Below are 72,089 nucleotides of genomic sequence, written 5' to 3' on the forward strand. Positions count from 1 at the left end.
CCTTATCTTACCCTTATCTCAGAGGCCTTGTGATCTAGAAATTGACATATTGAGTAATTCGTTTATTGAAGTCAGATGATGGAAATCTCAAATTGAGAGTAGTATGCATTGTCTTCTTTTCCTTTTCCTACGCTTATTGCTCAAGAAGTAAGGAAGGTAACTGCCTCTCGTTTTATCTATTTCTATTTACAGTTTTACTAAAATATTTGTACTGGACTAATAGGTTTTATTGGGTTTGTCTTATGCTATAGGACGGTCCTATAGGGTAGAGGTGGCAAATGGGTCAATCGGGTCAGGTATGGGTCAAGTCAGTTTGGGTCAGGTCATTTCGGGTCTGTCATACATTTCGGGTGGGCTGGGTCATTTTGGGTCATTTTGATGCATGCAACATTAATTTGACTTAGTACTTGTTGTTTCGGGTCATTTTGAGTCACTTTAAGCATTTTGAATCGGGTCAATTATGGGTCGGGTCATCTCGAATCGGGTCAACATTGGGTCAATCATATACGGGTTAAGCAAGTTTGGCTCACTTTCGATCTCGGGTCAGGCTTATCGGGTCGGGTCATTTGAGTCGGGTAAATTTTGCCTAGGGGAGTAGTTGAAAGAAAAAGCGACGAAACTAAGAAATGGGCCACCAAACAAAAACGAAAAGTTCCGTGGGTGTAAAAAAGCCCAAAACAAAGTGAGAAAAACACAAAACCCTACCCACTCCATTTTGATTCAGTTGGAGCTTAAAACCCTTTGACATACGCATTTCTCAAACACTCTCCTGCAGCCGCCATTGACACAATTACACAACACAAGTAAGTTTCTCCCTCTTTCCCTAATTCTTCAGCCGTTGACATACGCGTTTGATTAAGTGTTGCGGTTGTCTATTTAGTAATAATGTGCTTTCTTATCATTTGTTTTTCTGGCTTATTTCTTATTACGCTTTTTGTTCTTGAGATTTGATATGTTGTTTGCATGTTTGCTGTTAATAATGGATTACATAGTGTTTATATTATTTAGACTGCTTCAGAATTATCGATACACGGAGACGGTGGGGATTTGGGAAAATTGATACGGAATACTCCGTACGTGTTTATGGAGATTGGTGGAAGATTAGTGAGTATTTTGTACGGGAATTTTTGTAATCCTAAATGGATCAGGATGTGCGCATCATAGGATATAGCTATTGCTACCGCGAGACAGCTAAAACTGTTGCAGCTCAGATTGCGATTAGAATACAGATGCTCATTTTGTAGCTAGATTGTGTTTCTCCGGAGGATAACTGAGAATTTTCGGCAGTGGGTCTCCTTCTTAACGAAGATGTATCCGAGTTAATCATAATACAATTTCCTCTCAGAAAAACCCAAGTCAACTAGTAAATTCACTACCTGTAGGCTGGGGATTCTCTCTCTTTGTCGGATGCTCTTGCTTACTGTTAGAGAAACTAGAGGAAATTTTCAATTTTACTGTTTACATTCTCGTCTATTGTTTTACTGAACTTTAAACCTTTTGTGAACTATTCCTCGTTCTACGCCTATGGCTATTTTTTTTCTCAAAAATGTTATTCTGGATGTTTTTTTGTTTTGTTTTGGTGATATTACACTTTAGTTCCTCAGAGTGAAAGTAGCTCAAACACAATCTCTAAGTAGGATTAGTGCAATCTATTTACTAAGAAAAGCCTCTTTAGACTAAGTGCACGAAAATGAAAATGCTCAAAAAATAGAGGCCTCTCAATCTTTCTTGTATTTACAGTTACTTTTAATGTTTCTATGACGAATTGAGACCTCTAATTGGAATCCTAGACTAGATACTTCTCCTTTTTCCCTCTACTGTCTTGTAAATCTGGGCGTTGAGTATAATTTATTATGTGATGATTAATATACCATTTTAAATTATGGTGGTCGAGTGTTCATGCAAGTTAGGATGAAACTCTCATAAGGTTTCCTCTGGAGACAAGCTATATGTGTAAGTAACACCAGTTAAGGCACTGCGGTAATGTTGTTGTTCATGATGATCAATATACCAGGAGTACCCTGTACTTGGTCTTTTTGGTGATCCATACGTGTGCAACATGAAGAATAGATGTCTGATTTACTAGTGAATATATAGTGCTGTGGTGTTGTTAAGTACTAATTTTTTTTATTTTTTTTTTTGTCCAGAAATGGTTGAGGAAGCTACCAAAGCAGTTATTGTTCCAGAGTCTGTTCTAAAGAAGCAGAAGAGGGAAGAGGAATGGGCCTTAGCAAAGAAGCAGGAAGTGGAAGCCCAGAAGAAGAAGAACCGTGAGAACAGGAAGCTGTTGTTCAAGAAAGCCCAGCAATATGCTAAGGAGTACCAAGAGGAGGTTTGTGCTTTTTTAAGGCTTTGTACTTAGATGATGGCGCTGTTATTATTTAGTTCCTAACTTCGACATTTGTGTTTTCAGGAAAAGTTGGCAATCAGTTTGAGGAGGGAAGCCAAGCTGAAGGGAGGCTTTTATGTCGAGCCTGAGGCTAAGCTATTGTTCATCATTCGTATCAGAGGGTTCGTATAGAGCTTGTTTTCACAATTTTGTCTCTCTTTCAGCGTATTTGAGAGTAATTACTGATGGTTATAGGTTTCATGTGCAGTATCAACGCCATGCACCCCAAGACAAGGAAGATAATGCAGCTTCTTCGTTTGAGACAGGTGTTATTTTGAATCTTTGATCGCTCATTGTTAAGCTTTGGCTTTTCTCTTTCTCTTCTTCATCATTGTTTTTGTTATAATTCTCTGTCAATGCAGATCTTCAATGGTGTATTCCTCAAGGTTAACAAAGCCACCTTGAACATGTTGCATAGGGTTGAGCCCTATGTAACCTACGGGTAAATTTCTTTACTTTTTTTTGGACCCAGTTATGGAATCTTAGTTCTTATTTGTTTTACTCATCAAAACATTGTCCTTTAAAATAGGTACCCTAACTTGAAGAGTGTCAAGGAGCTGATCTACAAAAGGGGTTTTGGAAAGGTTGACAAACAGAGGATTCCTTTGACTGACAATTCCATAATTGATCAGGTAGTTAACCCTTTGCCTGCAGCTATATTCTTGTAACCTAAATCACGTTAAATTTCCGCCACGTAACGCAAAATTTCTTTGATATGCATCTGCATTTGTCAGTGTCTTTGCACACATCTCAACATATCTATCTGGTTCACACGGACTGCTTGTTTGTGGCACAACAGATGAAATTTTTGTTTGCTTGATCTTAATTTTCATTTGCAATAGAGCTAAAGAATTACATTTTGACTTTGGAATATATGATGTCTTCTGTGATAAAGGAAAGGACCCAATAGACTAAGTACTACATGATCTATGCCAATTTTACATGGTCTGGCGTTTGTTTCAGCTTTAGGAACGGGTTTACGTTCGCCGGAAACAGTCCATTCTGAACCCGGTTTCAGTCATTTAAGCTGATAAAAATAATTAAATTTGTCAAATGACCATTGGTTGTTTTAGGCAGCATATCTAGTATATCTAGCCATGTCCAAAGGAAGGATACAATAACAATTGTGTTTTCACATGGTGAATAATTTACTGACTAGTTGCGTTTTCACATGGTAAAGGTACTGGGAAAGCATGGCATAATCTGCGTAGAGGATCTTATCCATGAAATAATAACGGTAGGACCTCACTTCAAGCAAGCCAATAACTTCCTATGGCCATTCCAGTTGTCCGCACCAAATGGTGGTCTTCAGAAGAAGAGGAACCACTTTGTTGAAGGTGGTGATGCTGGCAACAGGGAAAACTTCATCAATGAGCTCATCAGGAGAATGAACTAGATGTTGGTCTTCTAGGTCTTTCCCTTTATCTTAGAATCTTCTTAATTAATTAAACAGTTTTAAAACAAGTTTTGGATCGAGTTCAGTGTTGTTGGACATCAAGTTCGGCTTTTGTTGAAATCTATGGCGCGCGACATGCTAGCATTGACTTGCAGTTAATTTTACTCATATGCTGTACTTCATATCTGTAGCATGATTTCCGTTATTGCCATGATATAATAAACCAACGGACATCCAAGTATAACACAACCTACACTATACGTTAAATTAACTCGATAATTTGCACCATATAGTAATATGCAGTAATAGTTGCACTAGTTTTGCTCTAGTTAGATGCGCCATAACATGCAGTATAGAGCTGCACACTAAAGCTGCGCAGAGTTGCTATGTAGCGAGTAATATTCTTTCACTCGTTAAGTATTTGTATCTTGGACGACTAAAGAAATTTAGAAATCCCGTATTCAGTATGCCACAGTAGATGCAACGGTGGTACTATGGAAGTGTCTACGAATCACCTGTCACACAATGAGCTGATCCCGTTGCCTAATTGCTGATGTACAAAAATTACACAAAGCTGAGCATCCGAGTAAAGAACGTGCACCGAGTTACCTTAGCAGAGGTGATAGTTGATTTGGCTTTCAACGTGAGTCGTTGGGTCCGATTTGGATTTCAACATTTTCTAGGGTTTGCTAGTGGATACTCCTTGTTTTGTTCTTTGCGTTACTGTTCTGGTTGATCAATCATCAATCATCAATGAAGGTAAAGCTAGCAAATCCGACCCGACAGAACTCGAAAGTTTAGCAACCTTAAATCAACTTGACCCATTTGCCATTTGAAATCCGATACAATCCGATGATCAGTTACCTGAACCCGACTCGATCCGACATGGACATTATTCGATATTGACTTGATAAGATTGACCTGACAATTATTAAGCTTAATATTGATCAAATGAAAATGATTTATTGTTTAGTTTTATACGTTCGACTTAATAACAAAGTCAATAAACCAAGTAATGGTTGAAAACTAAATTTATTGGTGAAAAACTGAAACAATCCATAAAGTAATTAGTTTCAATAATGACCGGACCCGATAGAGAATTGACCGAACTGAATTCAACTTGGTAAGCTACGCCCGTGTAACCCTGAACTCTATATTGCCCGACATGGCTTGACGTGCCAAACCCTACTCGACTGCCACCTCTAAATGGTATAGGAATGATTGATTGATATCTGAGAAAGGGGAAAGATGGCTTAGATATAGGTGACGAGTAAGTGGAATTGTTGGGTTTGTGCCTTGATTCTGTTATTCGCCGCTTCGAACGATTATGCGGGGGTTCTCCGTATCTGTTGTTGGGCTAGGTCTGTTTTGGGCCTTTATTAGGTCATTCTGTATTAGGTCTTAGAGAGTATTATATAAACTCTCTAAGCCTCTACCTAGGAGTCATGCTTATCATACCATCTGAATCTGTAATCTTAAAACTCCTCACATATCAATAAAACTCTCTACCTACTGCCCTGTGGACGTAGCTCACACACCGTTAGTGAACCACATAAATCTGTGCGTTTGTCTCTTTATTGTTCTTTATTTGTTCTTTCTTACTTCCGTTACAACAAACTGGTATTAGAGCCTTCGGGTTCCTCACCAGCGAGAAAGATGTCGGCTATGAACATAAAGATCGATCGCTTTACTGGGAGAAACAGTTTTAGTTTATGGCAGATCAAGATGCGGGCTCTGTTAAAGCAGCAAGGGTTGTGTGCGCCGCTTTCAGAAAAGAAGACTAAAGGCGCAACTGCTGTTACTGCCGCTGAGATGGCCAGTCGGGAAGAGAAGGCACATTCAACGATTATGTTGTGTCTTGCTGATGATATCATCATTGAAATCGCGGAAGAAACTATCGCCGCCGGTCTGTGGAAAAAGCTTGAGAGTCTTTATATGACCAAGTCTTTGACCAATAAGTTGCTTCTGAAGCAACGTCTGTTCAGTCTGAGAATGCAGGAAGGTACGCCTCTTCGAGATCATTTAGATCAGTTAAAGACAATTTTACTAGAACTGCGTAATATTGATGTTAAGGTAGAAGATGAGGATATCACGTTAATTCTGTTAGTTTCTTTACCATTGTCGTATGAGAATTTCGTAAAGTCTTTTATTGCGGGTAAAGATACTGTGTCTCTAGAAGATGTTAAGTCGTCTCTTCATACTAGAGAACTGCGCCATAAGGCGGCTGGTATAGGTACAGACAATCAGGCTGCAGGGTTAGTAGCCAGCGGGGGTTATGGTCAGGGAAATTCGGGGAAGAAACAACATAATAAGCCTTCTTATTCGGGTTCTTCTAATTATGCTGGTACTTCTGGTACCTATGTTTCTAAGGGTCCTAAATCTACTGATGTTTGAAACTACTGTAAAGGGAAGGGGCATTGGAAATTCGATTGCCCCAAGAAAGATAAACAGAACAAGTCTGGTAATGCTAATGCTGGTGTAGCAAATGCAGATTCCAAGGAAAATGATTATGCTTTAGTTACTGATAGGGTCACGCATCATACTGATGTGTGGATTCTAGATTATGGAGCATCTTACCATATATGTCCGCACAGAGAGTGATTTACAGCTTATGAACAGGTAGATGGAGGCAATATTTCTATGGCCAACAGTGCTGTTTGCAGGATAGTTAGAATCGACTCAGTCAGGGTAAGGACACATGATGGTAAATTCTGCACATTGAATGAAGTTAGACATGTTCCACTGATGACAAAGAATCTGATCTCCTTAAGTACGTTAGACAGTAAGGGTTTCAGTTTTCAAGGTGTAGGTGGAGTTCTGAACGTCTGTAAAGTTCGAATGTGGTTCTGAGGGGTATCAAGCATGGTACTCTATATTATCTTCAGGGATCTACTCTGTCAGGTTCTGTTACTGTTGCATCCTCAGATGTTGATAAAGAATATTTCACTAAGTTGTGGCATATGAGGTTTGGTCATATGAGTAAAATGGGGATGCAGACTCTGTCAAAAGAAGATCTTCTGTGTGGTCACAAGGTCAAGAATATAGATTTCTGTGAACATTGTGTATTTGGGAAGCTACATCGCAACAACTTTCCTAAAGCAGTGCATAGGACCAAGGGCACACTTGATTACATCCATTCTGATTGTTGGGGTCCTTCTAAGGTGGAGTCTTTGGGAGGTCACAAGTATTTTAGGTCAATTAATGATGATTATTCAAGGAAGACTTTGATTTATTTGATGAAGCACAAAAACGAAGCCTTCACTCACTTTAAGCAGTGGAAGACATTAATGGAGAATCAAACTGGGAAGAAGGTCAAGAGGATGCGAACTGATAACGGCCTAGAGTTTTGTTGTTCTAAGTTCGACGAGTTCTGCAAGAATGAAGGGAGTGCTAGACATCGCACAGTCCGAGGTACACCTCAATAAAATGGTGTAGCAAAGCGAATGAACTAGACACTTCTGGAGAGGGTAAGGTGCATGCTCTCTAATGCTGGACTAACAAGAAGATTATGGGCAGAAGCAGTTAGTACAGCATGCTATCTGATAAATCGGGGACCTCACACGAGTCTGAATCTCAAAACTCCATTTGAGATGTGGTCTAGTAAGTCTGCTGACTATTCTATTTTAAGAGTTTTTGGTAGTACTGCTTGTTATCATGTTAGTGAGGGTAAGCTTGAGCCACGAGCTAAAAGGGGAGTATTCATGGGCTATAGGGATGGTGTCAAGGGATCCTACATCTGGGTTCCATCTAAAGGTAGGGTTATTTTGAGTAAAAATGTTGTCTTTGATGAAAATTCTATGGTTAATCCTACTGTGAAGTCTATTACTTTGTGAGATAGTAGTAGTAGTGTTCATAAACTGGTGGAGCAGCAAGACACTCTTGATGAGAGTGTACCACAAGAAGAAGATCAACTACTACAGTCCAAATCCGAATCTGTACCATCAGGTTCTTCATTACCAGTTCCGAATCAGCAGAATTTGGCCCATGAGCGGTCAATCAGGCCTAATTTTGGTAAGCCTCCGAATAGATTTGGTTTTGAAGATATGGTGGGTTATGCACTTCAGGTTGCTGAGGAGGTGAATCCTGACTTACATCAGCCATCCACTTTCAAAGAAGCAGCTACATGTTCTGAATCTGCCCAATGGCTTACTGCCATGGGAGATGAGATGGAGTCACTTCAAAAGAATCAGACCTAGGAATTATCCAAGAAGCCTCAAGACAGAAAGCTTGGTACATGTAAATGGGTCTTCAAGAAGAAAGAAGGAGAAACTGTTGCTGAGGGTATAAGGTATAAAGCTCGATTGGTAGCTCGTGGGTTCAGTCAGAAAGAGGGGGTAGACTACAATGAGATCTTTTCACCAGTGGTCAGACATACTTCCATCAGAGTGTTACTAGCAATAGTTGCACATCAGGATTTAGAACTCGAACAGCTAGATGTGAAGACGAAGACAGCTTTCCTACATGGAGAGTTGGAAGAAGAGATATACATGGCTCAGCCAGACGGTTTCCAGCTTCTGGGTAAAGAAGACTACGTTTGTAAGTTGAAGAAGTCCTTATATGGGCAAAAAAAATCACCGAGGTAGTGGTATAAAAGGTTCGACAGCTAAATGTTGGAAATTGGCTACAATAGGAGTCCATATGATTGTTGTGTTTATTTCAACAAGGTGAAGAATGGATCTCTCATTTATATGATCCTATATGTAGACGATATGTTGATAGCTGCATAGAGTAAGTCCGATGTTCAGAAATTCAAGGGTCTTCTCAGGGCTGAGTTTGAGATGAAAGATTTGGGTGCAGCAAGAAAAATTCTGGGAATGGAGATCTATAGGGATAGGAGCAAGAAGAAGCTTTTCTTATCGCAGAAAGGCTATATTCAGAAGGTATTGTCAAGATTTGGCATGTCTACTGCTAAATTCATAGATACACCTACTAAATGCACATCTGTCTGTTGCTTTCGCACCCAAATCAGCTGAAGAAAGGGAGTATATGTCCCGAGTTCTGTACTCTAGTGCAGTGGGTAGCTTGATGTATGCTATGGTTTGCACTAGACCTGATCAAGCGCAATCGGTCAGTGTGGTAAGCCGGTTTATGGGTGATCCAGGTAAAGAGCACTGACAAGATGTGAAGAGAATTTTCCGGTACCTTAAGGGTACATCGTATGTTGGTCTCATTTATGGAGGTGATTTCAGGGTACTCAGATTCTGATTATGCATGAGATGTTGACAGCAGACAATCAATAACTGGTTATGTTTTCACTCTTCGTGGTTTAGTCGTCAGTTGGAAGGCTACATTGCAGTCTACAGTTACTTTGTCTACTACTGAACCTGAGTATATGGCCTTGACTGCAGTAGCTAAAGAGGGTATCTAGTTAAAAGGGTTGGTCAGTGATTTGGGTCTACATTAGGTGCAAGCTATTGTATTTTGTGACAGTCTTAGTGCAATATGCTTGGCTAAAGATCAAGTCTATCATGAGAGGACTAAGCATATAGATGTGAGATACCACTTTCTGAGAAATGAGAAGAGGATAAAGGTGAACAAAGTGGGTACTGCTGATAACCCAACTGACATGTTTACCAAGCCAGTTCCGCATAGCAAGTTCCAACACTGTTTGGACTTGCTAAATATCCAAAGTCTGTAATTGCCCTTTTGTAGGCAATATCTGAGGGGGAGGGGAGAAGAGCTTTCTGGTACATCTGACATTTATGGGGATGCATCTGGTACATCTGTCTATTTGTGAGAGAATTCAAGTCAAGGTGGAGATTTGTTGGGTTTGTGCCTTGATTCTGTCAGTCGCCGATTCGAACGACTATGCGGGGGTCTCCGTATCTATTATTGGGCTAGGTCTGTCTTGAGCCTTTATTAGGTCATTCTGTATTAGGTCTTAGAGAGTATTATATAAACTCTCTAAGCCTCTACCTATCAGTCATGCTTATCATACCGTCTGAATCTGTAATCTGAAAACTCCTCACATACCAATAAAACTCTCTCCCTTCTGCCCTGTGGACGTAGCTAACACACCGTTAATGAACCACGTAAATCTGTACGTTTGCCTCTTTATTGTTCTTTATCTGTTCTTTCTTACTTCCGTTATAACATAAATAATAGTGGAGTTTTAAGGATTTAGATCAGCCTCTAAAAGTATATCTCCACACGAGAAAAACTTAGAAGTAGTCCTAGTGTGAGATTTTGGGGTTCAGTTGTTTCATTCTACATTTCTACTTGGTATTTAATACAGAGTAGATTTTTGTAGAAGTGATAATGACGGGCGAAATCTTATTTAAGATAGTTATTGCTACAAGAGTAACATGGTGTGGTAAGTTAAAGAAACACCACCCAATAAAGGGAATTAGGTTTTAAATCAAAACTCTCAAAGTTGAATCAAAATGAAACTTAAATAGAGCATTCATTCTGTCCATCTGGTGTTTTGTGCTTCCAAACCTAGGCTATACTCAACCATTGTCAATGGTTCTTATATGATTGGGAAGTTTATGATTTTAGCTAACTATGAGTTTTGGAATAGGGCCGAAAGCTATTATAGTTTGAGAGAAATACAACTTTCAAATGAGCCAAGCGAATCTAAAATATTTCAACAGTTTCAGAATTTCAGATCTAAGTTCAAATGCTCATAACTTAAGTTTTACGTGGTCAAAATTTGTGTTCTTTATCTGGTTCAATTATTGAAGAAGTCCTCTTTCATATGGTTTTGTAATCAACAAGTTTCATAGAGTAGGTTTGTCACAAGCAAGCTTGAAAAACTAGCACACAAAATGTTGTTCTATTTTCTGAAAATGACCTGTTAGTAAAAATTGAATAACTCATGACTTACACAATATTTTTGGGTGATTCTTTTTAGATATGAATACTAACCTCATTAGTTTTCATTTGACTTGTGGCATTTTTTTCTCAACATGAGCTAGGTGATATGATGCATCAAAGTTGCTCCTGTTGCATAAAAAAATTGCCGAACATCTAGAACTGACCCGAACTCAATCAAAGGTTCATAATTCATGTCCTAGGCCAGATTTTGGCATGAATCCAATTGGATTAGAAAGTTAACTCATTTAGATTTCGTATGCTACTGTAATAAATAATGGTCTATTTCAAATGCTACTGTAATAAATAATGGTCTATTTCAAATCCAATTGGGTATTCTAACTCATCCAGAGTTACAATTATCCTACTTGCAAGTCATGTTTGATTTTTCTTATTCTAAAAGTGGCATGACAAAAGACGGATATTGATCCTATAAGAGTTTATGTCATGGAATGAGGAAAGACAAGTTTGGTTTCAATTGTTTCAATCTATCTATCTATCTATCTATCTTAATAAAGGAAGCTTTTTTCGAGCGATTACAGAGAGTCCAAATTTAACGAACGACTTTTGAGAGTCTCAACATTAACAAAACACTTAAAAAAATATTATCATGATAAATTGTTGTTCAATAAAAAAGTCTACCACAGCTAAAAGATTAGCCGCTATCAATCTCACCAATATTTAAGCTATATAAATAGTCCAGCAACTGCAACAATGTCCTCATCGGTTTTGTTTTTGTATGGTAGCAATATACTAAAACCAGCCATTTGCATATTTGCATGATTATATTTCATCTACTTCAATTTTAATTTATTGCGTGGTTGTGTTACTAGCTTTTAATAGAGAACTAATTGATTTTTTTTTTCTTTCGGGATTCAGGAATCAAGTTTGACAAAAGAGCAACTATAAGATTTGTATAGTAAGGTACGTTAATAAATTCTGAATGAATGAATGAATGTTATAGTTTTGTACGACCCTATATTACATTGTATTAGTTTTGTATTTATGCGTTATTAATATGTTTGGACTTCTGCTCTTGACGATGGTGCCACTAATAATAAAGCTTGCCAATTTCTCATAGGTATATCGTACACCGAGTATAATCGAAAGAGTTATGATGAAAGACTCAAGGTAAATATTTTATTCTCTTTATTTAAAATAATGATGATTAATGTCATTTGAATATGATATAATAAGTTAGCCTTGATAATCCATGTTTTTGGCATCAAGGGTGCTTTCATGCAATAATATTTGTGTGATACGTTTTATACAAAAAAAACTGCATACTCAAATTTAGATTTTCAAGCGTAATTAATGACTAACAATATAAAGAAGAAGTTAAGGGTTGATTTAAGTCAATAAAAAAATTATATAAAAAAGGTAGTACTTTGTGTATATATTACCCAACTCTATTTTATTTATCTTAGAATTTGTTCTTCGGTAACTTTTAACTTACCGTTTACAATATCGTTACTTTATAACTCTTTTACACATTACTTTATCTCTTTACGGTTGAGTTGATTGATGACCCTATTTTCTACTTAGATATGATAATTCAGTGTAGAGCAATGTTCGATCACTACATGGAAATCCTCAGCATACTGGAGGAAATCAAGATATTTAAGGTGATAAGATACTACCAAAATGACAAGATATATAGTTCCATATATAGTTCTAAATTTGGGAATTTTTCGAAGCAGCTAATGAGCCAAAGGTATTATTGAAGTGGGATTATTAATGAGTTTTGGTACGGGTCGAATTTTGGTAAGTTCAAGAGAGCTCAAGCAATACTGCAAGGATAAGGATTTATCATATAAACAAACACTTTATACAAGAAAGAACTACTCCGTACCTAAGTTGTTATAGGAAAAAGGGATCATACTTAACGATGTAATTATGCATGTTTAAAATATAATAAGGATTTATTTTTAGGATCATATATTTATCGGATTTTTATTTTTTTCAAGGTTTAAGATTTGGATTAATGGTGGTTGCAAATTTGGCACAATTCTAACCGATGAGTTTTATATACTCATAAAGAATTAACTTATACATTGACGAGTCGATCAAGTTTGTTGAATTTGATATATATTACTCTTCAAATACTCCCTCCATTTAACTCCACTTTGCATGTTTCTCTTTTGCACACTATTCACAAGCGGACATTCAACTTCAATTTTCTCTCGATATATAAGTTAAAATATATTCATGTGGAATCTTATTTGATTCGTCTTTAAAAGTACATTAAAAATATGTAACTTTAATAATTTTTGCAAATACGCGGCTAAAGATATTTACCACGTAAAAGTCACGCTGACAAATGTGATAAAGCAAATATGTAAAGTGGAGTTGAATGGAGGGAGTATTCCCACATCACAATATTATCTTTTTGGTTAAGACGATAAAACGGTGCAACTCTCCTCTAATATTTATTTATTACCATATTAATCACACCATATGGCCAAAGGTAGTCTTATATAGCTACGGAAACGAAGTATTTTTGGTTAAAGGGTATCACTTAAACAGTGGTGGATGATCTTGATTGATTTGGTAATATGGACGTTTTTTCTACTATGGTAGGGAGGTCTGCGGATCGATCCCTCACAACTGCGATTGGGAGGGGTTTAAATATCGTAATCCTTGGACACGCCCCGAAATCCGGATTAGTCGGCCCGATGTGGTTCGGATTACCGGATGGTTTAGACCAAAAAAAAGGAATTACTTCAATTCATGAGTAGTTTAGTTTAACTCTAAGTTTTGTTCATAAAAGTTAAGCTCAATTCAAACACATTTGTTCTACAAATTAAACTTTGTAACTTCAGTTCAGTTCCTATATTTCAGTTAAGAAAATTTAAGCTCCTATAAGTTCAGTAAAGTTAAGCTTATAAGTTAAGTTCAGTTCAACAAATTAAAGTCCAAAAGAACAAGGATGTGGAGTAGACCTGGCAAACAGATCGGGTCGTGTCGAGTTCGTGTTCGTGTCACGTGTAAACGGGTCACGAACCCTTCAACCCAAACCCGGCCCAATTAAATTTCGTGTCGTGTTCGTGTCAACCCACTTACATAAATGGGTCATCAAGCCTCAACCCTAACCCGTTAATTTCGTGTTGGGTTCGTGTCGTGTTTTCGTGTTTTGTCTATATTTGGAAAGTGTAAGTATATTTATGCGATGAAAAATCAAGAAAAATTATGATTAATTAGTAAATAGGTCATTCGTGTCGGGTTCGTGTTTAGAGAGCTCAACCCAAACCCGACCCAATTAAATCTCGTGTCGTGTTCGTGTCGACCCACTTACATAATTGGGTCATTAAAGTTCAACCCAAACCCATTAACTTCGTGTCGGGTTCGTGTCGTGTTTTTGTGTCGTGTCATTGTTTGCCGCCTCTAATGTGGAGTATTATTACATCATAGTATATTACAAATTGGCCCGGGCATTGCCCGGGTATTAAATCTAGTCTATATTAATAAAGAAAGCTTTTTTTCGAGCGATTATAGAGTCTTCAACCTATGCGAAAGACTTTCCAGCTATAATATTAAAAAAATAATTAATTAAGAGTTAGTATCCATCTACTACTCCCTCTAATAATAATAATAATAATAATAATAATAAGAAGAAGAAGATTAGAAATAGAGTTTAACTACTTTCATATAACTTTGTAGAATTGTAGTGGTGCATATATACAAATACTATACATACGGAGCACTATATATAAACACAAAATTGCATGCACCAAACAAACTTTTTTGATCTGATTCAGTTTTTAGCGCAAGCTTAGATGATTCTTTTTATTTGTATATATAGATTTAACTTTTACATAAGCATGTTCCGTGTTACGTAGCTAAAAATTACATTGTGTGTGTTTATTGTGCTCTGGCATGTTGTATCTTTAACAACTTTTTAGAGTTATTATTTGTACTAATTGTGTTTGTGTTGAAATTTCAGGCACGAAAAAAATTAAGAAGATTGTTGAACTCATGAATGAAAAATAATGAAATAATCTATTCCGAGGTATGGTCTATTTTGATACATAAATTCATATTTACACGGCATTATTTTTCTTAAATTTAAGACGGGTCAAGTATCTACCATGTATTTATATAATAAAAGACACATGCGGTCTAAAGAAAAATTTACTGATTTTGATATTGATGTACACAATTATCCTTGAGGTATTTTTCCAGTTGCAAAGCTTGAAATATGTACTTTTTTAGTGCTTTTAGGAGTACCTTGCAAATATCACACTTTTTTTTTGAGTTAATTTGACACAGCTTTAGCCAATCTAAGATATTGGAAATTTATCACTACAGAGAGTTCATTTTTTAGAGACTTCCATTATTATAAACTATTTACCCCACGATTTAATAATCAAATATAATATACGTTGTTACTTTTATTGATATAAGTATATTTATTTTATACATATTGATTCAAGAAAAAAGAATGTGCATTACAATTGACTATACTACAAGAATCCGGTGACTTATTAATAAAAACTCCAGAAGAAGATGGGTAGAAAACGATTTTAATTTAGACCAATAAAACAAGTGATTTACAAGTGCTAGCTTCTTATAGTTTTTCACGAATGATTCAACCCAGGAATACAAGAGTCACACGAACATCGTCCATAAAGAAGTTTTTTCAAACCTACATTCTATCTGCTAGATAATACGGAGTATAAGCTATAACAATTGCTTTTTGTGACCATTGTGTAGATTATTACTAATCAACAAAATATCAATTCAAGTTTCAAGTTTACAAAAGCTAAACACCACGTCATTCGTTTTCTAGAAAATACACGGTTCGTTTCAGTTATTTGTTTGCCTTTTATATTTATTGCAAGAGATATTTTAATTAAGGATTATTTCCACTTTGGTATTCTGAGAATTGACATAATTCCTTTTTGGTGCCCTGAGATTTGGACAACTGCCCACTTTGGTGACCTATACATAATATTTTATATTAAAAATAATATTTTGAACCTAATAAATCAAGCTTTTTGCAATATTATGTTGATTATTCTATTTTATATGTAATATAATATCCAATTTTGCACTTTATAAATAATTAAAATAAAAGTTGATTATTACATGTTTAGGTTACTAAAATGAAATTTTATTTAAAACTTAGGTCGCCAAAGTGGGAGGTAGTCCAAACCTTAGGGCACTAAAGTGAAATTATACAAACCACAAGATACTAAAGTGGAATTAGACCAAACCTCAAAACATCCAAATGGAAATTTTCGTTTAATTAAAGTAGAGAAGTGATTAGGACTTGGAAGCAAATAATAACAATTCCAAGAAGAAGTTATTCATACCTCAATTGCATTAGCTACCGAAGGATGAGAGATTAGCAGAATCTGCATCTAAAGTTTTACACGAGACAGATAAAATCAAATTACAAATAAATTAAATAAAACCCCTAACTTCAAAGTAATCTGTTTAATTAGGGGTAACCTACAATCGCTATTTGGAGTATTGCCTACAAGTTCTAAAGTCAGTTCAAAAAAATTAAGTACAAAAAACAGGGACTTAGAGTATAATTACATTATCATAAGATATTACAAATCGGCCCGGGCATTGCCCGGGCATTAAATCTAGTCTATATTAATAAAGGAAGCTTTTTCAAGCGATTATAGAGAGTCCAAGTTTTGTGAATCGCTTCGAGCAATATTAGTCTCCAAATTTTACACACTACTAAAAAAGATAAAAAAATAAATAAGTGTTTGTGTTCCAATAATAGTGAATTCCATTGCACATGCATGTCTATCAAATACAATATTATTAAAAAAAAGATAAAAGAATAAAGTGTTTGTGTTCTAATATATAATAGTGAATTCCGTTCCACATGTATGTCTATCAAATACAATATTATTATACATTATATATTATTAATATTAATAATATAATACTCCCTCCACTTTTTTATATATGACGTTTTGTATTTACGAGGTAAGCCTTTGACTTTAATATTTATAAAAATATATTTGTTCAAAAAATATAAAATGGTACCATTAAATTCCTTATGAAAAACTCTTTCATATGAGTATACATATCATAATATTTAGTCTTATATTTTAAGAGATATTGAAGAGAGAAGGGAGTGTCTCGAAATGTGAGAAAGTCATATATAAAAAAATAGAGGGAGTACTATTATACTAACAAAAAAAAGTTTTTTATGACTTCAAATATGTATTTAGCCTTGTATATAAAAGAGATTATATCCAATTTGCAAAGAAGTCGAATGCCTCTTACTCTCAATCTTTCATCTTCTAGCTCTTTTTATGTAGCAATCAATAGAGTTGAAGATTTTATTTTTTCTAGCTTTTTTTTATTTGTTTAATGTTGACGGCTTCGAATTTCTTTCCTTTCATCTTAAATTAAGACTAATCTTTCTAAAGCTTCCGTAGAAAGGCAGAAAGCCAATCACTACCACAAAAAAAAAAAAAAAATTAACGAAGCAAGTAATAGTGTATCAATATCAATCAATATTAATACCAATACCACCAATACATAAAAGTGAAAGTTAATAGCCTATAATTGATGATATGAGAAACTTTGGAGTACGTAAATTACCAATTGATATATTTTTTCTTTCAGTGCTCATTTATCACATTTATATTTACACATTGTTAATTGTATTTGGTCTGGTGTAGGTATTCACTTATATTCTTTTTTTAAGGGAGTATCCACTTATATTGTTATAGTTTACGTAAAAGAGATACCTTAATTATCTATGACGTTCGAAAGTGTTTCTCTAATTTCTCTATAATATTATTTATATATATACAAGTAATATAATTGAGCTCAACTTCTATTAAAAAAAATTGAGACAAATTGAAATACTATGTGCTACTCACTCCGTCCCGGTCATTTGTTGTCCTTTGGTTTTGTCACAAAAACCAAGGAAAGGGGAAGAGGGTCAATTACTAAAAATGACAAGTGGAATAAATTGAGTTCTAATGATAAAATTACTCATCAAATTCATTCTTAAAATAGAAATGACAACAAATGACTGAGACACTCCAAAATAAAAAAAGGACAACAAATAACGGACAGAGGGAGTAATTAATTAGACGTTATTGTATAATAGTGAAAAAAGGAACTACATACATCACAAGTATAAGTTTTGGTTTAAAAACAATTCTAAGGAAAGTACGGATTAGAGTACTTTTATATGGAATCTTAGTGATTGTTAAACTTATTAATTGAGGGGTAGCAGGGACGCTCGCGGTCAAAAATTTCGAAACTTTTAGTTAGAAATTTTCAATTTTTTTCGAGTTTTTCTTAAACTATTATTCGTTCGCTTCTACCGAGACTTTTCGCCTCTACTGATGAGTACGTACATAAGCCTGTATGTATTGGTAAGGATAATACGTCGGTATATACGTTTATATTTCAGCTAGATACTAATAAGGAAATTTGACTTATACATTTTATAATTTTTAAAGTAGTTTATAAAAATATAGACTAAATCATTTTTACAATATAATAATTGAGCAATGCACATGAATTACCATACTATTATATTATTGTAAGCTATTTTTTGGAGTAATAATTAACCTTTTTACAATAACGAGTACAACTATGATAAATAGAGGTACAAGATTCATGAACAAACAAGATCACAATTATGAAAATAGTGTAAAAAAAGTATTTGAAGGCTCGAGATCGGGTCTTCATCTTGAAAGCATGATAATGACCACCGTGTTAATCAAAATTTGGAAATGATTTAGTACAGTTTAGAGCCAAAACATTAATTCTTTTAATTAAAAGTGAAAATTGTAAATTACCACCCGGTATTTACCGTATTTTACAAACTACCACCTTGTATTTGGTTTATTACAAACTACCACCTATATTACATGGAATATATCCGAACTCCCACCATACTTCATTTCCGATCATCATTTTATTCAAGTCCCGACTTGTTAAGCTTATTATACTATAAAAAGACCAAAATACTCTTATTTTAATTTATTCAACAAAAACTAACCCCTAAAACTAAACCTGTAAACATTATTCATCACAACAGTACAACACCCCCAATAATTCATAGTCATCAACTCATCATTATCAAATTGCCAATCATAAGAAAAAAATTATCATCATGAAATTGTGAGATTGTTATGCATATGCCTCCACCCGACCACCACCAACAAACTCAAACCATCACTTGTCACCGCCACCTCACCATATGTCCCACCATCTACTCACCACCCCCACCGGACTGTTGGGAAATGTGTCCTCAACAATAGTGCGATCACATGATTTAAATATCATTATTAAATCTCATTTTAAAGAATACAATTGGGAAGTAATTTTGTTACTGTCAACTGGTCAACATATATCGGTAATGATTGGCTGACTAGAGTTTGACATTACTGTCGTGCGACGGTGGTGATCAGTTGATCCCCTTAGGTCATACCTATAGGGAAATACTCTTAATTGATTATTTAATTAATCGTATACCGATACGAGTTAATTAAATTGCTTAAAATTGACGGATGATTTTGTGAGTATAATTTACGTAACTTATTGTAAATATGATTAAATGAGATACGGTCTGAGTAATCGAATTGTATCATTGCTCAGATGAAATTATTGTTTAAGGAAACAATTGAATTGAATGAATTATTATAAATACAATTTATTGTGATTTATAAATTGGTAAAATATTTTGGTACAAGTAATTATGAATTACTAAGTCGATTTTTGTATATGACGTATTTTTATTAATACGTTGATTTTTAATATGATGAAAATACATTGCATTGTAACATGTCATGTAACATGTAACATGTGACAAAGTTGACAAATGACAAAATATAAAATGGACTCTCCATTTTATAAGTGCCGAAATATTAAGAGGGAGTTAGTGGAAATTGTGTTAATTGTTTAAATATAAACACAATGATGAAAGCTAGCTAGTAGGCATGCCAACCTAAGCTTTTGAGAAGAGCAAAATCTAAAGGCATTGGGCATGCTACCCAAGGCCATTTTTTCGGCCACCCTAAGGAAAGAAAAGGAGCTTTTCTTTTTCTAATTCATTCATTTTTCATAGAATACAATAATTTTCTAGTGTAAGAAAATTAAAAATGCTCTCTACATCTTATGAGATTTCTAGAGAAATAAAATCACAAAATCCTCTTCTCTCTCAACCGAAATTTATGAGAGATCAAAAAAAACATTTTGTGTCATTTTTAAGTAAGACTAATAATAATTCTAGATCACATTATTTTTAGTCTTTAAGATGTATTCCTTGGGTATATGCTTTTGGGAGGGATTCTACACTTGAATCCTTGTTCTTCCATTTGGAAAGCTCAAGAACAAGTGAGTAGGTGAACTCACTTGTGCCCATAAATCCGAATATCACATGGTGAGATATAGATTTTTCCATCTCTTTATTTAATGTTTGCATGCATAAGACCTTTATTAATTTTATGACAAATTAATTTATAAACATATATGAATATGTTAGTGTGTATGAATCTACATTTCCTTCAATCGGTATCATGAGCCACGGTTGTTTGCATGCAAATTGGTTAAAAGTTTTTCCGAGTTATATGAATAACAAATAAAACTTGTAAAATTTGTGTTATTATGATATATCACGAAATAATTACATGCATGTTAATATTTCTGGTCCTAAAGTGTTTTAGGATATTTTGGTTAATTTTTCGGATTTTTATTGTTCATATTTAACAATAATGGCATTTAAATGTGATTTTATGAGTAAAAATGTCATTTTTGGTCGAAAATTAGCTATACTTCGAATTTTCACTTGGTTTTTGGATATGTTGTTACATATATTACTTTGAGATAACCTGTAAATTTTCATAATTTTTGGACTTGTTATGCTCGAAAAATGAATTTTTCATCATTAAATTCGGATTTAAGAGAAAAATAGGTTAATATGAGTTAAATTTCGAATCTGGTCATAGAAAATTAATATGTTGTCACATGCAATGTTACAAGATGTGTGTAAAATAATTGGCTATAAAGAAGTCTTTTAGCATGATTTATGAATTTTTGAAGAAAAATGGCATAAATAGTGACATTATTAGTTGAAAATTAATAAAACATAATCTATGACTTAGGAAAAACATCTAATGTTGCATTTTATTATATTTTTCAGATCTAAAAAAATTGAAAAGTTAATGAAAATAATTTTTCCATGTTTTTATGATTATTTTATTAAATATCGATAAACCGCAACATTGTTTTTCCGGAAAAATTTCGAAATTTTTAACCTAAGATTTTGAACATTATGAGTGTCATGGATTTTTCCAGAATGTTCATGAATTTAAATTTCAAATTTTGAATTTATTTGAAATTTTTGGATTTATTTGAAGTTTAATAGCTTATTTTTGTAATTTTTGGTCCTTTTATGAACAATTTTATAAATAAAGGTTAATTATGGTCAAATTATTAGTGAAGACTATATTTTGAGTCCTAAGAGGTTAGGGTAATTAACTTATGCATAAATATGAGTTTGTGCATTTTTGTGATTATAAAATGTTGAAATCACGCAAATCCGTAAAAACCGAGTAATATACGATATTGGCTAATTAAAAGGCGATTTAGCATAAAATTGAGCATGTTCATACATATTATAATGCTGCATTTTTCTTTATGATTGTCATAATTTTAATTTATGTAATTTTGAATTATGTAATTTTACTTAGTATGGCCTTAGATTTTTATCGATATTCCCATATATTGGCTAATTAAAAGGCGATTTAGCATAAAATTGAGCATGTTCATATATATTATAATGCTGCATTTTTCTTTATGATTGTCATAATTTTAATTTATGTAATTTTGAATTATGTAATTTTACTTAGTATGGCCTTAGATTTTTATTGGTATTTCCCGAAATGTGTGGGAATATCGATTCGGTTGTAATTTTTATTGTGATCTCGTATCACCGTTTTGTAATTTAATAGATTTATTTTATTTTAGTTACAAATGTATAATAGGAAATTATGTAATTTATTATGTAATTTTATTCATTCCGGAGTTCCAAAAGACGGATTTCTTCAAGAATGGCGATACATAAAGACGGTGTTACCTCGAGATGCGTGCCACAACCGAAGTTCAAGGGACCAATGGAGTTGGTTTCCGAATATGTAATAGTTAAAGAGTTTTTCTATTTTAGGAAAGGCCATACTAGGATTTATTTATCTTTTTGCTTGCATTTTATTTTATGTCACATGCATTGCTAAATCGCCATAACTAAACATGCATCCTTATTTTATCGAGTTTATCGACCGTGTCAATTAAAATTATCGTAGTTCACCGCTTTAGTTCACTTAAAACGTGATAGATAATAAATTGACATGACCTCTCGCTAAAATAAACAATTGAGACTTAGCCTTACCAAATAGTAGAAACCATGAAAACCTATTTCGTGAGGGAGTGCACTCGGCCACACCGGGGTACAAACCTTGTTACGTAGGGGAAGTGGGTGATAAATGTCTATCCACCGAATTCAAGTTAATGTGGGTTTGGATCATGGACACATTTATTCGAAATTTGGATTGAACTCAACAAAAGTTTTTCGATAAGGGTTTCATCGGCCACACCGTCCCCTTGTTGAATGTGTTTTGGGCTAAAGATAAATGTTAATGTAATATTATCGACCAAGAGTTCTAAAAGTAGAATCGATTAAAGCGTTAATCCACCGAGTTATATTGATAAGGGTTTCATCGGCCACACCGTGCCCAAGTTAATATGAATTTGGGTCTTGGAATCATTTATCATAGTTGGGTAGAGGTCACTATGTAAATGCTTTACTTGTTATTTACAAGTATTAATAAAACGATAAATGTTAAGTTTTCCACTATTCCGTTTTTATATTGTTCTATTTCTTTACCACAATTCATATACGATATCATTTCGTTTTTGATTCAAATCTCCATTAAAATATCGTAACTAAAGACAAATATGAATTTGCTTCTAAAACCTCAAATGAACCATTGATAAGGATCTCTTGTAAAGAGTATAGATTAAAGTTATTCATTATCAAACAGGTTTTTGATTCATGATTAACACTTCTACTCACAATGGATTATGTTTCATATACTTAATTGAATTAAGTACCTTGATGCGATAAATTGTTTTGGTGATTAGATTTTCAGAATTCGTAATTGACCAAAATAACGCAACCACTTCAATGAAAGTTTTAAGACTAAAACGAACAAATGAAGAGTAATCTTCATGAATTCAATTTTGCTTCTCAAAGCAAAGACTCATTGAAATGAGTGGGAGCATTCTCTTAAACCGTTAAGATGAGAACGAGGTTCAAGAAGTAAAGATAATAATGGTATTGATACAAGGTAATGTTAAAAGTAAAGTTGTTGAGAATGACGATACTAAAACCTATCAATCCCAACCGATAAAGTTTCCATTGTCTTAAATGTTAGACACGAGAAAGGAAACTACCCCAAATTATTGAAGAATCAACAAATTAGTTGTGGGACATCTAATAGGATCTTCTTCTTTAAATGTTTATTTGATTAAACATAATTTTTGCTAGTACCACTTCGTCAATATTAGAAACCAATGGAGGTTTTCATCATTGTACTTGATACATAGGATGATTAGAATATGACGACTAGCAACAATCATATTGAGAGATAGAGTCATTGTGTAATCAATCTAGTTTTGGGTTTGGAGTTGTACTTAATTGTGACTATTAAGTACATAAAATAAGAATACAATTTGTTAAAGATACAAAAGAGGTTTCACTTTTGTGACCCTATACACCATGATTTGATGTATGGCTAGCCCATCATCAAGGTGATTATATTCTAAACCAAACTAGAATGATATATCATGAAGATGATGCAAGACTCAAATTGGTAACCCAAGATTAAACCTTAATTTCTGGAATGATGAACGCAAAGAGTTATCGAGTACTCTTGAAACCATTAGATTGTTAATGGAATATGCGTATCTTGTATTCAAAGCAAGATGTCTCGTGCCTTTTGGTTGAAAAGGAGATCGAGGTTATAAATCATCAATCCAAAATAGGTTGATCATCATCTTTTACCAACGATTTAAGTTGACACTAGTGTGTTCACTTAATAAGGTAAATAGAGAAATCTTTGAAGAAGTTCAAGAGTTCAAGGAATCACGATTTAGTCGTGATGGGACTATCAAAGTGAAGACTTTGATATAAGCCAAAGGAAATGTGATATAGTATCACAAGTTAATCTCTCTTAGCACGCATTATGAAATAATGTGTGGATGGATAAGAAATCAAACGCTATTCGATATTGTTTGAACTTCAATCAAGTTACTTTGAGTTACTTGATCCTTTTGGGGATTTTATCATTTTGTCTAAAATTATTTTTCCACTAAATCGAATCATATGAGATATGAAATGGTAAGGGTACCATGTTTGTAAGTTTTCACAAGAAACAAATACTCAATTTTTCCCTTTCAATTATCACGAGTACGACGGGTTTGTGGCTCGTGAAGCTGTCTTTCTAAAATACAAGTTTATTTTTGAAGACAGAGTGGGAGAAATTATTCAAGCCACAAAGAATGTTATGTAACAAGAAACTGGTCTTTCTTGGCTACATGAGACGTTTTGTGTAAGACGTTGTTTCTTCAAAACCTAGGAGGTTAAATTCGTCACTTGTTAAAAATGATGAATTCATGCTACTTTTAAGAAAGTAAAGAGCTTATAACTTACAAAAGAAATTGTTTGATTCAAGTTGATTACTTCTAGAAAGTAATGAACATATGACTTACATAAGAGTGTTTAAGTCACAACTCAATATAAGGCTTAGAGCCATGGAAATCCGAAATAAAAGGGCTTGATTAGTTGCAAAGGGTTTTGCACTAATAAAGAGAGATTTCAAGGTTTGATTGGTTACAAAGGGTTTTGCACCAATTGAAATGCTTAAGCCTATTTGGATCTTCTTAGGGATTGTGTTTCATTATTATGAAATACATAGCGAGTGAATCTAAAACTCACTTCTTCAATTAGAAGGAATGTATTCAATACATATCTTGAGTTTTGAAGATTCTTGCAATCCTAAGATAATGTGAAACTTAAGAGAGGGTCTTAAGTAGGACATCAATGAGTTGGAATCAACATTTTGGATCATGTGATAAAACATTTCTCGATAAGTCGAGAAGTTGTGTTTATACATGGAGTTTAGTGGGAGTTACGGAAATTTTAATTAGTCCGATATGTGGATGACATATTGATCATTGCGAATGATTTAAGACTTTTGGAGTATTATAATACATCTTGAATATCCGGATTTATGAAGATAAATCCACATGATATTAGCGTCAGTAAGAAGTCTTATGTTGATAAGATTCATGACTAGTTCAATTAAATTGAACATATTTGATTGATTTCATTTGCTTCCGCTGCCGAATCAATTAAATGAATAATGATGTATAACACTTCATATGCTTTGAGTATGATGAATTGTTTTCAAAATCGAATTTAAGTAATCCTTGCCAAGTAAGCCATATAGATTACCCTTAAGTGCTTGCAGAAGTATTAAGGAAGTAAAGCAAAGTGTTTATGATGCAATATTGTGTAAGGGTATTACACAAGTGACAATTGACAATTGAGATTGCGCATGGTTTCCGACAAAACCATAATCAAAACACACTAGGATGGTTAAGATACCATTGTGGCAATGTTAATTAAGAAGTAGATTTTCTAGAATCGTTCTAGGCAATAAAGAACATTGAGAGATATTTATAACGGAAATTGAGTACACTTGCGATCATGAGATGTGCAAGATGGAAGAGTCCCGCACACTGCGAAATCAGTGGGAGCTGTTCTAAGGATAGAAGGCCTATGTCTTGATTGGATCTCGATACGTACTCAGAAAGTTTTGTGATGCAAATGTATACATTACAAAGGAAAACAAGTATGTAGTAAGGTTGAGTAAGGTACAAGAAATTGATAAAACCTACTAACCAAAGCCTTCTCAAAGGCTAAACATGATGAGTCATGTCATTTCAATTGAATTGAAATGAACAACTACGTACAAGATCAAATTAGATTATAGAACATGAAATAGTAATCAGGCATTGACTATTCATATGTGATAATCGCATTTGTCGTTCGAGTTTTATTTTTAAAACTCTTTTATTATACTTTGTTACATCCAAACGGGTTGTAGAGACAATTGAACCCCGTTAAAGTGAACACGGATTAGCATAGTATTCGCCCATGGTCACTTGTATGAGGTGACGTCTCGAAGTGACTAGAGTGTGATGCGATTGATGGCAAGTTCAAGTGCCATACAGTCATATGAGATGACTAGTCGATCACATAGGCAGATGTTAGGAACACTTTGTCGGGCCTTATGACCGCTTATAGAGTTCTGTCAAATTTATATAGCCTGGTCGTGGCGAGAGCTGCTATAGTATTCAAATGAGTCGATTCTTTTGACTAAAGACTATTCACCTAAGATGGCACAGTTTCAGATTAACTTTGATTTGTGTTACTACGACCTTCGTAAATGGGGTCAAATGGGCATATTTTGGGTTATGATGCTCGTGGCTAGTCGAAGGGAATGAGTGCGATAGGAATTGTCCATCCCCTTGTCAGGGTTAAAACAATATCTCGGGGCCACTCGAGGAGTAATGAATTGGAAATGCGTGGCCACGCTCGGAAGGTATCCAGAGTGGATAAATCCGGTCAATCGTTATTCTCCGGATCGAGAAAACCACTCTTGATATGATCACTTGCAAGTACGACACGAAAGACACCTTGCATTGAGTGGGAGATAGTAATAGGACAAGAGAATTGGTGACGCACACTTGTCGAGGACAAGTGGGAGATTGTTGGGAAATGTGTCCTCAACAATAGTGCGATCACATGATTTAAATATCATTATTAAATCTCATTTTAAAGAATACAATTGGGAAGTAATTTTGTTACTGTCAACTGGTCAACATATATCGGTAATGATTGGCTGACTAGAGTTTGACATTCTTGTCGTGCGACGGTGGTGTTGATCCCCTTAGGTCATACCTATAGGGAAATACTCTTAATTGATTATTTAATTAATCGTATACCGATCTGAGTTAATTAAATTGCTTAAAATTGACGGATGATTTTGTGAGTATAATTTACGTAACTTATTGTAAATATGATTAAATGAGATACGGTCTGAGTAATCGAATTGTATCATTGCTCAGATGAAATTATTGTTTAAGGAAACAATTGAATTGAATGAATTATTATAAATACAATTTATTGTGATTTATAAATTGGTAAAATATTTTGGTACAAGTAATTATGAATTACTAAGTCGATTTTTGTATATGACGTATTTTTATTAATACGTTGATTTTTAATATGATGAAAATACATTGCATTGTAACATGTCATGTAACATGTAACATGTGACAAAGTTGACAAATGACAAAATATAAAATGGACTCTCCATTTTATAAGTGCCGAAATATTAAGAGGGAGTTAGTGGAAATTGTGTTAATTGTTTAAATATAAACACAATGATGAAAGCTAGCTAGTAGGCATGCCAACCTAAGCTTTTGAGAAGAGCAAAATCTAAAGGCATTGGGCATGCTACCCAAGGCCATTTTTTCGGCCACCCTAAGGAAAGAAAAGGAGCTTTTCTTTTTCTAATTCATTCATTTTTCATAGAATACAATAATTTTCTAGTGTAAGAAAATTAAAAATGCTCTCTACATCTTATGAGATTTCTAGAGAAATAAAATCACAAAATCCTCTTCTCTCTCAACCGAAATTTATGAGAGATCAAAAAAAACATTTTGTGTCATTTTTAAGTAAGACTAATAATAATTCTAGATCACATTATTTTTAGTCTTTAAGATGTATTCCTTGGGTATATGCTTTTGGGAGGGATTCTACACTTGAATCCTTGTTCTTCCATTTGGAAAGCTCAAGAACAAGTGAGTAGGTGAACTCACTTGTGCCCATAAATCCGAATATCACATGGTGAGATATAGATTTTTCCATCTCTTTATTTAATGTTTGCATGCATAAGACCTTTATTAATTTTATGACAAATTAATTTATAAACATATATGAATATGTTAGTGTGTATGAATCTACATTTCCTTCACGGACCACGACCTCATTCACCGCAAACTCCACTCATCACCCGACCCACAAAACCTCTAATAAACCTCCCGAAAACAACCCCAACCTATGAATGAAATCGTCTACACCACCAACAAAAACCCTAGATCTAGGGATTTTGTGGGTTCGGGGTGATGGTGGCTACAAGTTGGAGATCGACTAGTGTTGAATAAGGTGGCAAATCTGACCTCAGGCATAGTTTAGCGGTGCGGAGGGTGGTAGGCCAGGTGGCGATGGTAAAAAAGTTGTGAGATAAGCTTTGGGTGAGGTGGCGGCGGCAGCGCCGAGGAGATGGTGGAAGGGATGGTGTATGGTGGACTCCCTGGAGGGAGAAAGAGGATTGTAGAGTTGTATAATGTTGAAATATGATAGCATTTAAAGGTAATTACTTAACTAAAAGATTATCGATTGTCTTGGTGGATGAAGATCCTCACAACTTTGCTTGTTGGATTTTGATTTTCCAAGATTAATTTGATTGCCTGTGATTGTTATTTTTGGGGTTTGAGAAGTAAGGGCATTATGGTCACTCCATTGTTTATTCACTTAATAAGTCCGAAATTATGCTAACTGTTGATCGGGAATGAAATACGGTGGGAGTTCGGATATATTCCATGTAATGTAGGTGGTTGTTTGTAATAAATCAAATACAAGGAGGTAGTTTGTAAAATATGATAAATAATAGGTGGTAATTTACAATTTTCACTAATTAAAAACAAAAAAACTAACCAAACAATCAATTTTTTTATGATATCATTTTATGGCCTTAAACAAATGTAAATAAAACGATATTATTTCAAGGCCCGTGCATCGCACGGGCATTAAATTTAGTATATATTTATAAAAGAGGTTTTTTCGAGTGATTCTAGAGCGTCCACATCATCTTTTTTAATTTTAGGAAAGTTTCATAAATAATAATTTTTAATGTAAAGAATAAAGTGAAAAATCTTTTAATAATTATAATATAGTATATAATATATATTTCCTAATTTATATTCAAGTTTTTTAAATCCTCAATTCACACCCCCTCTTGAGTATTTCGGATTGATAGACTCTTCAATTGGTATCAGAGCCTCGTGCTCTTGATTGCCTAACCACAAAGAGGCTGATCTGTCTATCTCTATTTATCTTATCGTTTTATATTCCGCTGCCTATCACGTGATAAATAGATTCCAAATACCTCAAGTGTCTCGTCTTTGATGGGAAGAATTACGGGTTATGGAAAAACATGATGACTCACTATGTGAAAGGTCATGATTGGGAGTGTTGGAGGATTATCCAAAATAGACCACACAAAATCCTAGTTGCATCCGCTGAAGGCACAACATATGAGAAGAAAGAAGACGACTATGTCGAGGCCGACTACAAGAAAGCCGAAAAGAACTCTAAAGCTATAAGTCTATTGCAGAACGGCATGACCTCTACAGAGTTCGATCGGTTCTCTTCGTTTACAACGGCCAAAGAGATATGGGACGGCCTGGAATTAACTTATGAGGGTACTTTCATTGTTAGGAAGCACCGCATAGATCTGCTAATGCAGAAATATAAGCTATTCAGTATGGAGCCTAATGAGTCCTTGGATAGTATGTCCGCAAGTTTTTCAAGCATCATTAATGAATTGAAAAACCTAGGAAGAAAGTTTAATACCAAGGACATTGCAAGAAAGGTTCTTAGGAGCCTTACTTATAAGTGGCGTGCCAAAGTCACTGCAATGAAGAAATCGCGAGATCTTGAAAACCTATCCTATCAAGAACTCATTGGTGCTCTCATGACCCATAAAATTACTCTAAATGCCGATGACGCTGAACCAAGCAGAGGTAAAAGTATGGCCTTGGAAAGCGAAGATGTTAACTCCGACATAGAATATGAAACTGTTTTGTTTGCACGACGTTTCAAAAATAGAATCTTTCGAAACAAGCAAGCAAAATTGTCTTATAACAACAACAAGTCGTTCAACAAGAAAGCAACGGAATCAAAATCATCATTTTCTAACAGAGGTTGCTTCAAGTGTGGAGAATCTGATCACATGATCAAAGATTGTCCAACCTTGGAGAAAATTAAGGACAAGGCAAAACGCTAGAAGACAAAGAAAGAGTTCAAACAAGTAATGATGGCTTCGTGCTGGTGAGATCTTGACTGGGAAGATGATGAAGGATCCGAAGATGACGAATTAGCCAACCTTTGTCTCAGCAGCGTTAGTCTTGACCTAATCTCCGACAGCGATGATGAAAGCATGAGCTCTCATTCAAATTATTGCTTTCTAGGACAATCTGGCGAGGATGACGATGAAGAGGTTAGTTATCTTGAACTCAAAAAACGTGTTAAGAAATTATCTAAAAATTCCCTAATTGAATTTTCTGGGCAATCCCTCGATAAATGTCATGAACAGGATTTGGAATTAAAGGATCTGAAGGAACATATTCTTGATATTGCAAAGGAGAATCATATTCTAAAGGCCAAAGCTAAGAAGTTGAAATATAAAGTTACAGCTGATAAAGCTACAACATTAGATACTGCTAATGCTGAAAAAAAAGAATTAGAATCCAAAGTTATAGCTAATGAAGCTATAACTTCAAATCTAAAGCTTAAAATTAAGCACCTTCAAGCCAAAGTTATAGCTAATGAAGCTATAACTTTAGAACTTAGAAAAGCCAAGGAACTTCTTGTAACTAAAATCACATCTGATGAAGCAGTGATTTTAGACCAGAAGAAAAAAATTGATTCTCTTACAAAGCAATTGAAAGAATCTAAAACTAAGATGATCAATGTTAAGAAACAATACTCAGATGTTGTACTTATTCTTAACAAAAGGTTCCAAGAGTTTCGTGACAATTATAAAAAGGAGAATGACATAGATCACACAAAATGTCTCGAAGAAATTAAGAACCTAAAGGACTTACTTCTTCACGCAAGGAAAGTCAATGATAAGTGGGAAGGTAGCACAAAAGTCCTAAACTTCCTAACCGAACAATCTAACAATAATATGAAGATGGGGTTAGGACATGAGTCCTACATCCGTAGAGATCACTCTAAGTGCAAATCATCACCTTCGGATTTTGATTTTAGAAAAAGGAAATATGCCGATCTTCCTGAATATCTGATTTGCAATTACTGTGATCATACGGGTCACATCCAAGACAATTGTGTCAAACGTGCACATGATGTACGAAAAAATACCGAATTTGTTAAAACGGTTGACACAACAGTCGAGGATGATGAATCCCCTATAGATGAACCTAACGAAGAAAGGATTAATAACTTTCGTTGGTTTTATGACATGGATTTTTGACTACACCAAGAAACCTAGCACTTCACAAACTCCTTGTCGATCTAAACAAAGCAAGCCTAATCACAAGGAAAATAGTCATGTTAGACCTAGAGAAATTCCTAGATCTAGAGAAACCCCTAGACCTAGAGAAATCCCTAAACCTAGAACTCCTCCTAAACAAGACTACCCAAGGTTTAGATATATGACCATTAGATAAGTTTGGGTACGAAAGGACTTAGTATATAGAGTAACTAACTGTAAAGGACCCAACCTAGCTTGGGTACCTAAAAATTGTATCTAATCCTTTTGCAGGTAATGGTGAAAGAAAACAATTAATGGTATCTTTACAGTGGTTGTTCAAGACACATGACCGGAGATAAGGATTTGTTTCTTTCACTCAAGCCTTTCAACGGAGGAAAGCTGACGTTTGGGGACAACAAAAAGGGTAAAGTGATTGGTGTAGGCAAAGCTGGAATATCTAAGTCACACGCAATCAGTGATGTCTATCTAGTGGATGGTCTCAAGCATAATCTGCTTAGCATATCTCAACTATGCGACAAAGGTAACAAAGTTGTTTTTCATACTGATAGTTGTTGCATTATAATTGAAGGTACAAGCAATGTTATTCTTGAAGGACATAGGAAAAGAAATGTGTATATGGTAGATTTAAATGTTGTGCCTACTAACTCTTTTACATGCATGAAAGTTACACTTGATGATCCATGTTTGTGGCACAAACGCTTTGGTCACATTAGCTCACTAACCCTGAACAAACTCAAGAAATGGGACTTGGTTGAAGGACTACCTAAGATCAAGTTCGACCAAGAAAAAATGTGTGACATGTGTGCTAGGTGCAAACAAGTACGATCATCATTCAAACCTAAAAGAGTGGTAAGCACAAATCAAGCCTTGGAACTGATACACATGGATTTATGTGGTCTTATGAAGGTAAGAAGTAGAGGAGGATCCAGGAATGTCTTTGTCCTCGTAGATGACTACTCAAGGTATGTATGGCCTATCTTCCTTCATTCAAAAGATGAGACCTTTGATGAATTTGATTGTCTTATGAAACTTGTTCAAAATAAATATAAGACTAACCTTGTTTCTATTCGTATGGATCATGGCACCGAATTTGATAATCAAGCCTTTATATAATATTGTAGAGTTAATGGTGTAGGACATAACTTTTCTGCACCACGAACTCCTCAACAAAACGGTTTTGTTGAACGTATGAATAGAACATTAGAAGATATGGCTCGTACAATGCTTTTGTGTAGTGGTCTTCCTCGTAGCTTTTGGGCTGAAGCTATTAGTACTTCATGTTATATACATAATCGAGCTATGATAAGACCTATCCTAAAGAAAACCCCTTATGAACTTTTAAGAGGTCATAAACCTAATATCTCCCATCTTCGTTGTTTTGGGAGCAAGTGCTTCGTTCATAATAATGGTAAGAATAGGTTAATTAAGTTCGACCCTAGAAGTGATGAGGCTATTTTTATAGGGTATTCGGATCATATCAAGGCTTACAAAGTTTTCAATAAAAGAACACTTTGTATTGAAGAAAGTGTTCACGTTATTTTTGATGAAGATAATGTGTTTGATAAGCCCTTACAGGATGAGGATGAAGACTTGGATGAACCTGACTTTCGACTTTCTAGAGACGATCCCCCAGAGTTAGAATTAGAGGATAATGATATTGAAGGGAAAAATGATGAGCTTGATCATTCTTCTAAGGATAAAAAGGAGAAAACCAAAGTTATAGTTGATGATACTATAACATTGTCTCAAGATAAGGATTCCCAGTCTAATGTTATACGTGATGTTAATATAACATTGAACCCAAATCAAGGTGATGAGTCCGAAGTTATAACCGGCTCTAATACAACACCAGGATTGGATTCAGGGGGAACTTCCTCAAATTTTGAGCGAAATAGAGTTGGGTCAAGTTCAAATAATGATGAAGAGCCGAGTACTTCAACTAAATGGAAATACAAGAGCTCACATCCAATGGACAATATTCTCGGTAATATTCAGAAGGGTGTTCAAACGAGATGATCCCTGAATAATTTCTGCTCGTTCTACTCATTTCTATCTACAATAGAACCAACAAACATCAAGGAAGCTCTTGCAGAATCAGATTGGATTATAGCTATGCAAGAAGAACTTCAACAATTCAAACGGAACAAAGTTTGGCACTTAGTTCCTAGACCCAAGGATCGATCTGTTATTAGAACAAGATGGGTATTTAGGAATAAGCTAGATGATGCCGGAGTCATTGTTCGAAATAAAGCAAGATTGGTGGTCCAAGGTTATAATCAACAAGAAGGAATAGATTATGACGAGACTTCTGCACCTGTTGTTCATCTTGAAGCTATTAGACTTCTAATAGCGTTCGCAGCTCATAAGGGAATGAAGCTTTTCCAAATGGATGTCAAGACAGCATTCCTAAATGGGTATCTACAAGAAGAAGTCTTTGTGGAACAACCCCCTGGATTTAAGGATAGCGAATTTGAAGACCATGACTTTAAATTGGACAAACCCTATACGGATTAAAGCAAGCACCAAGGGCTTGGTATGACAGATTATCAAAATTTCTACTTGACAGTGGATTTAATAGAGGATCTGTTGATAAAACCCTGTTCCTAAAGTCCGAGGGTACTGACCTTTTGGTTGTTCAAGTCTACATTGATGATATCATCTTTGGATCGACCAACCGTAGCTTGTTCAAATATTTTTCTAAGTTGATGACTTCCGAATTCGAGATGAGTATGATGGGAGAATTGAAATTCTTCTTAGGTATGTAAATTCAACAAACTGAGGAAGGCATCAAAATTCATCAACAAAAATATATCAAAGAATTGATCCGAAAGTTCGGTATGGAAAATTCTCATGCTATGCCTACTCCGATGGTCGCAGGCAAGAAGTTAAATTTGGATGAAGACGGTAAGCCTGTTGATGAAATAACTTACCGTGGGATGATAAGGTCATTACTATACTTAACCGCTAGTAGACCAGATATTATGTTTAGCGTATGCGTTTGTGCGAGATATCAATCATCTCCCAAAGAGTCGCATATGACGGCCGTAAAAAGGATTTTACGATATCTTATTGGAACGGCCAAACTATATTTATGGTATCCGATAGAGTGTAATTTCGACCTGGTCGGTTATTCTGATGCCGACTACGCAGGATGTTCTCTAGACAGAAAAAGTACGTCAGGTGTTGCCACGTTCGTTGGACCTTGCATTATTATGTGGGGTTCAAAGAAGCAGAATTCAGTTGCCCTTTCAACAGCTTAAGCCGAGTATATCGCAGCAGGTCTGGTATGTACTCAATTATTATGGCTTAAATAATAATTACGTGATTATGGTGTTGACGTAGGTTGCATTCCTATTTTATGTGATAATACGAGTGCTATTAATATTTCCAAAAACCCCGCGCAGCACTCGCGTACCAAGCACATTGAAATTAGACACCATTTTAAACGTGACCATGTTGAAAAAGGGAATATAAAACTCGAATTTTGTAGTACTGAAAAACAATGGGCAGACATTGTGACAAAGCCTTTAGCTAGAGGACATTTTGAGACTTTACGGTTGGAAATTGGTTTAATCGGTGGCACCTAAACTATCATAATTATTTCCTAACCGTATGACTGACTAGTTAAGACGAGATTGTATGTCTGTGTCCATATTTTCCGCTGCAAGTACATTCTTATATAGTATTTTATTATTTTATGAGAATATTCCGTTTGCTAGTCTGTTATATTTTGTGTTGTATACAAACCGTATCTTTCATCACTTATACATTCTAAGGTTTAGAGCTTCATAAACCAATGACATTCATGATTGGTTTCATTAGGATGTGAGTAGTACTCCTTACATGGCATGTAACATCAAATTGCATAAGCATGAAATTTGTCTCGTATTGCCTGTATACACTCGGTTTGTGGTGGTGACACATGCGGAGAGGCGACCCTTCCTTTACGTTTTACCTATTAACCTCACATTAGCCAAATTTGTCTTGTTTTGACCTATGTATTCAACTACATTCCATATGCCCTACCCTTGTCAAGCTAGTCTTGTTGGTATATTTGGAAGTCTTGTTGTGGTCAATTTGGTTGGTGTTGTGATGAATATTGGAAGGAAGGAAGAAAAAGATGAACTGAAAAAATGAAATGAAAAAATTATACGAAAAAAAGGGAGAAAAATTTTATTATAAAAGATGGAAAAGCAGAAATCTCTTATTACTCCTATTCTTATTCATTTCCATATTACTTGAGGAGAAGTACTTTTTGATGAGAGTGAGTATGTGCCATACTTGGCAGGGTACATCATCTTTAATGTTGGGTTGGAAAGTGGAATATGGTTACTTTTGGTTGTGATCTGTGCTAACTTGGCTTTTACCTCCACATATCCAAATTATTTTGCCCCTTCTTACCCAATTACCTCACCTCACATTACTTTGTAAGTCCTCGGCATGTGTTTTGGACCTCGCTTGGTTGGAGTGTGTATGTACGGTCACTAGAGATATCTATCATGTTAGATTGCATGCATGCTTCTGTAGGTCGTAGTTAGGAGAGTGACTATTTTCTTTCTCTCTTACAAAATCTTAACTTGGTTTGTATTACACACTTTATATGTTAGGCTTGCTTATGCTGAAGTCGTTCTTATGCTATAATATATGCTTTGATTAATATATATTTCTTGCCTCGGTTGATATCATTCTAGTCATTTTATGTATGTTCTCGTCTTTTCGACGATGTCAAGAGGGGGAAGAAATGACCATGATTTAGTATTTGCCTAAGCTTGCTCCTTGTCAAGACCTATTGTCTCTTAAAGTCCTTAAAGCTTTGGTATTTAATATAATTGTTTAATCTTGCATTGATCTTTATCTATAAAGATGACGATATTATATTGAGGGGGAACTATATACTTAGTCACAATTTTAGGAGACTTGCCATCATCAAAAAGGGGGAATTTGTTGGACCATATAAGATATATGTTTATTTTTTGATGATGTCAAGAGTTATTTATATTTCATATACTCGTTGCGCGTAATTGTTTGTTTAGTCTTTTAGATTGGACTTATTCATTACGAGCATTAAGGAATTGTGATGGAAGTATATCGTGATCAAGCCTCAATCAAAGATCAAGATCATACAAGTTATTAAAGTATTATTCAAGCGTACTTGAGAAGATGAAGCTCATTTAAAGATTAATTAAGCTTGGATATTAAAGGAGCCTACATTTGAAGATCTCCTAAGAAGATTAGATTAGTGTAGGTCATTGTCTCGTAATGGTAACTTAAGAATGCAATTCTTAAGTAAGTAAAGTTATAGCTTCACAGCTATAACATTGTTTATAAAAGAACTCAATGTTATAGCTCTTCTACTATAACATTGAGATGTGAAGTTTATAAAACACACGACAAAATAGTTTTTAAATTGTTTTTGGACAACCGTTTTAAATGTTTTAGTAAAAGTATTTGTTTTACAAGGGAGCTTATTTTAATATTGAGTATGGTTTTACTATGAGCTTATAATTAGTAATTATGATTGAATCAACTTATGAGTTGAGGCATCTTGCTAATTAGGGTTTCTAGTTTCTACATACTCTAAAAAACCCTAAACCAAATTTATCTTACCTAGGGTTTTCGTGAAAGAGGATTGGGCTTATGAGTCGTTTCTTTCTCATACATGGTTACTCTTTGTACAAGTTAGGGTTTTATGTAAATCTTTATAATATTTGATTAGAGATTGAATATCTCTTTTATATTATTTTGATTTATTCTTTCCTAACTTATAAGATATTATTTTTGCAAAGATAAAAGGAAAAGATTGAGTAAATCTTTAAAATAATATTTGATTAGAGATTTGTTATCTCTTTATTATTATTTGATTTATTCCTTTCTATCTTATAAAAATATTAGGGATGAATAGTGCCGCGTGAATAGTGTTGCGTGAACAGTAAAACGTGAATAGTAATTTCTTTCTTGCACAATAAGCCTTTGCTTGGATAAGGGTTAAGGTATTAGGATAATATTTGTTAGAGATTTTTTATCTCTTTATATTATCTTTCCTAATCTGCAAGATATTGGTGAGTTGTTAAGATAGGAATATATTATTTATTAAGGCAAGTCTTGGAGAAGAATTAAGGAAGATTTAACCTAATTCTTTCTTGCTTTACAAGACTTCCACGTGACATTTAGGGTTTTTGCTAAACCGAAACTCTTGCTCTTCTTTTACTATAAATACTCCATACTTTACATCATTAAAGTTAAGACCTTTGAGCATAACTTTCATATATTTTCAAAAAGTAAAAACCGTGTTTTAGAGCAAAAAAACCGTCTTGATATTTTTCGAAAAAGGTCGTGTAATTTATAAACTTGTGCATTCGTTCTTATTCTTATCATTATAAGATAATAGTGCTTTAATTGATTTCTTACTCGTTCATTAACGTGAACTTTTAGTAGAATTATTAGTGCTTTCTTATTAACGTAAGTTAGTCACTCGAGTATATAACGGTACTCACTTGAGTTACAACTAGGGTTAGTTGTACGAATTGGGTTAGTAAATTTGCAATCCGTAGAAAGGTACTAAATTTATTAATCGAGAATAGTGGATGTAGGTTTCGATTTGTGAAACTGAACCACTTCAAAAATCACGTGTGTCTTCCTCTCTCTTTCTCTTTCGTTTGTTTCATTTTATTTACGCCTTGTTTTCGTTCGTTATTTAGTTGATTAGTTAAAGTTTAATCAATAAACTTTAAATAATCAATTATATATTTGCAGTCGAAAAAGTTGGCTAAGTTTTTTAAATCCTCAATCCCCCCCCTCCTTGAGTATTTCGGATCGATAGACTCTTCATCGTCTCTAAGTGATGAAGTAAATGAAAGACAAAGTGAAAATCAAAGATACCTACGCTGTCTAGGCTCAGGGCGTTCACACTCCTCCGACACGCGTCGTAAGAAGACTGCTGACTCTTCCGACGACACACGATCTAGTCTCTCACGACGGGGTACTCTCTCGGTACATCTACCGCCCTCTTGGGCGCGAGGCTAGGAAAGTAGGAGTACACCCACGCCTGCAGGCAAAACAGCAATGATTACATGATCTTTCATACAAATAAAAGAGATAAAAGAATAATGACAAAATGATCTTTCATATAGAAAGGTTCATACCTCCAATAGAAGTCCAGGACCGACAGTGGTAGGAGAAGTCCCCTTCTTCATCAACTCCGGACGAACCATGGCCCTCATGTAGCGCGTGAGGACCGCAAAGCAAAGAGTAACCCAGTCCCAACGACCTAGGCTACCCAAGTCAACAAGGAACGGAAGAAGCTTCGTCGACAGCCTCTCCCCCTTGTCTCCGACGTAAATCGAATACAAGAACCACAAAAGCCACAGACGAGCCCTCTGCTCAGCAGTGCAAGGAGGTGGAGGCATCATCCGCCCATCCATCCTAACCCTCGCCGGAACCCTACCGCCGAAGTAGTCTTTCACGTAGAAACTCAGCACCAAACCAGGAACCTGGGCCACACTCGTAGCCAGGTTCCAGCAGATCAGACTCCTCGCCTCAGCCGAGTCTACCCTCATGGCCGTCGCCGGCCATACCACCGTCTCCTCTCCACACGGCAGACCCGAGATCATGTCTTAGTCCTCCAGTGTGACCCCGATCTCTCCAAAAGGCATATCGAAAGTCGAGGTCATGTCCCATAATCGATCAAGAAAGGCTTGAATCAGGCAAAGGTTGGCCCGAATCTTCCTTTCCTTGATCTCTCTCCAGCCTCTCACCAAAGCACCTAAGGCTCCCTGCTCGATGATGGCCTTCTCCTCCTCCGTCAGCTTCCCGAAGGCATCCATCATCGTCGTGTAACCCGGAGAAGGACCTCATGTTCCCATCATCCTGCGTCAATTCAAAAGAAAGCTTTCTTAAGCATAGACAAGCACAAGCAAATGATAAGAAATGAATAAACAGACAAGTAAATACTCAATATGTAAATAAAAGGAAATAATTAATTGAAGGCTCACCATACTCCTTGTCGTCCTGTACGACAAATGACTCTCTGCCACCCAAATGAGATGTCTACCATCCCATTTCTCGGCCCACTCAGGCGCTCCTACGAGTTGGTGGCCGCCTCGTCCCACGTTGGCCCTCCATAGGGCCTCCTCCTTCTTTACGTCCTCTACTAAGTCCTCCTCCATCTCCTTTATGGTAGAAGTCTCAACGTCAATGTCGGTCTCCATGAAGTCTCTCCCTGACGTAGATGGGATATCCTCTGCAATCAAAGTATTTCAAGCAACGCTAAGTGTGTTTTTGAAGCATTTTCGAGCATTTTAAGCTTAAAAAGCGGCATTTCTAGCCATCTTTGGCCACGCTTTCCAAATTCCAACCACTCATATGATAGGACAGGTCAAGACAAGTCTAAGTTCAAGCCTAGTTGCGGGTTTGAGCCGAAAATTCCGCAGCATTTCGCTACACAATGTCAATTATGCCATGAAAAAGTGTCCCGGAGAAGCTGTCGAAAATCAAAAATACGGCATGATAACAAGTTTACCCATTACTCAAGGGTTCTAGAACACCAAGTTTCATCAAAAATGGGCTAGTATAGGGCCATTTTCGAAGGGTTTTACGGTTTAGCAGAGAAACCGTCACATTTCGCCCTCAAATCCTTAATACTCGACAAAATTCCGAAAGAAATACATGGTTGTGTTCCTAACATGGCCAATTACTCATTTCTAATGTCAATTTCATGAGTCAATTTCGTTTGGACGAAAACCCCAAATTTTCGACACAATGGGCATATAAACCCTAATTTTCGACTCAAAAAATCAAGCTCAAATGCAAATGAAAGCAAGTACAAGATACATACCTTGATTAGTCATGGCTAATGGTGAGATTTGATCAAGTTTTTGACGGAATTTGGCCGGGTTTTTATGAGAAAGACGAAGTGTTTGTGTTTTGAAATAAAAACAAAACACGACTTAAGTCGCGTTTTTACCCAGACGGGGACGAGCTTGGGAGAGGACGCAGCTCTAGCTACGCCTCTTCCAAAGGTCGCAGCTTCTGCTGCACCTTTTACACAACAAAGCACCACCAAAATTTGTTATAAGTTCGTTATTTGTGGAGCCAGGCTTCATGCGCCTCTTCCCCAACATATGGCTCTCCCTTTTGGATGTTTTCTTCGTCCAGATCGGTGTTTTCTCCTCAACAGACTACAGACAACCACGATGTTTTCATTCCCCAATGTATGATTCGGCCCTGACAGAGTCATCAATATGTTCCCCAGTAGTATTTTGCAGTACTCCCCAAGTCTTCATGTTCTCCAGCAGTATTTTGCAGTATTACTCAAATCTTTATATCTTCCTCAGCAGTATTTTCCAGTATTATTCAAGGTTTCTTTCGTGACGATCAAGATGTTCCTAATTGTCATCTCTCCCCAGCGCAGCAGTATTTTGCAGTATTGTTCACTCAAGGTTTCTCCCATGATGATCAAGATGTTCCTAGTCATCAATATATATATGTTCTCCGCATCAGTATTTTGCAATATTGCCCACTCAAGGTTTCTTCCCTGACGGTCAAGATGTTCCTAATCGTCAATATGTTCCCCAGTGAGAGTTTTCTTGAGGACCGACAAGAGCAGATTTCCCCAGGTATGATTTCTTCTTATGGCTGGCGAGCTTCCTTACGTAGTCTAATGGAACTTTAAACGACCCTCCCTGATAGTCGACACACTCTAAAATGTCCCCGACGACAGGTTCTTGGCTCAGACCTCTTGAGTTGCCTCGTGTCGCCATAGTCGTCAGGTTATAATATTCAATTGACTTGATGGCTATACTTTGACTTTCGCCTTATCCAAGCCTCGGTCAAAGTGGGGCTCTGTAGATACCTCATTTCTGCACCTCCCGCAAACCACCCAATGATGATTGGGCCGCATGTTTGGTACGCGGAGCGATTTATGACAATTCATAAGTTCGTCGATAAGTGATAGCTCAAACACTCGAGTCAACCTCATGGTCATCATCTACGTGCCGATACGGTCGTTTTGACAGTAATTAGAGTTCATTTGGAGTCCGGGTCAAAAACCGCTTCATTTTCTAAAAGCCATTTAAATGCCGAGTCGGAATGTTCCGGTGTGTTCTAGAATTCTCTGGACATAAATTCCTTATTAAAATTAATATTATTAAGGAAATATCTTTCGTATATTGTGTTTTGTGGAATAAGAAAGTAGTGATCTACCGAAATTCAACAATAAAATGCGGAAATCTTACTTGTAGAGGAGGAAACCTCTAGGGAGATGACGCAGTAGGTGATGCGCCTCTTCCAAAGGTCGCAGTGGCTGCTGCGCCTCTTCCCCATCCCTCTTTCCATGCTTTCCAGAATCTTTTCGAGATTTATTTCTGTATCCGTGCCATACCTAAACTCCTTCGTGTGTTTAGTATAAATAGAGACCTCCGGCCTCCATATTTAGCACGCGAGTGTTCCGCCCCTTCTTTCTCTCTCTTTGCATTCTAGACCACGCTCTTCGCTTTCAACGCCTACATGCTTGATCAATAGACCACGTAAGCTCAGATCATTCTAAGTCCCAATCACGTTGGATAGACCGACCAATTTGACCAACTCCACTTAATCAACTTAATCAATTAATCTAAATCCTTTAACAAGGGCACTTTTTCACGTATTATTCAAGTCGAGCAATCACTAAACGATAACTTAGTCAATATCGTTTCGTCAAACATGTAAGTCTGAGGGTGTAAAATCCTATTTTATTTATTGTACTTTTTATTTTGTACCACGAATGTAAGGTTTATATCAAAAGCACGCTCAAAACCGTCTTAAAAACCACCTTTTAAAACCGTTTTTTTTTTTACAAAGTAGGGGAGGTCTAACGTCGAGAACAAACGCAGAAGCAGCTGCGGCTCTTCGAAGAATCGTAACATCTGCTGCGCCTCTTCTTGAGGCTGCCGCTGCTCCTGCTTTTCTTCTTCTTCCTCGACGTTTATTAAACTTCCCTTTTCTCTTATTTCTTTCGTTTCTTATGTTCGTTTCAGTATATAATCGTGTTTTAATTAATCCTTTTCAAATTATAATGCTTAAATTCGACTTAAATCCCTTATAGCATGATATTTGCGGTTTTTCGTCATCTTATTCAAACCCGGATTTAAGAGGTTCGGTTCATTCATATCAAGTCTTTGATACATGTTTCAATTCTGTTTTTGTCATTAATTCGTAATCTTTTGTTTCCACCACTAACTTCGAGTTTGTATATAAACCCGTCTTCAACTTCGTATTAATATTAATCATGTAAATCGCTGTGAATTCTCACCTTTAATTCGTTTCATGACGGTTCTAGATGCATGTAATCTATTAAATCACTTCTGCTAGAGTTCTAATATCAATGACCGACCTATAATTTCCAATGAACATTAACAATCCGCGATTCTGACTTCACAGACAGAGTCCAGCTCAAGAACAGACGCGGGAAGAGATGCGCCTCTTCTAAGGGATGCAGCAGATGTTGCGCCTGTTCTGGGTTAGCTTTTGTCCCTGAACTTCTTTCTCGCTTTGACGTAGCTTCTAATTACGTATTAAATCGACTATTAACCGTATTATCGTCTCTAATCTGTCGTGTTTTCACCTTTTAATTCTAATTCTTTTATTTTCTTCTCCAAAATTTTGTTTTGAATGTGCTTTTGACGTAAATCAATTAAACCTTGTTATCCATGTAATTCAATTGTAATTTATTATAGTTTATTTATTGCCTTATGTATGATTTATTTACTTGTTTTTCACATGTAATTGAACCTAAACATCAACTTCGACCTCAATTGTTTGCTAAAATACTTGTTGACAGACATAGTTTAATCTCACATGCTAGGATTAATCTATTGTTTGTTGAATTGCATGCATATAATCGACGACATATCAACTATGAACGATTTCCCTAATCATTAGTATAGGCCTCTATCGAGGCGGGCGTGATTAGGTGTTTGATTAAAGAGCTTCCTAATACGTACCCTCACCCCTTACTCCAGATCTCTGTGAACATCCGTGTTCATTAGCATCCATGAGAGTCATTCTAGACGTAGAATACTATGAGTAACGAGTTCTTAGTGTTCATGTCACTATTTTGTGTCTTGATATGGCACGAGGTATTTGAACGGCTCCAATTTCCCACAAAAATTGGTGGCGACTCCACAAATGCAGGCTTATTCAAGCCCTTTCACGCGCGCTGCGGGTGGCCCATGTCCACAAGTAGGTGTTGTTGTTTGAGTTGGTGTTCGGAATGGAGGGAGAGAATTTGGGTTATATAGAGGCTGATGCGAACTTCGAGTGTAACACTCCGTTTTGGTGGTTGATCTTGTTTGGTGGTCTTCTTGGTACTGAGTTCGCTAGTGATCGTTATGGACGTAAAACAGAGTTGGCAACACTTATGATATAGGTATTCGATGGTATTATGGAGTTAGGTGAGTTATTCTACGGTTGATGTTGTGTTCTGAGTTGCGTGGTTTAGATAGGCGTTGTTAAGCGAGTGAGCGTCGATAATGTAGAATGAGAGTTGAGTGATGTTGGTTGGCTGAGTGGCATGTGTGTATGCTTTATTTTGTGTATGGTATGAACTTCGGGGATGAAGTTCTTTTTAAGGAGGGAAGATTGTAACACTACGGTTTTCCTAAGTTGGTACTCGGTCGAGTATAGCCTACTCAGTCGAGTAAGGGGTGTCGTGTTTCCTGGAAAGTTTACTGCCCAGGAATACTCGGTCGAGTATGTGGAATACTCGGTCGAGTATGTGGAATACTCGGCCGAGTAGAGGGTATTCGGCCGAGTATACTCTATTCTCGACCGAGTATCCGGTCTGACGGAGATTATTTCCGCGGTTTGATTAAAATGATTAGGGAAGTATAAATAGCGTGTTAAGCAGTTTCTAATCAGTTCTATAGCATTATTTTACAAAATCTAATGACGCTCTAAACTTCTCTAATCATCTTAATCTCTTCCTAAGCCAAGGGTGATCGATTGTGAGCTTTTGGATCTCGTTGTCCGTGTCGTCTATGTTAGTAAGTCTCTGGTATTTCTAATTAGTTTATTATTGTTATTGTTAGAATTGTGCAAACCCTAATTTGGTTAATTTGGGGGAATGGTTTATAGTGATGGTATGTGGTTATATGTTGTTATAGGTGACGATGTGGTATTTGTTATGCATTTGTATGATTGATTGCAGCGTAGCGGATTGCAAAAAGGTAGGGTTTCCCTACTCGGTCTGTTAATTGATTTAAGATTGTATTGTGATTGTTGTAAATGGTATTGTGATTACCTGTTGATCTTGGAGTTGGAGTTGAGTGTTGGAGTTGTGATGGTTGTTGATGATGTTCGCGAGGTGCGTCCTCGGCTGAGTGGAGTCACTTGCGGGAGTGGCTTCACGCCCTAGTTTTGCCCTCTGTGGAGCCCGCCACAGGAGGGGATGTGCACATTAATGGACAGGGTTATCCCTCGTTGATGAGCGAGGCTTAGGTGGGGATTGGCTGCGGTCCCCCACTGGCGGCGATGATTACCTGTTGCAATGGGTAATCTGGCAGGGCTATACACTTCAGTGTGTAGTCGGTTATTGTGTGAGAACGGGAGATGGAGGTGGATGTTGATCAGCTGGTTACCTTTTTGTACTTGTCTTACTTTGATTATGCAGTTACTGACCCTGTTGTTGTTTTGTAAAATCTGTGGTGATCCATTCGGGGGATGGTGAGCAGATTGTGACAGGTGATGCAGTTGTTTAGCTATAGGGCAGTCATGGGAAGTCATCACACGAGTCTAGCTTCCGTTGTTACGAGTTTAGCTGTCTTTGATTTCCGTTGTATTGAGATCTTAATACTTTTCCTTTAAGTTGGTTTGAGATAATGTAATCGTTAACTCTTTACACTTTAATAAATGTTGTTTTGGAATGGTAACTTTGATATACTAACCTCGGGAAACCGAGATGGTAACAGCCTTTCATGCTAGGGTAGTCCTTGGTAAGTTACCTTGGTATGAGGGGGTCTTACAAAGTGGTATCAGAGCGATGATTCTGGCACCTAAAACTAATGAACCCAATGAACTTAGGGAGTCTAAATAAAATGAACCCAGGGAGAGTTGTTTGGAGCTACCCCAAAGACTTGGGAGACGTCCTGAAGTCGCATTGAGGCCCTTACAATCTCTAACCGGTCACATGGGGGGGAGTCTTGGAATTTGTTGTATGTCGAGTCATGTATGTGTAGTACTTGTAACTTGAAATTTGTGAAATGGTTGGATGAAATGGTGAAAGTGATGGAACATGTAGTATATGAGAGATGGATTGTGAATTCGTATATGATAGATCTTGAGCATGAAGTATGTTGATCATGTTACCTGTTTAATACGATCTTGAGCATGAAGTATGGTAGTGGTACATGTGCATATGAACATGATGATGTTAATGTTTGGTTGTTGGTAGTAGCATGTGGTTATGATCATGCGTCTATATACATGAATGTCGTGTTTAATTTTCATGTGGGTATGATAAAGGTTCTTCTATGTACTGGTTTCTTGAAGTATTGGGTCGTTATTGTTTGTTTTATTCATGTTTAAGTTGTTTTTTTAAGAAAAATTGATTTGTATGAAAATCAATTTTGGAAGGGTTGTCTTAAAACTGTCATAAGTCTAGTTTTAGAAATTATATTGCTGTAATTCTAATTGGAGGTGATATATTGTCTTCTTGCGATTCTAACGATAGGTCACACACCCAAAATGACCAAGTAACGAGTGAGATATGACTGTTTTACGAAAACTGGACGATGCTGAGAACTGTGTTGGTACTCGACCGAGTAAAGTAATACTCGACCGAGTAAGGGCTAGTCGGCCGAGTATCCCCAATACTCGACCTAGTAATCCTTCTGCGACAACTGGGTTAGCTTCTGGAGTCGAAAACTCGGTCGAGTAATATAGTTACTCGACCGAGTATCTTGTACTCGACCGAGTATGCCTTGTACTCGACCGAGTACCTCTTTGGGCGGTCATTTTGAGTCGATGGCTATGTTCTTACATTTGTTTTGAGTCGTAGGGTATGTGCACATGTATGTTTTGGGTCTTAAAGCATTCTTTTATATATGTGACAGTCTTGATACGTAAGTTACCAAATGTTATGATGTGGAGAATGTCGGCTTATAAGGGACATGTGTTGGATAGGGAGGACATATGTTATATGTGGTTGTGAGGGATAGTGGAAAAAGAAAGGGAAGATTGATGAGCTAATCGAGGCAAGGAGCATGTTTTGTGAGATATGGTGGGTGATATAGTCGTGTGTTGAGTAATATAAAAGTATGTGTGTATGGGCAAGAGTGATGTAAGTGTAAACACAAGTGAGAATGAAAGATTGAGATGAGGGATGCGAATAGTGGCAAATTGGGATGTGTAAGGATTTATGGAGGGAGACGGTTAGGATTGTGTTGCTTAAGGATATATGTAATGAAAGGTTGTGGTAGAGAGATGGAGAAGAGGGGTATATAGTGAACTTAGATAGAGTTATGTCGCGACGTCAATTTGTAGATAGTGACTGAGTTTGGGAGTTTGGATTACCAAGAGGTGAGCCTAGTGTATAATTCTTTGGGCAATTAACGGTTTGGGGTGAATGGTTGGTTTTCTAGGGATACGAAAGGGAGATACAACTAATTAAAGGGTAACCTTTAGTTGTGGGGACTTGATGGCGACAAGTGTGAGTGAGTAGTATGATGAGAGAGGATCGGTGATAAAGAAGAATGAGAAGATATTTATATGAATTAATGGAATTTGAGTTGTGAAGTAACAAGAAGGTAATCGGATAACTAAAGAGTTAGGTAGGAAAAGGAAGGAGATGAATTATTAATTGGTATTATTGGATGGAATTAAGTTGGGAGAACGTTGATCAAAGTTATGGGACATGAAAATAAGGAATCATGGAAAGGCACGATAACATCATGAGAGGCTATGAGTTAATAGTTATATAAGAGTTCAGGACGACATGTTAGCCGTGAGTTTCGAGGTATTAAGGGAGTAAGAAGCTGGCAGAGTGTTTGCACGATATGAGATTTTGGTGGAGAGTTAGGTGACGATACAATAAAGGATGGAATTGGAAATAATGTTGAGGTAAATTTTGTTGATAAATTTGATGTTCGTTATTTGGGATGACAACCAAAAACCGGAAATGAATTGTTAAATAAACAAGTGATAGTAAGAGAGCGGTCACATGAAGGATGGTGGTGTCATATTGTTGTCACTAGTGGTTGAGGATGATGTTATATTAAGGAAATTAGTTGTTCTAATGGGGTTGATTTTGTGGAGACTGATTGGTATGTATGGTTGTGAGGGAGTATAAGATGTGGATATATGGGGTGTTCGCTCGTAGTTGAGTACTGATGATATGGTTACATTGTCAGAAAGTGATAGTTATGCGAATGGGAGAATGTAAAAGGAGGGGCATACGAGTTAAGCACGGGTGAGAGGTAACCTTTATCAGGTGGTAACTTACGTAATCAACCTTGGATAGTTAGAATTAATTAAGGGTCTATGATGTGTGTAAGTGATTGTGTGAGATCTGACCTCATGAGTAGTAGTATGGTATGATGTTCATAAAGTTGTTATCTAATTATTCTGTGTAATACGTTGTGTTTTGGTGATTTAATAAGGCGGTATTAAGAAAGTTTTCTTTTATCAAGGAAGTTGTACTGGGTCAGTGTTATGAGATTGTAAAAGTTGCGATGACTATCGATGTGGTTGTTATGCACTGGGCACGGTAATTCGTGTTGTGATACGAGTATTTTCGTGTTGTCATAGATTGTTGTTTGTTTACTGTTATTTCCTATCAGTTTCGGTCGGGGCATATAGACCATTGTTTTATTTCCCGATGTTTCTTACCAGTGTCGGCTTGGGAGTGAGAATAGAGTATGATATGAAAGAGAGTTAAGTAGGGTTCTGTTGTTGTCATGGTATAGTAATATTCTGTTAATGGGACATAGTTGTGAGAGGTTGTTACAGTACTTTTAATCTTGTTTTAGATAAGGCGTTGGTTAACATAGTTGTGGCAAGAGTTTTGTGGAATGTATGTGTGCTGACCTAGAAGCGGTGAGTGGTACGTGATGTTTTTGGGACTGTGAGTATAAGGTGTTGGGAACTAGTATTATGTTGAGTTTTGGATGAGTTTTACGGCAATAAATAGGAGAACTCGAGGATCTAGCGTGAGTGTGTGTAACAATTATGGATCGTGAGTTATGATTGTGGGAATAAGTGCATGTGTAAAGAAGTATGTCATTTGGCGCTAATGTTGAAGAGATGGAGTAGTGGTTATACTGAGGATTTTATGATAAAGGTTAGATGGAGTGCAGAATAATTGGAGGCGCGAGAACTGTTAGAAAAAGAGAGCCCTGGATATAGGAATGGTTGTAGATGTTGAGGTTATAGTGGGTTATCGCTGACATGCGCTGGTAATGAGGATTATGGGAGGTGTAGCAAAGGACCTAGTATTAGTGAGTTACGAGGACGTAACATTTATCTTAAGAAGGGTAGGATGCGACAAAAGAGTCTGATGGTCATAAGGTTACAATTGGAAGTTTGAGTGTTGATTTACCAGGATGGGTTGTGTGATGGACGATTTTATTGCAGGTAATGGCAAGTACTTGTAGTAGTATGGTGTTTAGGAGTGTGAGTGAACTTCGATAGTGTTAACGGATTGGGTGATGATGTTTATGCGTGTGAGTAAACTTCGAGGACGAAGTTTGTTTTAAGGGTGGTAGAATGTAACACTCCGTTTTGGTGGTCGATCTTGTTTGGTGGTTTATCTTGGTACTGAGTTCGCTAGTGAGCGTTATGGACGTAAGACAGAGTTGGCAACACTTATGATATAGGTATTCAATGGTATTATGGAGTTAGGTGAGTTTTTTTTTTTTTTTTTTTTTTTTTGGGAAAGGTTAAGTATATTAATCATCTTCTCAAAAGGAGTACAAAAATGGAGTATAAGTTCACTAGGTATCTAGGGATCTATAAAATATACACAAATACCATACAAAAAACAGGGAACTCAAAGCTAATATCTAATTTGCTGCAACCAATTTTCTTCCTCTCTAGTCAATTTGGACGTATTCCTAGCATGAAACCGAGTACACACATCCGAAATCAATTTCTTGATGAGCACTGTAGGATGAAGTACTTTAGAGTATATCCTCGCCTGATTTCTCACTTGCCAGATCAAGTAAACCAATTGTATGTGGCAAGCACAAATGAGTCTCCTAATTAGAATGCTTCTTCTTCTTCCTCTCCTATTCCATTCAACTAACTCCCTAGGATTAAACTGGACATTGAGTTTCAGCTGCAGTAAAGAGACCCACCTGGAAATAAATTCACAATCAAAAAAGTGGTGTCCATGGTTCTCATCATCAGTAGAGCAAAGAAAACACTTTAGATCAGGCACTCCTCCCATATGAACAAGACGATCCTTACTGAGAAGTCTTCGAAGGTTATATATCCAGAAAATGAACGATGCTTTAGGTATGTTCAGTGAGTTCCAGCAAATTTTATACCAACTGACAGGAGGGCCAGGGCATCTCAGCCAGTTGTAGCCTTCAATCACAGAATAGTCAGAATCTTTACCAAGCCAGGAATCAGCACTATACGCAGGTTTGAAGATGCACATAAGGTGAGCTATTTTTTTCCAAGACCAACTACAATCAGCAGGAGGATTGTAGTTAGACTAATGAATCCCTTTCAAATAGACATGAGAGATCCATTTAACCCACAAATGATCCTTCTTAGATGCAATCCACCAAATATATTTACCTAAAAGAGCCTTGTTCCAATTTTTTGAATGTTTGAGCCCTAAGCCTCCCTCACTTTTTGGTACACAGCAGTGATCCCATCCCACAGCAGGGGCACGCCAGTATGTATCTTCCCCCCCCCCCCTCCCCCATAGGAAGTTCTTGCACATGCTATCAATCATGTTCATTATACTATTGGGTATGAGGAAGATTGTAGACCAATAGGAATGAAGGGACTGAAGCACTGCTGTCACCAAAGTGAGCCTGGAGTTAGGTGAGTTATTCTACGGTTTATGTTGTGTTCTGAGTTGCGTGGTTTAGATAGGCGTTGTTAAGCGAGTGAGCAACGAGAATGTAGGATGAGAGTTGAGTGATGTTAGTTGGCTGAGTGGCATGTGTCTATGCTTTGTTTTGTGTATGGTATGAACTTCGGGGACGAAGTTCTTTTTAAGGAGGGAAGATTGTAACACTACGTTTTTCCTAAGCTGGTACTCGGTCGAGTAAGGGATGTCGTGTTTCCTGGAAAGTTTACTGCCCAGGAATACTCGGCCGAGTATGTGGAATACTCAACCGAGTAGAGAGTACTCGGTCGAGTATACTCTATACTCGACCGAGTATTCGGTCTGACGGAGATTATTTTCGTGGTTTGATTAAAATGATTAGGGAAGTATAAATAGCGTGTTAAGCAGTTTCTAATCAGTTCTATAGCATTATTTTACAAAACCTAACGACGCTCTAAACTTCTTTAATCATCATAATCTCTTCCTAGGCCAAGGGTGATTGATTGTGAGCTTTTGGATCTCGTTGTCCGTGTCGTCTATGTTAGTAAGTCTCTGGTATTTCTAATTAGTTTATTATTGTTATTGTTAGAATTGTGCAAACGCTAATTTGGTTAATTTGGGGGAATGGTTTATAGTGATGGTATGTGGTTATCTGTTGTTTTAGGTGACGATGTGGTATTTGTTATGCATTTGTATGATTTATTGCAGCGTAGCGAATTGCAAAAAGGTAGGGTGTTGGAGTTGGGTGTTGGAGTTGTGATGGTCTGTTAATTGATTTAAGATTGTATTGTGATTTAAGATTGTATTGTGATTGTTGTAATTGATATTGTGATTATTTGTTGATCTTGGAGTTGGAGTTGAGTGTTGGAGTTGTGATGGTTGTTGATGATGTTCGCGAGGTGCGTCCTCGGCTGAGTGGAGTCACTTGCGGGAGTGGCTTCACGCCCTAGTTTCGCCCTCTGTGGAACCCGCCACAGGAGGAAATGTGCACATTAATGGACATGGTTATCGCTCGTTGATGAGCGGGGCTTAGGTGGGGATTGGCTAGGATCCCCCACTGGCGGCGGGGATTACCTGTTGCGATGGGTAATCTGGCAGGGCTACACACTTTAGTGTGTAGTCGGTTATTGTGTGAGAACGGGAGATGGAGGTGGATGTTGATCAGCTGGTTACCTTTTTGTACTTGTAACACCCCCATTTATTCAGGAGCCTTTAGCTAGACATTCCCAAATAAATAGGACTGTTACCATCTCGGTTTCCCGAGGTAGTGTATAACAAAGTACAACAAACCAAAGTACTTTAAATTAAAACTTTAGTGAATACATGTTTATTACAACTTAATCAAGTAAAACTTAATATAAAATAATTACAACTCGCAGCGGAAATTAAATAAGTGATATAACTACATTTGTGATCTAGACTCCTGCAGGTCCGAAAGCTCACACGCCCAAGCTCCCCATATCCAGCTAACTCAAAACCTGCTATTTAAATCTGTTCCCCATTTAACCGGAAATATTAAATGGTTCACCACAGGATGCCATCAATAAAAGCAGGCATCAATTTTATTTTGACACAGAAGCAAACACGTCAACCAATGGTTGAGTAGGAAAATAAACAATGAACGAGAATAAAACAACCTGCAATATCACTGGTACATAAATAAACTCTACCACCACAATCCCGTTCACTCCACACCACCGCACACAGCCACTTCTAGACACACAGTCATACTCCACTTCTAGACACACAGTCATACTCCTCTTCAAGACACACAGTCATACTCCAGGACACACAGTCCAATGGACACACAGTCCCGCCTCAGACACACAGTCTGGATATACTGGACACACAGTCCCGCCTCAGACACACAGTCTGGATACACACAAAACTCATCTCCCAACTCCAACAACAATCAATAATATTGACATAAGGCAGAAAATCCAAAAAGATAATAAAAGATCGCCGTAAATAGTTAAATACAACCTTCACCTATCCACCGTCTCATACATTTAATCCATCTTTAGCAATAACAGAAATAAGACAAGATTAAGTAGTTTCCTACCTGGCGAGCAAATCCAATTAAGCAGCTCAAAGCAATCCAAATAATTAAAGCAATCCGATCCGATTATAATTCTTCACAACCATCACCTAATCAAAATATTATAATTCAATTATTTATTTATTATTACTTTTCATTTTTAATTATAAATTATACTCATTATTCAAATTGATTACTTATTATTATTATTATTATTATTAATTATTAAAGGTTACGATATTAAAAATCCGCTTACAAAATAAACCCGAGTCACCCAAGTCAAAACCCGTCACAAACAAATAAGTCAACCCGTCTTAATTATTAAATAACCAACCCATGCTATCCCACAATACAAACACCCACGACAAATTCCCCCATTACCGTGTAACACCCATCACCAACACCCACACATACACCCAAACAACCCGTTTTATTACACCCAAACCCGACACAACCAGCTCTGACACCTGCCCCACCGTGAGCCTCCACATCCAGCCACCCAATCACGCCCTAACACCAGCTTCAACCCGCTTCAACCGCCCCCAAACTCACGCCCTAGCACCCACAAGCGTAACATCCTTTACCGAAAACCCGACATCGATAATACCGTGTATAAAGCCCACACCCGTCTCCACCTTAACCTGCCACCAGCACCACCTAGAGCCTAGACTCCTCGACACTCATCACCCCAAACCACCCACAGCAACACCATACACACGGCTGCCCCAAACAACAACAACCAAACACCAATAAACCCCCTGTTTTTCCTCTGTTCTCGCGAATTCCGACAGCCTCCACTCGAAGCCACCACCATTAACCACCCAATACCACCACACAGTACGACTAGTCACCACGAGTCCCACCAACCCAGGTCAGCGTCTAGTCGAGCACTAAGGGTCAGGTTTAATGAACATACACGGTTTACTCAACAATGAACCACCCACGAAATCCGACAAGAACCGCACCAAACGCCACTCTTGGCCGCCTAAAACCACCTAATATGGTCGACCCTTCATCCAGGTGTCAACCCTACCCCCGGTCAGGTCTGGGTCACCCAAATCAGGGGTCAAAAACCCGTATAACCCTCGGTACCATATTCCCCAAACAACCAACGAAAACCCTAACAACAACCTCCTTCCCGCCGGTCAACGGTGGTCCAATGAGGTCAACAATGGTCTCTGGTGGTCCACGGTCACAACGATGGTCACGGCTTATCCTATGGTGGTCTAGTTTACAAGTTATAGTGTCGCAAAGTATATACATAAGACGGTCTGAAATATTACCTTGAGGCGATAATGAATTAATTCCTTTGCTTTTCTCTTCCTTAATTTTATTCTTCTTGTAGACACCTCGTTTCTGCACCCCTCGCAAACCACCCGGTGATGATTGGGCCGCATGTTTGATTCGCGGAACGATTAGTGACAGTTCGTAAGATTATCGTCAAGTGATTGCTCAAAAATTAATGTCAACCTCTTAGTTGTCATCTACGTGCCGATACGGTCGTTTTGGCAGTAATTAGAGTACATTCGGAGTCCGGGTCAAAAACCGTCTCCATTTTTCGATAAATGTTAAATCCCGAGTCGAATGTTCGGAATGTTCCGGATATTTCTATTCCATATTTCTCAAATTTTATCTTTTGGCAAATAATATCCCGTAATATTCAAAAGATAATCGAATTAAATCCGTCCTACCATAACTTAAACACGGAAATCTTTCTTAAAACAGGAGGAAACCTCCTGGGAATAGACGCAGCAGGTGCTGCGCCTCTTCCAAGAGACGCAGTGGCTGCTGCGCCTCTTCCCAGGCCCTTCTTTGCATGATTTACGTATCTTTTTTTTATATCTTTCCGAGATTCACTTCCAAAGAGTCTCCGAAACCCTAAACCTCCGTGTGATTAGTATAAATAGGAGCTTTCGTTCCTCATATTTCTCACGCGAGTGTCCGCCCTTCTCTTCTCCCTTTGCATTCTAGACTTTGTTCTTACTAATTGGCGCCTACGTGCTTGAACCTTCGACCACGTAAGCTCGGATCTTCCGGTACCGACCTCTCCGTTGCATGACCGACCAATTTGACCACTACACTCAATCAATCTAATTAATCAACTTGTTAAATCGTTTTCCTCTTTCGAGGGCATTCTTTCCTTGCATTCGCGTCGAGCATCACTAATCGATTTTCTTAGTTCTTCTCGTTCCGTCAACATGTAAGTCTGAGGGTGTAATAATTCTCTTTTATTTATTGTTATTTATTTTATTGTAATCATCATTGTAAGATTCACGTCGAAAACACCATTAAAATCGATTTCTAAAACCGTCTTTAAAACTCTGTTTTTGCGGATTTCCAGTAGACAGACGTCGAGAAAAGACGCAGCAACTGCTGCGCCTCTTCAAAGGAGCGCAGCACCTGCTGCGCCTCTTCGTGAGGCTGCCGCAGTTCCTGCTTCCTTTCTTCTTCCTTCGTCCTCTGTAATTCGTGTCAAAATTATTTATTTTCTTTTGTTCTGTATTTCTTCATCATATTAGCATATAATTCATATGTATATCGTATATAATTCATTCACACGTTTAATTGTTCCGACTTAAATCCTAAATAATCAATATTTACGGGTTTTCGTCATTAATATTCAAACCCGGATTTTAGAGATTCAATTTGCTCATGTTGAGTTTCTGAGATTCGTCATTGATATATTTGCATCCATGTTCATCGTATTTAGTCTAATTAATTGTTTAGTTTGTTCTATTCACCGATGTCACTAATTAATCTCGTTCATTAACGTCGACCCTTCACATAATTAATCCGTCTTATTTCCGTCTCATCAATGTTTTACTGTTTTATGACCATCATTCGCATGTAAATAATTCATTAAATCACTTTCATCCGAGCAAATAATTTAACCAATCCCTAAATTAACAATCAACATTAACGGTTCGCAGTTCCGGCTTCACAGCCAGAACTCACCCTTGGAACAGACGCGGCAACTGCTGCGCCTCTTCCAAAGGGCGCAGTGCCTGCTGCGCCTGTTCCAGGGTGATTTCTGTCCCTGAACCCCTTTCTGCCTTGACGTAGTTTAGTTAGTTTACGTATTAATTCAACTAATATTCGTAATATCGCTAATTTCAATTCGTTAATTAATTTCTTTTATTTCTTTAATTTCTTTTAGTTCTTTTATTTCTTTTATTCCTTTTTTTATCAAATCATCCGTTTTAAAGGTATTTTCGACATAAATCGCCTATTTCAATGTAATTATTGTAATTTTTCTTTAATGTAATTTTATAATTATTGTATTCCTATCATTTGTATGTTTTCACATGAAATTGAGCATTAAATCCAACTTCGACCTAATTGTATGCTAATTAATTGTTCACCGACTTAGTCTAATTCACATGCTAGGATTAATTCAATGGATGTTGCATTGCATGCATATAACCGACAATATATCAAGTACGAATAACTTCCCTAATCATTAGTAGAGGCCGCTATCGAGGCGGGCGGGATTAGGTGTTCGATCAAAAGAGCTTCCTAATACGTACCCTCACCCCTTACTCCAGATCTCCGTGAGCACCCGTGTTCATTGGCATCCACGAGAGTCATTCTAGACATAGAATGCTAAGGGTAACGATTGCTTAGTGTTCATGTCATTACTTTGTGTCTTGACATGACACGAGGTATTCGAACGGTTCCAATTTCCCATAAAAATTGGTGGCGACTCCTTACAAAATGCAAACGCTTGTTGTTTCCGAGCTCCCCTCGTCCCAAGCGCCCCCGTGGGCGGCCCGCTGTCCACAGTTTGGCGACTCATTGGGGACATACACTTACGTGTAGCTAGGGTGAAACTTGAACAAGGTTAGGGAACAAGTTTGTACAAGACAATTGTCGGTTTTCATAACTCGGTCTTCCTAGACCGTTTAATTCGGCCTTCCTAGGCCCAACCCAACCCATTTGACCAATCGTCCCGTCTAAACGGTCCTAATTCTTATTTGGGCCTAAGGATGGATAGCGATTGACGTCATCCATACCATGATGCTTACTCTTGTTTGTATCAAGGGCCTTCACTACTTGAGGAAATGGACTAGGAATCGGCCTTGCTCTTGTTTGGCACGAGCCTCTCCACAGACTTCGGGTTTGATGGTTCGGTATGGCAACCCACCCTTTAAACCAAAACCTTTCTAAATGCACTCAGCATCCCGTTATAATGCTTGTATAAATATGCAAAACCTTATGTGATCACCATTTCCAAATAAATCATGACGAATTTTAAAAAAAAAAAATCAAAACCCGTTTTCAATCAAGAATTTCGAAAATAGGGCCTTTAATTAGTACAAAGTCCGGTCAAAACTCTGTCCGTTTGTCAAGTCAAAATTTGGGCCACAAGCCCATTTCAAAACCTCACTTCGAGTCCACTCCTACAACTACACTACAGTTGGCTAGGACACACATTTTCAAAGACCTTGTCTTTCTTCAAAAACTCACTCAACACAAGTGGCACACACCCACTTCACGAGTCAAACTTTTCCTCTTTTAGCAAATGTGATAGAATGGTCGATCGTGTTTTGATTCGTCGCCGGTCTTTTATCCAGTTTCCAAGATGCCTGGGTCAAGTGATGATACAAACCTCCAGCAAATTCAAGAGAGTAATGATCGAATCCTGGCCGCGATAACCCAAATGCAACTCACTCAAGAACAAACCTATGACCGCCTTGAGCTTATCGAAGGCCGCATCTTTGATGTAGAGGGAAAGCTACCTCCCATTAAAAGTGAAGTACTAGGTTTTTGCGATGACGAGTCCAAAGATGAAAATCCTCTCATGGGGACAACTGCAGCTGAGAAAAGACTCCAATACCTAGAGGAGCAATTGATGTACCTTAAGGGGGATGACATTTACAGGGAGAACAATCGTAAGTATGAAGCCGTCAATTCCAAATTGCCCACTAACTTTAGCATGACGGATATCCCTAAGTTTAAAGGACATGAGAACCCTTTGAACCACATCCGCGCCTTCAAGGACTACATGTCTATCAAAGGCATCAAACCCGAGATGTTCTTAAGGATCTTTCCTTCATCTCTTGACACCATCCCAAAGCAATGGTTCTACACTTTAGATCACAAAAAGGTCGCTACTTGGGAAGACGCCGCCATTGAGTTCTCGAAACAATACGCGGATAATGCCGAGATCCAAGTCAACATGCGCACTCTAGAGGTTCTTACCCAAAATGACAAAGAAGGATTCACCGACTTCCTAAGTAGGTGGAGGAAAACTAGTACTCAACTAGTAGAACGTCCAGACGAGGCCACTCTTGTGGAGAAGTTCGTGGACAATCTCAAGCTCATATATGCCAACCATTTGAGATATCAAAACATCAAGACTTTCAAAGATTTAACCGTGTTGGGGACACGAATTGAAGATGACATCCGCAAAGGGCTCTTGTCCAAAACTGTAGGTCGAGGATATCAAGGGTCCACAAGTCGTTCATACGGCTCTACTAGCAAGACCGACGAAGTTAACCTTCTCGAGCCATCCAAGAAAACTAGCCCACCAAGGAAGTTCACAAACCTTGGGGATACGTACTCCAATGCTCTGAAAAGGCTAATGAAGCAAGGCAAACTCCAACCTATTGGACCTACTCCCGAACCCGAAAGGAAGTCCAAGTTTTGGGATGAAAACTCTTACTGTGAATACCATAGGGGCAAGGGGCACGACACAGAAAAATGCTACAAATTAAAACATGTGCTTCAGGATATGATTGAAGATGGTCGGCTTCCAATTCCACCAGGAGGTAAGCCCAACAACACTCAGAATCCTCTTGGAGTTCTAGTGATTACAAGTGACGAATCTACCTTAGATTGCTCACATCTCATTTCTCCCACCGAAAATGAAATTCATGCAATTGAGAAAGAAAGACTCTACTCTACCATCTCCCCTACCATTTCCGACTTCATCGCATGGGCAAGGAGTGTAGATAGACAAGTGTGGGAACTAGAAAACATGGTAATGATCTTACGCGATCCCAAGGCAACGCCTAAAGAACGCATACCATTGACCTTCTCTCGAAATGCCACTATGCAAGAAATAGTCGCCGTGGTCGATAAGCTAGTCGATCAAATCATACGACTAGAAGGTGACATCATGAGGATGAAAGAACTAGCTGCAATTAATGGGGTTTGGGCCGATGACGATGAAGACGAGTATCTCATCGAAAACTCCTTAGTAAAAGAGATAGTCCAAAATGGCGAAGACCAAGATGTGGATCACCTAACTCGCTCGGGCCGTCCATACCAAAATACTACTCAAAACAGTCCAACCAATGTCATCACACCAAATGACAACGAAGACGATCCCACCGATCATTTGCTCAAGCAATTACAAAGAACCAAGGCTGATCTTTCAGTCTGGCAACTAGTGGCAAGCTCATTTCCACACCGCCAAGCTTTACTGCAAGCTTTGGCCAAATTGAATGTGGCACATAACTCTACTCCCGAAGATGTAGTCAACTTGGTCTTCCAAGAATCACCGAAGTTAAGTAATCCTATTACTTTCTCAGACGAAGACTTGCCACCTTTTGGCGCTAGTCACAACCTCGCTCTATACATCACTGTCATCTGTCTAAAGAAGAATGTGCCAATGACCTTGGTAGATGATGGCTCCGCGGTCAACGTCATACCCCTCAAAACGGCATATAAACTGGGCATGAAAGAGTCGGATTGGACCCCTACAAGTCAAGGAGTACGCGCATATGACGGTACACGACGAAAAGTGGTTGGACTTGCTAGCCTAACCATAGCTACGGGACCGATCGAGCGAAAGGTCAACTTCCAAATAGTGGACATCGAAGCTTCATTCAACATACTTCTGGGAAGGCCTTGGATTCATGCTTCCAAAGCAGTAACATCCACCCTTCACCAAAAGATCAAGATCCCACTCAATGGCAAAGTTGTGACAATCACTTCGTCGCCTATCAAGGCAATAATCGAGAAACAGTCAAGCAATCAAGTCCTTGCAGATCCCATATACGAACTTGGGGGCTTCCAAAGTGTAAGTGTCATAGAAAGCGAGTTGGCACCCTTGTACTACAATCCCTACTCTAACTTGGTGGTCAATCACATACTCAAAAATCAGGGATACTTCCCTGGAATGCCGTTGAACCCAATTCGGAAGAACACCTTCGCGCCATACAAGAAAGGCAACTCATCAAAAATACCACTTGGACTAGGGTACAAACCCACAGCTGAAGAAGTTCTCGAAATGCTTGCTCAAGTCCAAAATCGCAAGTATGTAGGAGTCCAAATGAGGCCATATCTCCCCACCTTGAATGGGTATTTCGTTCAAGAAGGAAGTTCGGAACTCTATCACGGATTTCCCGAACCTTGGCACTACCTCGAGAGGAAGTTAGCCGGAATCGAGATCTTTCACGATTGCTACTTTATCCCTCCAGAAACGGTTCCTACCGTCAAAACCCGTCAAGCACCTTGCTTAGACGAACAAGCTGTTAGCCTCCTATTTGGAGAGGACCGATTTGTTAGGGCGCGCGCAGATGAGATCATTACTACAATACTCCAAGACGATCGCTTCAACCCCACCGCTTTAATCACAGAAATCGATACAAAGCAGCAGAAAGGATGGAGAAAATCAATCAAATGGACCAACAATCAAGGAAGACTCTTCAAGCTCACCACTGGAGAAGGAGAGATGTTCAAAGAAGAGCCAGAAGACGACGAATTTGAATCAGAGTCGGAGTCGGAGTCAGAGTCAGAGTCTAGAGAAGTCGTTAGAGAGTCTACTCCTGTCGTCATCCCCACTCCTTTCGTTTCTCCTAGCTTACTTTCAAGTAGTCACAGTAGTTCGGGAAATGCCCCAACCATCGTTCCTTTGCCGCCACCGGCCATGGATCGTTGGCTTCTTTGTTTCAACTTTACTCAAATCTTAATATGAATAAATCAGGTTCTGCTTACTCTTTGCGTTATCTTGAGTGCAATTCTGTTTATGATGATACTGAGGATGACCAAAACCCAGACTTGACCGAAATACCTCCCTACGTAGCCAGAGAAATACTACGGGGAAAGGGAAGGGGGACCAAGAATTGAGGACACCGAACCCATCAATGTAGGAACTGAACTAGAACCCCAAGAACTTAGGATAGGGACTACCTTGAGCTCTACCGAACGGGCCGACTTCATAGACCTCCTAAATGAATTCAAAGACGTTTTCGCTTGGTCCTACAAAGACATGCCAGGGATCGACAGGGATATTGCCGAACATAGAATTCCGATTAAGCCAGGTTTCAAGCCTGTAAAACAGAAGCTTCGACGGATGAGAACAGAATGGGCCCTAAAGATTAAAGAAGAAGTTGATAAGCAATTCAAAGCCGGGTTCATCAAAGTTTCCGAGTATTCTGACTGGGTGGCTAACATAGTACCCGTACCCAAAAAGGATGGGAGAATCCGAGTTTGTGTTGACTTTAGAGATTTGAACAAAGCAAGTCCGAAAGATGACTTTCCTCTACCTCACATCGACATATTGGTGGACAATACTGCAGACCACGCATTACTATCATTCATGGATGGATATGCGGGTTATAACCAAATCAAAATGGCCATGGAAGACATGCACAAGACCGCGTTCGTCACCCAATGGGGAACCTATTGCTATACAGTAATGCCGTTCGGATTGATCAACGCTGGAGCTACATACCAACGCACCGCAACTACACTCTTACATGACATGATGCACAAAGAAGTTGAGGTATACGTAGATGACATGATCGTCAAATCCAAAGAGAGAGAGGGACATATTGCGAACCTTCGCAAGTTCTTCGCAAGGCTACGAAAGTACAACATGAGACTCAATCCTCAGAAATGCACATTTGGGGTAACGTCTGGCAAACTCCTAGGATACGTCGTTAGCCAACGAGGTATAGAAATAGATCCCTCGAAAATCAAAGCTCTGATTGAAATGCCACAACCTCAAACAGAGAAAGAAGTCGAGGATTCTGGGAAAAGTTCAATACATAAGTCGATTCATATCGAAGCTTACGATGATTTGCGAGCCTATCTTCAAGAAACTTAAGAAGACAGACCACACCATGTGGGATGATGATTGCCAAAAGGCGTTCGACAGAATCAAGGAGATATTGGCTAAACCACCAGTGCTCATGCCACCTCAACCAGATCAACCTCTTGGTTTGTATCTCACGGTAACTGAAACTGCCATGGGTGCTATGCTAGCTCAAACCATAGGAAGTGAAGAAAGAGCTATTTACTATCTAAGTAAGAAGTTCTTGGAATACGAGTGCAAATACTCACAACCCGAAAAGACATGCCTCGCTCTTGTGTGGGCAACAAAGAAGCTACGCCACTACATGCTTAGCTACTCCGTCAAAATATTCTCCAAGATGGATCCAGTCAAATACCTCTTCGAGAAACCCGTCCTCAATGGACGCCTAGCAAGATGGACCATGATGCTCTCAGAATTTGACCTCAAATACGTGCCACTAAAAGTAATAAAGGGTCGCGCCGTCGCCGAATTCTTCGCAGAAAATCCCATCAACGACGCACAAGCCATAGATACTTGGTCATTTCCCGACGAGGATATACTTCAAACAGATGTAGACTCCTGGGACCTATACTTTGATGGAGCATCAAACCTAAGAGGATTTGGGATAGGAGTGTTGCTCATTTCTCCTGAAGGTGAGCATACACCGATCGCTGTCAAACTCGACTTCGAGGTGACAAACAACGCCGCAGAGTATGAGGCTTGTTTAATTGGACTACAAGCGGCAGTAAGCTTAGGCATCAAAAACCTCCGAGTGCATGGAGATTCGTCACTAATCATCAACCAAGTTACAGGATCCTGGAAAATCCGAAGCAAAAGCCTAGCACCCTATCAAGCTAGGATTGACCAAGTCGCTCAATTCTTTGATCACGTAACCTACTTGCACCTACCTCGAGAGGAAAATCAATTTGCAGACGCTCTTGCGAAACTTGCATCTTTGATAAACATGCCAGATTACATGATGGAAATGCCTTTGTGTATCGAACGACGGTCAGAGCCGGCTTATGTCCATCAAATTACCGATGAAGAAGAAATCGCACAGGAACCCTGGTTCCAAGCAATCCTGAACTTCAAGCTTAATGGTACCTATCCACCAGATATGGACAAAAGGGGACAACGAGCTATACGCCTACTAGCTTCACAATACGTCCTCATGCAAGGAGAATTATACAAAAGAACACCTCTTGGTGTAGTCCTACGTTGCCTTGATCATTCACAGGCACGAAAGGTGATGGAAGAAGTCCACGATGGAGAGTGCGGTCCTCATATGAGTGGACCTATGATGGCAAAGAAAATCACACGTCTAGGGTACTATTGGACCACAATGGAATCCGATTGCATCAAATATGTGAGGCACTGCCACAATTGCCAAATCTTCGGCAATGTACAACATGTCCCTCCTTCGTTGCTCTATACGATGACATCTCCTTGGCCATTCTCCGCGTGGGGAATCGACATAATCGGGAAAATAACCCCAGCAGGAACAGGAGGTCACTGTTTCATCCTAGTAGCAATTGACTACTTCACCAAATGGGTAGAAGCGGCTTCCTACACCGCTCTTACGGCCAAAAATGTAGCCAAATTCATACAAAATAACATCATCTGCCGATATGGTTGCCCACATGAGATCATAAGCGATAATGGGTCCCACTTCCAAGCCGAAACCGAACAATTGCTAGCCAAGTACAAGATCAAGCACCATCACTCATCGCCCTATAGACCACAGACTAACGGCGCGGTAGAAGCGGCTAATAAGAATGTCGTCACAATCCTCAAGAAAATGACTGACAATTACAGAGATTGGCCAAGCAAAATACCCTTCGCTTTGTGGGGGTATCGAACATCCGTCAGGACGCCCACTGGGGCCACTCCTTTCTATTTGACCTACGGCATGGAAGTCGTACAACCAGTCGAGCTAGAAATACCATCCTTGCGCATTCTACTCGAAAGTCAAATCCCCGAAGCCGATTGGAAGAGGGATAGGTATGAAGAACTCATCCTCCTGGATGAACGTAGGCTTCGTGCCTTACATAATGTCCAAACATATCAAGCACGTATCAAACGAGCTTTCAACAAAAGGGTTAGGCCAAGAAACATCAAAGAAGGAGATTTAGTTCTCAAATCGGTCAGAGCTCTTTTACCTGTCGACCCAAGGGGAAAATTCAAACCTAACTGGGCCGGACCATATCTAGTCAAATCAATACTCCCAGGGGGTGCGGTTAGAATCACAGACCTAGATGGGAATGAGTTTTCAAACCCCACAAATCTCGACCAACTGAAACGGTACTATGCCTAGGATAGAACAGAAACGCGCCTCGCGTAAACCCACGTGTCGCTCTTGCGGCACTAAATAAACGGCCCCTGGCCCACCTGAATGTCACTATGCTCTTGCATCTTGGCAAACTCGTCATCCTCATATCATCAAACAAACTAAATTCGCACCTCCCGAGTAAGCAAAAGCTCATGCTTATTTTCTATGTTCATTACAAGCTTTTGCTTCGAACAATTATTCTCTTACATTTACTCGAACTACGCGCAAGGGTTTGATTTCGCTTTTTTTAAGTGAATACGTAGGCAATCCTTCACGGGATTCAACCCACCATTTTATTTAAAATGTAAATAGAAGGACATCTGCATTGCATTTGAAATTCGACAAGAATAATTAAAAGAAAATAACAACGGTTTCATAACCACTTAACCTTTTTATTTCATTCAATTTCTAATAATAATAATACGGCAAATAATAAAAGTAGACTAGGCTAGGATTCTAAAAATCCCTCCTTTTATTACAACAATAATAATAATAATCAAATAATAAATACGACTTGGGCTATTCCTCCATCTTTCCCTTGCCCTTGTCGTTCTTGTCATATTTCCGGTCACGACCTCGAGCCGGGCGCTCTTGCACCACTTCAGACCTAATCACCAACGGTCTTTCTCGAGGCCTGACTCTTCCGTTCTTGCCAACCACCACCTCTGCGATAGGAGTAGTCTTCGATTTCTTCGAAGGATGAATGACTGAAAGCCGGCTTCTTCTTCTCCTTCGGTCAGATGCTTCTCCTTCTCTTTCTCTCCTTCGCGCACCTTGTAGTCAACGGGCTCACGCTTCCTCAGTCTTTCGCGCTCTTCCGAAGTTGCGGCCTTCCTCCACCTCAGATAAGAATCCGACACCCACAAGGCATTGGAGGAGAAGCTCAGGAACCACATGTTTTGTTGGGCCCACTTCATAGCCCACTCTCTTCGGCTCTCGGTAGTCAATGCCATAGCAGTCTGCGGAATGGTGTCAAGCCTGGGAATCATCTGCTTCAACCCGACTTGCCTCATCAACCTCTCAGGAAAGATGCATACCATAAACTCCAATCCAGGGATGCGCACGGACCTAGTAGGATCCAAAGAAGACACTCCAAAGGACACGGACTTGAGATGCCACCACGGTACAATCCACCCGATCAAAGGGCCATCGTCATTCTTGACTTGTTCTTCCAATAGTCACGGACCGAGTGAAGTCCACCATGTACAACCTCGTCCTCATCGAAATCATACGGGCATGATAGGAAAGTGCATGAACTGGGGGCTCGAGCAATCGGAGCCGTTCCATAAGCCAAACCTACCAAAACAGGTATTAGACACCAAAAAAAAAAAAAAAAAAAAAAAAAAAAAAAAAAAAAAAAAAAAAAAAACAAAAAAAAAAAAAAAAAAAAAAAAAAAAAAAAAAAAAAAAAAAAAAAAAGGTGTCTTTTACCTGTAAGATGACGGGACTCCCCAAGAATGGAAGATCGCGATTGGATTTCCTATTATCCAAGCCCAAGATAATCTCCCCTAAACACAAGCAAGTCGGGCTCTGCGCAGACTCCATTTGCTCAACGAGACCCAATAGGCGGGGATCACCTCTCAAATCTTCATCAACATGTCCCCGAAAGACGTAAACGTGAAGCAAACAGAAACCGAATGCTCTCCTCCTAGCAACATAAGAGACAAGAGGGTCGGCCCCGTTGATGAATCGATCCACAAAGTCCAGCATCCGCACGCCTTTCGAAGTAACAAGACGATCTACCTCAAGCCTAGTAAGTCCAAGCAAGTCTCTAAACTTGCTCTTATACCCTTGTGAAGTGGAGGGGATGGCAGGTAAATGTTCAGGGTCCCACCCGCCAATAGCAGCAATTTCCTCCGGAAAAGGACAAATATCACCTCCTGGGAACGCGAAAACATGATAATTTGGATCCCAATAATCAAGACAAGCATCCAAGAACGGCTTTACTACCTTAATGAGCTTCAAACTCAACAGAGACCCAAGGTTGTAAGCACCCATGTCATGTTTCTCAATATTCGAAAACTCGTTAGTCCATTCCTTCAAGCGAATTTCTAGGGTATTCATGATGATAATTTTCTCTTGAAAATTTATGGGGAGTTTTATATGTGAATCGACGAAGAAGAGACGGAAGAATTGTATGATTTAAAGCTTCATCGACGCTTCTATTTATACTAATTGCTGTTTCCAAAAATCTGTCAGAACCGACCTGCTTGGGAACAGGCGCGGCACCTGCTGCGCCTCTTCAAAGGGACGCAGCTCTTGCTGCGCCTCTTCCCTAGCATCACTTCTGTGATTTCCGTGTTTGGATCTTTCCTAATTCTATAAACGAATAATTTCCTATTCCTACGGGATTTTATTTTGGTAAATCCGCGAAATTTACCGTGCTTCAGGTTTCCTTGATCCAGGAACGCGCATTTCGAGGCGACGTCAACATTTTCGGCCATTTTTATATTTAGTTCTCATTTTAATTCCTTTTTTAATTCTTTCTTTTTCATTTTCACTTTTATTTAGTCATTTCATTTCTATTTTCTTCATTTTCTAACTTATATATTTCTATTTTTCTTTTTTTTGCGGGGGTAACCCTCCCTATCGTCCGGTCATTTCCGACAAAATTTTTGCATTTTCGCGTTCTTTTCAAGTCTCTTTTTTTTTGCACTAATTAAAGGCCTTATGTGTATATAAAAATGTAAATGAATGTGTTTTTTCTATGTAAATTTCGGCAGCATGACGGTGCAAACCGTTGTCTACCAAACTTGCCCAAAAGCTAAACTGCGGTACAAACAACACAACCCAACATCAAAAGGCACTCGGCCGTCGTATATACAACAAAAAGCAAATGTACAAGCAAATTGGGGGCTTCGCCCCAAACAAGTCCAGATGTGCAACTGGGGGCTTCGCCCCAAACAAATCCAAGTCCAAATAAACTGGGGGCTTCGCCCCAAACAAAATCCAAAAATGTTCAAAATCAAGACTACAAAAACCGCGCAGACTACTGCTGAGCACCCTCCAACTCGGCAACCCTCGCCATAAGAGCAGCGATCTCGGCATCCCGAAACTCGAGCTCCCTCGACAAACGAGCCGTCTCCTCCCGGATCGGGCTAACTCTCGCTCCACTCACGATCGGCCCGAGAACAAGAAAGCAATTGGCTCATGTCAATCGATTCAAACAAAATAAAATAAAAAAAATCAATCAAAAGAGATCAAATAAGGTTCATACCTGACGACCTCGACCACCGACGAGTGCCTCGATGGCGGTAGCTCGCAACCGGTTGGCCACCCTCCATAGTGCCACGAACCGAGATGGCGCGACCTGCGTTTTCAAAAGAAATTCTCAGCAAATCGAACAAGTTTAATCCAATGTGTTCTTACGCAAAAGGTGAATAAGCCAGAGGCTCACCCTCCGAATCAAATGCTTTGCCAGTCGTCGAGGCCGGCATCCGTCACGCCCACGTCAAAATCACGCAACTCGGAGATCGTCGTTCTCCCGGTCGCGTCGGTGTACTCGAGAGTCTCGGGATACACCTGGGGCTCGATGCCCGCCGCCTCAACCTCCCGCAAAGACAAACGACTCTCGTTAATCGGTGATCCTTCATCGAAATTCCCAAAGTCAATCAAAGAGGAATAAAAGGATACTCACCACTACCGGCCGACGCCAACCTCCCGTAAAGGAATGCCGAGTAGTCCTCACCGAGCGAGAAGGAGGTCGTCACCACCGGCACCGGCCAAGTCCGCCTCCCTCTCAGCCTCGGAAGGCTCCCTGAACATCGTCCTAGGAGGATCAACGGGAACCGTCAACGCGCCCCGAGAGCACTGACGAGCCAAACGCTCGCCTAAGTACCACACCGGACCCATCGACGTCCACAACAACGGCCTACTCGGCTCCGAGGTCGAAGGACCTCAAAGAACAAAAGGAGGTGCCTCGGCATACTCCGCCCAAGGTCTGGGCACCCACTGCAACAAGATAAAGACAGAGATCATTCCTATGATCAGATGAAGTATAAGAGATATAAATGCATACAAACGGGATACTCACGCTGCTCAGCTGAAGGGCGTTCACATCCCGCCGGTAGACATTGTGAGAAGAACGCTTGCTCTTCGTCCGGCACATGACCCAATCCCTCACCACGGGATAGGCCCTCTCCAACGGCTCCGTCCTCTTGGGCGCGAGGCCCGGGAAGTAAGAGTACACCCACGCCTGTAAAACGGAATAGTCAATGACGATCTTTCGATCTTGATGAAAGAAAGGAATTTATTTTGCTATCAAAAGGAAGGTTCATACCTCCAACAATAGCCCAGGTCCGACAGCGCCAGGAGAAGTCCCCTTCTCCATCAACTCCGGACGAACCATGGCCCTCATGAAGCGGATGAGGACCGCAAAACCAGCAGTGACCCAATCCCAACGCCCTAGGGAGCTCAGGTCAGCAAGAAAGGGAAGAAGCTTCGTCGACAGCCTCTCACCCTTGTCTCCGAGGTAAATCGAAGACAAGAACCACCAAAGCCACGAGGCACGAGCCCCTCCGCTCACTGTACAAGGAGGAGGAGCCGTCTCCCTCCCATCGATCACCACCGATGCCGGGGTCTTCCCCGCGAAGTAATCTCGAACATAGGTACTGGGTACCAAACCCGGCACCGCAACAGCCTTCGGCGACAGGTTCCAGCCGATCAATCTCCTCGCCTCGGCCGAATCCGCTCTCATGCCAGTCTCCGGCCACACCATCTCCTCAGTCCCGCACGGCAGACCAGAAATCATGCCGTAATCCTCCAAGGTGACTCCCACCTCACCAAAAGGCAGGTGAAACGTGGAAGTCGTATCCCAAAATCGATCCAAGAAAGCGCGGACCAGGCTAAGGTTGGCCCGCAACTTCCTCTTCACGATATCCCTCCAGACCTGAACCAGAGGACCGAACGCTCCACGCTCGATCATGGCCCTCTCCTCCTCCGACAGCCGCTCATAGTGCTCCATCGCCGTCGTGTACCCCGAGAACGACCGGATATTCCCGGCCTCCTATTATGATTCGAAATAAAGCTATCTTTAGTTTTGAAGTAAATTTGAAGGAAATTGAAAAAAAAAACAGAAAGAGGATAAGTAATGAGTTAGGGAATTCCTATTTACCAAGCTCTTCACCGTCCTGTAGGACAAGTGACCCTCTGCAGCCCACACAAGGTGCCTACTCTCCCAGGTCTCAGCCCACGTGGGAGCTCCTCTCAGCTGACGACCCCCTCGTCCGAGGTGGGCCCGTCGCGGAATCTCCTCCTCATCAGCAACCTCCTCCTCGGGAATCTCGTCATGCAGCCCATCACCGCATCGGTGAAAGCCTGCTCCAAAGCCTCCTCAACCGCACTGGCGTCTACCTCCATGGGAGTCCTCCCGGAAGTGGAAGCATCATCACCTGCAGCATTAAAGCAAGTTTAGGCCGCGTCACGTGACGGCAAGCCTTTGGTTAAGAAGTTTTCGAGCCTCCGGAGCCCCGGAAATCGCCCCTTTCTGGCCATCCTTGGCCATATTCTCACCAACTCAATCACTCATGTGACAAATTGGGTCAAGTCAAGTCAAAGTCAAAGCCTAGTTCCGGGTTCGAGTCGAAAATTCGGCAGCATTTCGCTATAATGGCGGTTATGCCCTAGAAAGGTGCCCTGCAAAAGTTGTCACCAACCAAAATTCCGAGATGACAGAAAGTTTACCCATCACCCAAGGGTCCCAAATATCAAATTTCATCACAAATGGGCAATCCTAAGGCCATTTTCGAAGCCATTTTCGATCTAGCTGTGAAACCGTCTCAAAATTCGCTCAAGGGCTCAAAACTCGATGAAAATTCAAAGTGAATACATGGTTATGTTCCTAACATTGCCTACTATCCATTTCTAGCATCAATTTGGCAAGACAAATCCATTTGGGGGAAAAGCCCCAAATTTTCGAGTAAATGGGTCGAAAACCCTAATGTTTGCGGCTCAAAATTCGACAAATACGGATGATTAATGCAAGATTAAAACACATACCTCGATTAGTCATATTTCAAGCAAGCTTTTGAATCCAACCTTGACGGAAATGGTGAAGATTTGAGAGAGAAATTGAAAGATTTGTGTTTCGAAATAATGAATTAAAACCCCTGATTTCGCGTTTTTACGCAGAATTGTCAAATTGGGGAAAGGACGCAGCAGGCGCTGCGCCCCTTCCAAGAGACGCAGCTCTTGCTGCGCCTCTTCCTTTTGTTCCCTCCTTACGAATTTTCGAAAATTCGTTATGAGTTCGTTATTTGTGGGCCCATCTTTGGTGCGCCTCTTCCTCGATGACATTTTATCATTTTGGTCCGTTTCGACGATTTCTTCGTTCCGGCCCGCATTTTATCCAAAGCGACAATATTTTGCGATATCGTCCAAATTCATTTTATCCTCGCAGCAGTATTTTGCAGTATTGCTCAATTTATTCTATCCGGTAGCAGTGGTATTTTGCGATCGCTCACTTGAGTTTCTCCCGTGACGATCAAGATGCTCCTAATCGTCAAAATAATCACCCAACGAGAGTTTGCTTGAGGACAGAGACAAGCAGATTCCCTCCATCATCAGTATATTCCCCAACAAGAGTTTGTTTGAGACCAACGCAAGCAAATTCAGCCTCTAAGTTTCGCCAAAGTTTGTTTGAGGCCGACGCAGCAGCTTCCCCAGATTTCTACCGACGTCCCGTCGTTGTTTTTTATATATCTCTTGTTCCCCGCAGAGTTCGACCAAAGTTCCCTGTGACCTCCTAGTGCCTTCAGACACCAAGTTATCTTCAGACCAATGAATTTTTTCTTTCGAAGCGTCTTCAGTCCCGCTTCACCCAGGGGTATCTCAGGTATGATCTCTTCTTATGGCTGGCGAGCTTCCTTACGTAGTCTAATGGACTTTAAACGACCCTCACCGGTAGTCGACAGACTCTAAAATGTTCCCGACAACAGGTCCTTGGTTCAGACCCCTTGAGCCGCCTCGCGTCGCCATAGTCGTCAGGTTGTAATCTTCGATTGACTGATGGCTATACTTTGACTTTCGCCTTGTCCAAGCCTCGGTCAAAGTGGGGGCTCTGTAGACACCTCGTTTCGCACCCTCGCAAACCACCCGGTGATGATTGGGCCGCATGTTTGATTCGCGGAACGATTAGTGACAGTTCGTAAGATTATCGTCAAGTGATTGCTCAAAAATTAATGTCAACCTCTTAGTTGTCATCTACGTGCCGATACGGTCGTTTTGGCAATAATTAGAGTACATTTGGAGTCCGGGTCAAAAACCGTCTCCATTTTTCGATAATCGTTAAATCCCGAGTCGAATGTTCGGAATGTTCCGGATATTTCTATTCCATATTTCTCAAATTTTATCTTTTGGCAAATAATATCCCGTAATATTCAAAAGATAATCGAATTAAATCCGTCCTACCATAACTTAAACACGGAAATCTTTCTTAAAACAGAGGAAACCTCCCGGGAATAGACGAGAAAAGCCAGTCCGCGCCTCTTCCAAGAGACGCAGATGGCTGTCGCTGCGCCTCTTCCCAGTGCCCTTCTTTGCATGATTTACGTATCTTTTTTTTATATCTTTCCGAGATTCACTTCCAAAGAGTCTCCGAAACCCTAAACCTCCGTGTGATTAGTATAAATAGGAGCTTTCGTTCCTCATATTTCTCACGCGAGTGTCCGCCCTTCTCTTCTCCCTTTGCATTCTAGACTTTGTTCTTACTAATTGGCGCCTACGTGCTTGAACCTTCGACCACGTAAGCTCGGATCTTTCCGGGTACCAGCCTCTCCGTTGCATGACCGACCAATTTGACCACTACACTCAATCAATCTAATTAATCAACTTGTTAAATCGTTTTCCTCTTTCGAGGGCATTCTTTCCTTGCATTCGCGTCGAGCATCACTAATCGATTTTCTTAGTTCTTCTCGTTCCGTCAACATGTAAGTCTGAGGGTGTAATAATTCTCTTTTATTTATTGTTATTTATTTTATTGTAATCATCATTGTAAGATTCACGTCGAAAACACCATTAAAATCGATTTCTAAAACCGTCTTTAAAACTCTGTTTTTGCGGATTTCCAGTAGACAGACGTCGAGAAAAGACGCAAAGAATCGCGCGCCTCTTCAAAGGAGCGCAGCACTGCTGCGCCTCTTCGTGAGGCCGCGCGCAGTTCGCTTCCTTTCTTCTTCCTTCGTCCTCTGTAATTCGTGTCAAAATTATTTATTTTCTTTTGTTCTGTATTTCTTCATCATATTAGCATATAATTCATATGTATATCGTATATAATTCATTCACACGTTTAATTGTTCCGACTTAAATCCTAAATAATCAATATTTACGGGTTTTCGTCATTAATATTCAAACCCGGATTTTAGAGATTCAATTTGCTCATGTTGAGTTTCTGAGATTCGTCATTGATATATTTGCATCCATGTTCATCGTATTTAGTCTAATTAATTGTTTAGTTTGTTCTATTCACCGATGTCACTAATTAATCTCGTTCATTAACGTCGACCCTTCACATAATTAATCCGTCTTATTTCCGTCTCATCAATGTTTTACTGTTTTATGACCATCATTCGCATGTAAATAATTCATTAAATCACTTTCATCCGAGCAAATAATTTAACCAATCCCTAAATTAACAATCAACATTAACGG

At 38.6% G+C, this 72,089-nt stretch overlaps 1 protein-coding gene and 1 long non-coding RNA gene across 2 annotated transcripts; both read left to right on the plus strand.

Annotated features, from left to right (window-relative positions):
• Positions 1–708: 708 nt before the first annotated feature.
• Positions 709–3,967, plus strand: LOC141611658 (large ribosomal subunit protein uL30y-like). Its single transcript, XM_074430243.1, has 7 exons — positions 709–803; positions 2,148–2,332; positions 2,414–2,511; positions 2,598–2,655; positions 2,752–2,831; positions 2,919–3,021; positions 3,570–3,967. Exons 2-7 carry the CDS (start codon positions 2,150–2,152, stop codon positions 3,783–3,785), a joined length of 738 nt encoding a protein of 245 aa, XP_074286344.1. The 5' UTR covers positions 709–803; positions 2,148–2,149; the 3' UTR covers positions 3,786–3,967.
• A 7,279-nt stretch (positions 3,968–11,246) lies between these two features.
• LOC141614861 (uncharacterized) lies at positions 11,247–12,519 on the plus strand. The gene is made up of 3 exons (XR_012529419.1): positions 11,247–11,522; positions 11,680–11,729; positions 12,144–12,519. It is a non-coding gene; the product is annotated as an uncharacterized LOC141614861 (long non-coding RNA).
• Positions 12,520–72,089: the final 59,570 nt, after the last annotated feature.

This window comes from Silene latifolia, chromosome 11 (assembly GCF_048544455.1).
Source record: "Silene latifolia isolate original U9 population chromosome 11, ASM4854445v1, whole genome shotgun sequence".
Lineage (NCBI taxonomy): Eukaryota > Viridiplantae > Streptophyta > Magnoliopsida > Caryophyllales > Caryophyllaceae > Silene > Silene latifolia.

Excerpts from the sequence above, each read along its gene's own strand:
- LOC141611658 (XM_074430243.1), top strand. The coding sequence starts at position 2,150 with ATGGTTGAGGAAGCTACCAAAGCAGTTATTGTTCCAGAGTCTGTTCTA. Across the intron at positions 2,832-2,918 it reads GAGCCCTATGTAACCTACGG|GTACCCTAACTTGAAGAGTG; the intron begins GTAAATTTCTTT and ends CCTTTAAAATAG. Across the intron at positions 3,022-3,569 it reads ACAATTCCATAATTGATCAG|GTACTGGGAAAGCATGGCAT; the intron begins GTAGTTAACCCT and ends CACATGGTAAAG.